The following is a 72,089-nucleotide window of genomic DNA, read 5'->3' on the forward strand; positions in this document are numbered from 1 at the left end:
TGTGCTGGGTGACAGGTGTGACTTGTTCCACTGATTACTAGGAGGAGTACTTAAGCAGGAGGCTGCCAGCACTTCAATGTGGGAGTGTTTTGCCACCAGTGGTACAAACTCTAGCCACACTCCAAGTTATGCGTTGTTCTTCGACCTCGTTTAACGTTGTTTATTGCTCCTCTGCGGATTTTGAAAGCCTAAGCTTTGGATCTATGTCACTGACTTTTCTGACTACGTTTCTGGAAGTTATTCTGGATGATCAAGCCTATCTACGTTCTGTGGATTCCTATCCTGTCATCTGCCGTCGTTTGGATTCGCATCAAGCTGGCAGCTTCCTGCTCTCTTCGTCTCCTGAGCCAAGCCACAAGCGTACCCTGTCCACCCTCCAATGTAAGCCACTGCACATCGAACTTGTTCCTTTGTTCCTAGCTCACACAGAACAGCACCAACTGAACTCTCTAAGGCTATCCTTGCTTAAGACCTGGATCCTGAATCTCATTCCCCCTGGCGACCTGACCACCATTACTCAGTAAGCCGATCTCAGAATCATGTTAATTATTTATTTGTTTCGTTTTTCCTCCCGTTACCCGTACTCATCCATTCTCTTCACTTCTCTCCCTACAGTGAGATTTTCGTCCGTTTCATTCCTGGTTACATCATCAATAAAACAGTCTTTATTTTACTTCCTCCTCCTGAGTGTTCTCTGTATGTGGGTCAGAGCTATTTCGAATATAATGACAGATATCTCTCACAGTTACACTTAATATTTGATTAATAGACCAGTATAAGCAATAAACTTGCACATGTAAGCAGATGTAAAATGGTGAATATTACACTTACTACTGTATCAGCCAAATTAAATTCTTTAGCACTTCTGCTTGTTATAATCACTTCAGAATCAGAAGAGTCTGAGGTAGACTGCTGAGCTGTAAAATACAAAAATCAGACATGATTTTATTGCTTTCCCTTTAATTATTTTTTCTGTTTTTATTCTCCTTCTTTTTTTTCCCTTTTGCTCAAGTTTTTCTTTTTTTTCTTTCTTTCCACCTCTGCCAAAAACCATATTGGCTTTTTAAAAAAATAAACAAACTAAATGCCTGTCTCTATTTACAGTGCATTCTTAGTTTATATAAGTCATTTGCTCATAACTGAGTTCTGTCAGTCATGTTATGAGCAATGTATTAGATGACATTAACAATAAGTAGTTTTCTTTCCTAATCATTTTATGTTTTCTAGAATTACCCAGCTATAGGTCACATGTTTTATTTTCCTTACTAAATTTCCTCATTTGTGCTGCTCTCTTTAAATCACTTCTTGGCTTTCTCTATTCTAAAGCCTTTCCTCTAGACCTTCTTTTGACTTTGCAAGGGTCACACTAGAAGTCTCACTACATACCTTCTCTACACACACACACACACAACACACTGCCTTCTTCTTACCATTTAAATTTTCCTTTGCCTCTGTTTGTGCCTCACCCAGTTTCCGTGTGTGTCCACAACACTCTCCCTGTGTGTAAATGCTGCTTCCAACTACCTGCCATAATTTGTATGTGTGTGTCTGTGTATTTGTATCTGTTTTTGCGACTGAATGAGGACCATTTGTCACATTTTACCAGCATAGTGGACATTTTCATGGTCCTCACTTGGTATTTCGCTAGGGCTTAGGTTTACGACTAAGGTGTAAATTGAGTTTAGGTTAGGACTAGGTATGTACTGGTAATGGTTAGGTATAGGGATTGGGTCAGGGTTAGGCCATAGAAAGGGCTAAAAATGAATGGAAATCAATGTAAGTTAATGACAGTGAATGCAATGTCCTCACAACATATAGTAAGATAAGAGAGAGTGTGTGTGTGTGTGTTCGTTGCTTGTGTTCAGATAGCAACAAGATGCCACCACTATCTCTGTAAAACAGGCACAGGCAGACCTTTAACTAACGGGAAAAAAACCCAGCATCACCTTGCTGTCCATAATGTACAAAAAGAAAGCCACACAAGCTGTGATTTGATTTGACAGTTAATTGTAATTAACAGTACCAGACAGAGAATCACATTCATGTGGAAGGCATTAGTGGTACTATTAAAGGAGCTCTAATTGGGCCTGGAATATAGACTGGAGGTATACTGAGGTTGTAACAGCAGAAGCAAATTTGGACATGAAGGTTCTCTCAGAAACTTCACAGCAGAAATGAAGTGTAATAGTACCTGTTCTTTGTTGCCTCTTAGTTTTTCACTCTTAACATACCCTGTCCAATGTGCAAAGGAACTGATTCATAGTTACTGCATCCTCTTCAAACAAGGTGGTCTAAAATCTTTAATCCTGATATTCCAACATTTGATGTATTAGTCTGTCCAACTATGTGTCTGCTCACAGATTTTTACATTAATTTTGACAAGTATTCTTAGATGCAAAAAATCTTTCACCAAAATGTGAACTTGCAGACAGAATAATTGAAGACATTTTTCTGGTCCAACATACATCTAATTAGCCAACACTGGATCATTTTATATGCACTGGTTTATCAGGGGGCTGCACAACTGTCCAGTTGGTAGCAATGTTGCCTTGCAGCAAGAAGGTTCTAGATTTGAGTCGCGGCCTAGGGTCTTTCTGCATAGAGTGTGCATGTTCTCTCCATGCATGTGTGGGTGCTCTCCAGGTACTCCGGCTTCCTCCTACAGTCCAAAAACTTGACGGTTATTTTAATTGTTCTCTCTAAATTGCCCTTAGGTGTAAATGAGTAGATGTATGTTCTGTGTGCCTCTGTGTTGCCCTGCGATGGACTGGCGACCTGTCCAGGGTGTACCCCGCCTCTTGCTTATAGACTGCTGGAGATAGGCACCGGCTACCCCGTGATTCTTTACGGTAGAACCGGGTTTAGAAAATTGATGGACCTGATGGTTTTTGGTCCATATTTCTGTTTTCCCATGGGTTTTAGTCATAGGTTTATCTCATAGGTTTAACACTGAGCAATCAGTTTTTATAACTCTCAGTTACTGTGCCCCCTATACTGCTGTTTCAGTAAATATAGGTAAAAACTGCAAAGCCTGTGTCACTTTGGCATTTTAAGATTATACCTATCACTATTTGTCTTGCAATGCATGTTAGCATATGCAAAAAGATTTCATGTCTAAATATATTAACGGCATAAAATGCATGAATATTAAACATAAAATCAGTCTTTATGCAGATGATTTATTACTTTTTTTCCAGCATTTGCAAACCTCTGTCTCTCAGGTAATTAGATTTTTTCTCAATAATTTCAGATTATTATATAAATTGGTTACAATTGACAGTTCTTCCAATTAATTGTTCTTTCCACAATTCCCTAAATACACAACTACAGTCAGGTAATATTACATATCTGGATATTTATGTTTCTCCTAGATTGGCATTTTTAACAAAACTAAACATCATCTCGTTTTAAAAAATAAGTGGAAGATGATCTCGCTAGATATCACTCATGGGCAGAGTTGCATCAATAAAAATGATGGTCTTACCAAAAATCCATTGCTTATTCTCAATGATCCCAAATAAACCGTCCTCTGACTGGTTTAGATCTCTGGACTCCTCCATCACTAAATTTCTTTGGAAAGATATTAGCTTAAAAACACTCTTTATTTTTGGAGAGCTGGTGGGGCGCATTTGGCTTTGTGCACGGCTTTTGCTTTGGGTGCTCTTTGCTGCGTTTTGTCCTCCACTGTATGGTGTGGTGTGGTGATGGGTGGGGCGGTGGTCCTGTCCGCGACATCTCTGGCCTCCAAGTATGGTTGCCCGCAGGCCTGGTGGGTGGTGTGTGCTTGGGATTGGTGGTCTTCACTGTGCTCCTACCAATGTACGGAAGGATGTGTCGTGTTGCTGTGGCATTGGAACTGCGGCTTGGCTTTGTCGTTTTTGCTTGGCTGGCCTGGATGTTGGTGGTTTTGCATGTCTGTAGGTGCATCGCAGGGTCTACTTGACTGCCTGGCTGGCCCTGGTGGTTTCGGTTCGTTTGTCTATGGATATGGAGGGGGGGGGGTGCTTGTGCCTATGCTGGCCTGGAGCTTACATTTGTGTGTGCCTGGCATTTTGTGTCTGGTGTGGCTTATTTCCGGCCTCACTGTTGGTCTGGGATGTGTTTTGTTGCCCTGCTTGCCTGGTTGTGGCTGCAGTCTGGTATCGGGCATTGGGAACTGTACCATGTACAAACCTCCATCTGAACCAGGTCCAAATTCTATCAGAGCCGAGGAGAAACATCCATCAGAACCAGGAAGAAACCTCTATAAGAACAAGGTCCAAACTCCATTAGAACCTGTTACAAATCTTCATCAAAACCATGTACAAACCTCCATCTGAACCAGGTCCAAAGTCTATCAGAACCAGGTGAAACCTATCAGAACCAGGACGAAAACTCCACCAGAACCAGGTCCAAATCTCCTTCAGAATCAGGAGGACCCTTCTATCAGAACCAGGTCCAACATTCATCAGAACTGGACCCAAACTCCATCAGAACCAAGAGGAATTCTCCATCAGGACCGGTTAAGAACCCACTATCAGAAGCAAGTCCAAACTCAATCAGAACCAGAAAGAATACTCTTTCAGAACCAGTTCCAAAATCCATCAGAACCTGGAACAAATCTCCATCAGAACCAGACCCAAACTCCATCAGAACCAGTTAGAGACCCTCCAGAACCAGGTCCAAATTGCTTTCAGAACCAGGAGACTACTATGAGAACCGGTTCCAAACTCCATCAGAACCTGGCAAAAATCTCCATCACTACCAGGAAAGAATCTCCATCAGAACCAGGTACAAACCTGTATCAGAACCAGGTCCAAACTCTATAAGAGCCAAGGATAAACATCCATCAGAACCAGGTACAGACTTCCACCAGAACCAGATACAGATCTCCATCAGAACCAGATCCAAACTTCATCAGAACCAAGAAGAAACGTTTATCAAAACCAGGTCCCAACTCCACCAGAACCTGGCAAAAATCTCCATAATAACCTTGAACAAATCTACACCAGAACCATGTACCAGCATCCATCAGAACCAGGTCCAATCTCTATCAGAACCAGAATGAAACCACTACTCAGTGACTTATGATGATAAGACCATCTTCATAGGTCCCAGGGGAGCATCAAAACTACGATCATTTGATGTCAGCTACTTAAACAGCTTCTACTGAGGTTCCAACACCTGAACAAGAGTGAATAATTTTAAAGGTCAATTTCATAGACTTTTGAATATAGGCTGTACTAAGCATTTTAGGCCCCTCTAGTAGCATTTTAGCTAATTTTACCTTATACAGTGTTTTCATATTGTAGATGGGGTAAATTAATATCAGCCTTCATGCTAGTGATAGCCAAAATGCTGATGTTAGCATTTTAGCTTATCTTTCTCCTCTCTTGTCTCTTAGCTGAATAACATATTTGCCTTTTTAGGCAAATTACTTTACTCATGAATACCAAGCAGCACAGCCCACTACATGAGCACTGTAAAAAACAGGTGCACCACAAGCAATAATTTTACTTCACAGATGTGATAGGACTCAAAGTTTCACACAAACGCTTCTGCTCCTTACATTTAAATCCATAAAAAAAAATGTGTATATGAAACAAATGCACAGCACATTAAAATATACATTAAATGTATTACACCATAATCTATATATAAACAAATATATAATATGCATATTATCTGTTATAATAATGATAAAATGTAATTATATCAGAAATATGAAACACAAAAACTAGACATTAAGTTACTGACTGGTTTCTGATGGGAAACAACATTTCCATTGTCATTTGTCCTCAATAAATAGCAGTGGTTCTGTAACTCATGTCTGAATTCTTTACTCAGAAACATGAAAGGGTAGGTTTTCTTCAGTTACAACTAAAAATACATTTTTAATAGGTAAAAAATGACCTCCTAACCTTCCGTTCTTTTGTACACAAAGATAGTAAAAAATAAAGGTAACTGGTGTGAAATAATAAATGACTCTCCTCTAAAAGCATCTGTGATGTCAAAGGATACAGCATTTCCAGAATAATGACTGAAAATACCATATCTTTCTTGTTGTTTGTAACTTTTACTTCTCAGACAACAAAATGTGTAACTGACATTTTTACCATCTTTACTTAAAATGCACATTCAATCTAAAATGCATAAATGTACAAAATTGAAAACTAACCTAGCACAACAAATAAAAAAAGAATGGATCAAATATAATATATAAAAAGATACTGCATTGATCTTTAGCCTCTTTGTCACAGTGGGGTTTTGGGGTGGACCGAAGCGCAGACAAGAGGTCTGGTGCAGCATTTCAAATGGCAGTCTTCAGCTTTATTCAAAAATATCAAAACGTAACAAAAACACACAGCAGGTACTGACCAAAGTCTGGATCCAAAAACTTACAACAATCTGTAACACTGCAGGAACATGGCATGAACGAGGGTAGCGAGCGTGAGCAAACAGGCAGAACAGAGTTTGAACAAACAGAGGAACCAGCCGGGAACAAAGAGCACAGACCAACTAATATACAGGGAGACGTGAGAGGAGAACAAAGGACAGATAATAAAAAAGACACAGAACAGGTGTGGCAAGGAGACAGGGAGGCTGAAGGGACAGGTGGAACTGATTAACCAATAAAGAGAAACATAGACCTAAGCAGAACAATAGACTAAGATAAAATAACCAAAACATAAGAAATCTAGAATAACCAAGAGGTAAAGGAAACAGAGGAACTGGAAGGAAAATAAGAATAACTAGGACCTAAGGCCTAACAAAAGGAGGCCATAAAGAAACCCTGACTACACAAGTAAACACTGATAGAACAAACTGAGAATGAAGCAGAAGAAATGAAGACTAGAATAAAAGTAAACAGTAACTAAAGCTGACCTATAAAAGGAGGGACTGGAGAATAAAGATAAATTAGAGGAAACAGAGCTAAGAAGGACAATGAATGTAGAGGGGACAAAAACTAAGTAATTAACAACTAAAAGAGGAAAACTAATGACGTGAGGAGAACACACTGGGAGGCAAAAGGAAACCAGAACTGTCAGAACACAGAAAGCAATAAACATGAATACAAACCCTCAAACAAGAAACATCTAGCAAAAAAAAAAACACAAAACCACAAACAAAGTCCAAAATGTCACATCCTGACACTCTTAAAATGACTTTTAAACATTAAATCAGGTCTTAGCTTATCAAAAAGTCTTAGCTTATCAATCAAATAAATTTCATCTGAAGAGGAATTTCACTGAGTTTTAAAAACTAATTTTAAACAAATGTAATTGCTTCATTTTCCTATATCTATTATAAAGCCAAAAACATTATTGCTAAAGATTATTGGGAGAATTATTACCTCTGAACGTCACTGGCTACTTTTTACGACAGAAAATAATAGTGAGTAGCTTTCTTTAAACTGATTAATGTCTGAAACTTTAACCATGTTTACTTCTCAGGTCCCACACAAGAATGATTTTGACAAGAAGTGCGCAGGAAGGTTTTGAAGAAACTTCACTTCAATTCAAAAATACTTTATTAATCCCAAAGGGGAATAAATTTTATTGTAACTCATTTTATGCAGGTTTCTTCAAAGAGCCATTGTAGATGCTAATGACTGTGGGCAGGAAGGATCTCCTGTGGTGGTCTGTCTTACAGCACATCTGAAGAAGCCTCTGACTGAAGACACTGTTGTTGTAGGACAGTCTCATGAAGAGGATGCTCAGGGTTCTCCATAATGTTCTTCATTTTATAAACGATCCTTCTTTGCACAATGATCTCCAGAGGTTCCAGAAGAGTCCCCAGAACAGAGCCAGCCTTTTTTATCAGCTTGTTGAGCTTTTTTTAAATTCCTGGCTCGGATGCTGCAGACGATGGCAGAAGAGATCACACTCTGCACAACAGACTGTCCAAAGTGAACACCGAGGTATTTATACTCCTCCACTACCTCCACTTCTTTTCCCATGATGGAAATAGTTTTTGACCTATTCCTGTTTCTCCTAAAATCTACAATCATCTGATCAGGGCATCTGCAGTGTTTACCGTATACCAATAAAAAACATTATTTTGACACTGCATTTTTTCACTGTCTGCAGAAAAATAAAAGTTAGAAGGACCTCTTTTCGTATTTTGTATGTTTTTGACCAAGCAATAGCATTTTGTAATCAGCTAAACAGGTAGTGCAATGATTTTTAAGAAAAATGAACAAATGTAAAACAGGAAAACTCAAAAGCTTGGCTGTTCCTATGGCAGCTTAATAACTTTCTACCGAGAATTAAACAATGAAGCGAAACACAATCAGGATATCTCAAGGATTTCTTTTTGGAGACAGACCAGGAGTAATTATGAACATGCCAATGCCTTTGTCTGGACACATGAGTGGGGGTAGCAAGCACAAAACTAGAAAGATTGAACTGACTTAGCAGCCGAATAAACAGTGTCTCGTGGCGACTCAGATTGTGACATGTTATTATTTGTATTAATTATGACTGATAATTATGATGACGAGTTTTTTTTTTTTTTTTTTTTGCAGAGAGATTCGCTTTCTGTGGTATCTTAAAGTTTAGAGACTTCATTAATATTTCTAAGTTTACAAACTAACAAACTATCAGTTTACAAACACATGCTAATGTAAAAAACATAGTGGAGTCACCTGGAGCAGCGGTAGTATTCACAGCTGACTCCTAATCTATGTCCTTTTTGACTACAAATCTAACAGGCATGGGTTGGGAATGATTATTGTCCTTCATTGTTTCATATAATAGGACTGAATGAAATGATGTAAACAAACTTGACCCATAACCGCTAGCACAATTAAAGCACAGCACTGCTTTTTTTCCTGCTAATGCAGCACTGTTTCACTTGCTGCTCCGTCCCTTCATAACTAATATTCCTTCACACAATAAAATGAAGGATTATTTAGGGGAGTTGTAGCATGTTTGTTTGCGTAATGTAGATTTATGGGGAAAACCAGTCTCGATGCTGGACGCAGACAGGTGCTGCTTTGGCATCAAGAGATAAGACTGATACTGGCAGATTTCCAACATAATTAAACAAGAAAGCAAACAAAAAAATATGTTTTATATGGCTGGTGATGAAAAAAATCACAGCACCTCAATAAACTTCACTGTGGCAGCAACATAGGTTTTGTCGTCCCACAACGTTATTTTCCATCTATGGTAAGGAGAAATGTTTTCACCATCTAGCTCAAAATACAATGAAACGTGTTTCTGATACACTTATCTTAGTTAAAGCTTATCAAAATGTTAGATATACTATATTGCCAAAAGTATTTGTCTGTCTACTTTGATGACATTCTATTCTTAATCTGTAAAGTCCAATTTATTGATGGATCCACCGTTGCCAGAAATAGCAACTTCAACTATTCTGTAAACATCTTCCACAAAGTTCAGAAATATGTTCATTCCCTCACAGTACTGCAATCATGACATAAGTTCAGTGTCTAAATGCAGAACCATTAGATTTTCTGTTGTACGTTAAAGACAAAATAATAATCAATAAAATGTGATTATACTCTTTCCAGATTTGTAAGTCAAAGTCTAAGACTAACCCTAACCCCTTGCACAGATGCACACAGTGTCATAATTGTCGATTGAGGGAAGGAACCAAGGACAGATATGAGTGGCAACAAACATACAGGTCCTTCTCAAAAAATTAGCATATTGTGATAAAGTTAATTATTTTCCATAATGTCATGATAAAAATTTAACATTCATATATTTTAGATTCATTGCACACTAACTGAAATATTTCAGGTCTTTTATTGTCTTAATACGGATGATTTTGGCATACAGCTCGTGAAAACCCAAAATTCCTATCTCACAAAATTAGCATATCATTAAAAGGGTCTCTAAATGAGCTATGAACCTAATCATCTGAATCAACGAGTTAACTCTAAACACCTGCAAAAGATTCCTGAGGGTAAGACACAGAAAGAAATGTCTGAACGAATATGCTGTTCCCAGAGTGCTGTATCAAGGCACCTCAGTGGGAAGTCTGTGGGAAGGAAGAAGTGTGGCAGAAAACGCTGCACAACGAGAAGAGGTGACCGGACCCTGAGGAAGATTGTGGAGAAGGGCCGATTCCAGACGTTGGGGGACCTGCGGAAGCAGTGGACTGAGTCTGGAGTAGAAACATCCAGAGCCACCGTGCACAGGCGTGTGCAGGAAATGGGCTACAGGTGCCGCATTCCCCAGACCTGGGCTACAGAGAAGCAGCACTGGACTGTTGCTCAGTGGTCCAAAGTACTTTTTTCGGATGAAAGCAAATTCTGCATGTCATTCGGAAATCAAGGTGCCAGAGTCTGGAGGAAGACTGGGGAGAAGGAAATGCCAAAATGCCAGAAGTCCAGTGTCAAGTACCCACAGTCAGTGATGATCTGGGGTGCCGTGTCAGCTGCTGGTGTTGGTCCACTGTGTTTATCAAGGGCAGGGTCAATGCAGCTAGCTATCAGGAGATTTTGGAGCACTTCATGCTTCCATCTGCTGAAAAGCTTTATGGAGATGAAGATTTCATTTTTCAGCACGACCTGGCACCTGCTCACAGTGCCAAAACCACTGGTAAATGGTTTAGTGACCATGGTATCACTGTGCTCAATTGGCCTGCCAACTCTCCTGACCTGAACCCCATAGAGAATCTGTGGAATATTGTGAAGAGAACGTTGAGAGACTCAAGACCCAACACTCCGGATGAGCTAAAGGCCGCTATCGAAGCATCCTGGGCCTCCATAAGACCTCAGCAGTGCCACAGGCTGATTGCCTCCATGCCACGCTGCATTGAAGCAGTCATTTCTGCAAAAGGATTCCCGACCAAGTATTGAGTGCATAACTGTACATGATTATTTGAAGGTTGACGTTTATTGTATTAAAAACACTTTTCTTTTATTGGTCGGATGAAATATGCTAATTTTGTGAGATAGGAATTTTGGGTTTTCATGAGCTGTATGCCAAAATCATCCGTATTAAGACAATAAAGGACCTGAAATATTTCAGTTAATGTGCAATGAATCTAAAATATATGAATATAAAATTTTCATCATTACATTATAGAAAATAATGAACTTTATCACAATATGCAAATTTTTTGAGAAGGACCTGTAGATGTACAGGGGTTGGACAATGAAACTGAAACACCTGGTTGTAGACCACAATAATTTATTAATATGGTGTAGGGCCTCCTTTTGCGGCCAATACAGCATCAATTCTTCTTGGGAATGACATATACAAGTCCTGCACAGTGGTCAGAGGGATTTTAAGCCATTCTTCTTGCAGGATAGGGGCCAGGCCACTACGTGATACTGGTGGAGGAAGACGTTTCCTGACTCGCTCCTCCAAAACACCCTAAAGTGGCTCAATAATATTTAGATCTGGTGACTGTGCAGGCCATCGGAGATGTTCAACTTCACTTTCATGTTCATCAAACCAATCTTTCACCAGTCTTGCTGTGTGTATTGGTGCATTGTCATCCTGATACACGGCACCGCCTTCAGGATACAATGTTTCAACCATTGGATGCACATGGTCCTCAAGAATGGTTCGGTAGTCCTTGGCAGTGATGCGCCCATCTAGCACAAGTATTGGGCCAAGGAAATGCCATGATATGGCAGCCCAAACCATCACTGATCCACCCCCATGCTTCACTCTGGGCATGCAACAGTCTGGGTGGTACGCTTCTTTGGGGCTTCTCCACACCATAACTCTCTCGGATGTGGGGAAAACAGTAAAGGTGGACTCATCAGAGAACAATACATGTTTCACATTGTCCACAGCCCAAGATTTGCGCTCCTTGCACCATTGAAACCAACGTTTGGCATTGGCATGACTGACCAAAGGTTTGGCTATAGCAGCCCGGCCGTGTATATTGACCCTGTGGAGCTCCCGACGGACAGTTCTGGTGGAAACAGGAGAGTTGAGGTGCACATTTAATTCTGCCATGATTTGGGCAGCCGTGGTTTTATGTTTTTTGGATACAATCCGGGTTATCACCCGAACATCCCTTTCAGACAGCTTCCGCTTGCGTCCACAGTTAATCCTGTTGGATGTGGTTGGTCCTTCTTGGTGGTATGCTGACATTACCCTGGATACCCTGGCTCTTGATACATCACAAAGACTTGCTGTCTTGGTCACAGATGCGCCAGTAAGACGTGCACCAACAATTTGTCCTCTTTTGAACTCTGGTATGTCACCCATAATATTGTGTGCATTTCAATATTTTGAGCAAAACTGTGCTCTTACCCTGCTAATTGAACCTTCACACTCTGCTCTTACTGGTGCAATGTGCAATCAATGAAGTCTGGCTACCAGGCTGGTCCAATTTAGCCATGAAACCTCCCACACTAAAATTACAGGTGTTTCAGTTTCATTGTCCAACCCCTGTAGTGGTACAAGGAGAACTAGACATCCAGCAAAGGTGGACAATGGAGGACCAGAGTATGAGGAAGTATGACAACCAGAGATCTTACATACAGAGGGAAGTGAGGAGAAAGGAATGACAAGCAGGTGTGAGCTTTCAGGTAATTATGTGGAACAGCTGAGGAAAAGAACAGCTCAGGGGGAGACTAATTACCACAGAGGAGCTGAATGGATATACATACAATTCTAGGATAAAGTAACAGAGACATTCTTAATGTACAAGGAACACAGGAATGAGCTAAGAAACTAATACGCAAACTAATGAACAAAAATGGCAACAACTAGAGGACATAAACAATAGGAAAATTGAGAAAAAAAGAAACTCAAAACTCAAACACCTAAGGATCATAACACATAGTGGATATAGAAATAAATGTCACACAATCAAATAACAAACAAGCGCTGGTCCAGCAGCTCAGGCCACAAACAGACACAATAAAGTTCTTGCAGCTTTTGGTGTACAAATACCCACTGTTAATTAGACTTTGTTTACACTGCCAATAACTAACTTCAAAATTACCAACAGACCTTAACAAATAACAAATAACTTTCATTTGTTTAACTTTTCAACTTTGTGTTTTATAACTTCAAATAGACCAACGTATTTAGCTATATCTGTATAATAAATAACACAGAGTGGATGATGAATAATGTAAAACCTCTGCACACCTTATTAAATCTACTTCTGAGGAGTTTGCTGTGGTAATTTAGTTAGCCTTTATTAACTTCTGATTTAGTTGTAGATTCTACATCACTCTGTGGTCCTCGACTTTACTTCAGTATGGGATTTGCATAAGATGCATCTTCATCTACTATTAAGTCACTTTAATCTTTTATTAAAAAAGTGAAATTAGATGTCTCATGTCTTCTGCAAATAAAAGCTTTTTTTTTAACATTAACTTTAGAGTAATTGTTGAAAAAAGCCTTACAGAAAAAATGTATGTATGTATTTGTCCATCCTGGTAATAGTTCCAATATTTTTTCTTTGCTGTAATGGGACTGGGATACTTCCCTTGCCCATCATAATAAAGGAGCAGAGAGAAATAAGGCAGAGAGTAAACAGTCTGTCAAGATGCCAGTAATGGACCATTAGCCTAAATAATTCCCATTTAATACACGATCAGTCAAGCTCAGATTCTCCCCTGCTGTGTTTTAGGGAAGGAATATGCAGTCATTCTGAAATGAGCTCAGAAAAGTTTAAGAAATAAAATAATGATTTTTTTCCTTTTTAGAATTCTAACCGGAAGCCATTAGGATCCATTGCTATTGATTTAATGGTGCCTAGCATTAGTGTAGAACCATCAAGGCAAGAGGCAGTGAGCTTGAGCTCTATCTGTTGTGTCCTAATTAGATGCTTGAGTTTATCTAACAGTGTAGGTAAAGTCCAAACCAGCACAAATTACACTGACACAAGCTTCTTTAATTACTTGTGATTAAAAGATAACCTGTTAAGGGCTCCTGCTTCACCATCTGACATGCAGGATTAACCCGGTAGTGATTTCCTTTGAGCCAGTTAAAGGTTGCCTTGCTGTACAGTCTTTAATCGACAAGCAACAGTAGAATAGCTTTGGAGCTTTCGCCCATTCCATTTATTCCTTTCCAGATCTGGTTTTGTGACAATTTTACACTCTACAGCCAATCTATAACTGTGTCTATCTAAAGTTTGGTGTAGTTTAGGTTTATCACAGGTTTTCTTTGCTTAAAAAGATCAAAATAAACCCATCTCTGCATTGTAAAACTACACTGACAAATCTGACCATTTTGTAATGTTTCTAAAAGTAAAATACTGCAGACATCAAATAATGTTTTGTAGGACTATGATGGTTTACCTATTTTTACTAGAGAACATAGGAAACCACTTTCAAATAAAATATTTACTAACTTTTCCCATGAAAACCTCAACACTAGGGCCAATATCTGGGACTTTGATTTGTATCCATTTACCATCAATCAATTTTACAGTACAAAGACAGACAGGTGGCCAGCAACCTTTCCCAAACAGAACGCTCCCTCACAGAGTTTATTATAAAATAGTGGGCGTTTTCTAAGTACTACAAATTCAGAGACACACAAAATCAGCTGTGTTTGCACCCTTTTTAAACTTGTGAGGTTCCTAAAGAAATGATTTATAGTGAAACTATGGCATGAAACTTGTGCCGATTGATGAATCTGTGTTTGATTTATCTGTGGCTATCCTCAAGGACCCGGATGCGTGACACAAAAAACTGAATTTTGGAACTGAAATTGAATTACAGACCTGAAAGTGAAAGTAGTCAAACTGAATTTTTAATACAACGAAATACATTTTAAAGGCAAATGAATTCAGTTTCAAACCATTATATTCAGTTTTAGTTTAGTGAAATTCATTTTCAAACCAATGCATTTAATTTCAAATTACACAAATACAGATTCAGTCTGAGCAATTCAAATTCAGTTTTTTCCCATATGAAACAAAGTCCCAGTATGTTCTTGTGGATTTACATTATCCATTAGAACATGACTGGATCATGGCCAATTTAGAAGACCTTTTTAATTGTGAGGACAATAATTATGCTTCTAGGGTTCTAAACTTGCCAAATGTTAGTCCTTGCTCTTCTCTGTAAGATATATTCATCAGCGGCACCTTCCTACAATGATATTACCACCCATGAGTTTTGTGTTCACAAAAAGGAAATACAAATAAAACAAGTATAATTTCCGCTTTCTGTTAAAAGTAAACATTACCAAATTCCAGTTTACAAAATACAAACAGACAGGTCCCTTATTCCTTTCAACACTTTATTGGTCACCTACAATATATTGCTAACTGGTCCCTCTCCTTTCTCTAGTACCTGTCCACGATCTCTGTCTGACACTAAAAAAACCACCAAACTCACCATCGTTCACAATTAACATTTTAAACTACTCTTGGTGTCTTTCTTGTTGGGTCTAAGCCAGAGTTACAATAACAAAACATGACAAAGTATGACACAACCGTTTCAATTGACTCTTAGAGTTAGGGGGAAAAAGCATTTGCAAAGTTTTAAATGGAGCAGTGTGGCATTTCCCCAGTGGAAGGAGCGGAAGCGTCGCAATGACCCTGAGTGGAAGGAGCTAATTTGTCCCTCCAACCCTCAGTGGAAGGAGCTAATTTGTCCCTCCGACCCTCAGTGGAAGGAGCTGAAGCATCGAGCTGAGCCGAAGCATCGGGCTGACCGTCAGTGGAAGGTGCTGATACGCTGAGCAGACCCTTAGTGGAAGATGTTGCAGCTGAAGTGGCGAGCTGACTCTCAGTGGCAGGAGCTGAAGTAAATGATGGTAGACTAGAAGGTGTTAATGGAAGATGACAATGATGAAAATGACGGTGGAGCCCGGAATGTAGATGGTTAAGCTAAAGATGATTGAGCCAAAAGTGTGGATGACTATAATAATGATGATAATAATAAGGCCTTAACAGCAGATAATAATTCATCTAGATGTGCAGAAAATTAAGAGGTCTGAGCTGTGGATGATTACATGTTCTGGAAATGGGAAGCAGTGTGTTCAGCTGCACAGAGGGAATAGAAGAACTCCTCTTCCAATTTTGACCACTAGAGGGCACCGAAAGAGCAATGGAAGGAACTGGAGAATTCTGGGCTCTAGAATGTGGAGGAGGGACCAGGGATGAGGAGTTTGCATGGAGATTGAAAGTTTGAGACGATGTCGGAAACTCCAGGGTAGGGGTGAAGGCATCAAATGGCATCTACAGGGACAGAGAGACGGTGACAATCCTATCCTTCGGAACAGGGAGAAAGCCATTGACCTGGCCATCCGGAGAACAGTTGGAGGTGCCAACCAGAACTTCCAGAATGGGAACATGAGCTTCACAATGACGTTGTCATCTTAAGCGTGAAGAGGTGGAAACAGAAATTGCTGAAACGGATAGTGGAGAAAGGAGCTTTGAATGCGGCGTTGATCCTTGCCAACCCAATCGAAGAGAGTGCATGGCACTGAGCAGAGGTTCCAGTTGCGAGGTGGGCTGGAGATGTCAGTGTTCTTGATGCCGGGTCTGTGGTTTATTCTGGGGAGACAGAGAGGAGTTGCATCGCTGCGGGTCTGTTCCAGGAGGAGGAATCACTGGTTTCGGATCCCAGAATGGCGATCCCTGTTCCTCCACCTGTCCTGTTCACTGCATGCCGGAGATATTCCCACAAAATAATAATTTCTGCTCCTGTTGCTGGATCCTGCTGCTGACTGGTTCGTTCTGTCAGGGATCGCTGGGGTTTTGCAGGACCAACGTGCAAGCAGAAGCGTGGTGATTGCATGATAAGTAGAATATCTTTTTAATTATTTTGCCAAAATAGACCTACAGGTAACAACAAGGCATCTCTATATTTATTTCACTTCTTGTAGTCCCGAACCCTACCAACGAGATTTATGTAAGCCTCTTTCTTTAACTTCATGACACTGCTGTAAACCCTTAATGACTTGGGCTAGGGCCTTAGACACAGAAGGTAGGTTAAAAAAGGAAAGAACCACAAGACCCCAAAGCTTTTTGCAGTAGCAGCCTTTTGGAGAGTGCATTCTCTTCTGCTAACATATATATATGGATTAGCAGCTTTAGAGCTAGTGACTTCAAAAAGCTCAACAAGCTTAAAAAGAAGACTGGCATTGTTCTGGGGACTGCTCTGGAACCTCTGAAGATGTTTGTGCAAACAAGGATACTGCACAAAATGAAATAACTTGACGCACAACATTGAGAATTCTCCTCATGACACTGTTTTATGACAACTTCAGTCAGAGGCTTCTTCAGATCTGTTATAAGACAGACCACTACGTAGATCCTTTCTACCCGCATCCATCCCTGTAAGGAGTTTTTAAAGAAACTTGGAAAGTTTGAATTACCACAATATTTATATGTCCCTTTGGGATTAATAAAGTCAATCATGTAATTAGGAGACCATCTCTAGTTATCTCTTTTGTAGCACAAAACTGGTCTGCCATATACAGGTGAGCAGCTTCTCCATATAGTACGCCCCTTTTATCTCTTGCTCTCGGTGGAAGACACACATGTTTTCTCTCCCTCCCTCCCTGCTGATCCCTGCTTCTGCTTTTTGTCTGTATTTTTCTCAGAGCCTCGCTTTGCATATCCTCCAAACTTGTAAATTATGGATTTGGTCAGCTGGTCTCTCAATGTAATTGATAAAAAATTTTCGAAGGGAAGACAGGGTAAAGGAGAACCCTCTTGTCCAGACTGGACGTTCTTCTCTGGATACACAATGGATTTTTGGCAGCAGTGGAAGATTGTGTGCCTGACTACGATGTTGGTCAAGGACGTAGAAGATGTGTCCGTATTTGGACTTTTGATAACCGGATTTCTGCTTTTTGGAATTGGTGGTTACCTGGCTTATCGAGTGATTCGCAAAACGTGGGCGGCTGTTCAAAGCATTCCAAAGCTGCCTGCGATGTTGGATTGAGTGTAGAGCGATCAATACTCAGGCTGAAATGTTAAGAGAGCAGAATTGCAATCTGGACACGATTCTTGAACCGAATCACAGCCTGGCAGTGGTTGGACTCAGAGGTTCAAGGATATAATCTTGGAGAAGTTGTACGCTCGAGATCTGCGGAAAGTACCAGAAATTTGGCCATTTGGATTTGCAATTGAGACATACCGGTAAAACTCTTAAGGTAGTTGGAAATTCAAAACTGCCTGAAACACAACATTTATTGTTTTTCTAAATCTGGCGCCCTGATGTGGCCTTGGTAACTTTTGCTAACTGGCTATTGACAAAATATCTCCTGGATGTTGTATAAACATGACGCTCTTCCCCAACACTCCCCTATCAGCTGTGTGCTGATAGGACTATGCGGCCGATTGATGAAACTTCCACCTCTCTTCTCAAGGACAATGGCGTTCTGTCAGTGTTGACAGTCTAATTCTTGCAAACACACTCAGACTTATATATTCGCACACTCAAGATTACACCATACCCTTGATAAATCTTTATTTATATGTGTGTTGCTTACCCTTGCTGAGGTTTTTCTGTACTACTTCAGACTCTATTCTGCTAAGAATAGAGTCTGAAATATGATTTTTTGTCCTCCTATCTTACTTTACCTAAATGTGTGATTTCATTACTTTTCATAGATGTTCAGATTTCTCAGGATTACCAGCAAAAGCCAAATATTATTTGTATTTGAAAATTTGGACTAAAGTTGTTTTTACACCAATGACCATAGATTTTTAGATTACTTAGAAGGATTGTATTACAACTATTTCATACCAGTGAAAGCCAAACATTATTAGTTTTTAAAAAGTTTGGACCTAAACTGTTTTTATACCAGTGACCCAGCTACTCTACTTAGACTTCAGTGAGTGCACATGACTGTTACAATTAGAATGATAGGACCACAACTGCTTCATACCAGCGACCTTAAGGATTAATATTATCATTTTTCTTCTGGCACAGGATGAATTCCTTACCACAGAGGACTTAATGAGCTAATTACCCCTATTACAAAGATTGGATTAGAACCAGCTCTTACCAATAAATTCCCAAGGATTATTAATGTCATTTGATTTGTTTTTCTGTGTTTGATTTTTTGTATCATTGTAATGTTCTTCCTCATATACAGTACGTTGAGTGCCTTGTTGCTGAAAAGCCCTATATAAATATACTTGACTTGACTTGGCCACAAATCAAGTCAAGTCAAAAAATGAGGAACCTAGAAGAACAATCAAAATGCTCCAAAATAAGGGAAATAAATGAACATAGTCATAATTCATGGATCAAAACAAGGATTTTCTAAAAGCCTTCTGCCCTACAGCTGGAAAAACTGAGCTTTCAACCGAAGCAGTGATTTTCCAAATATGATGTATACAATACAATACAATTTTCATGGCTTCATATCTTGTTACATCCAAGGGTAGCACAACCAGTTAGTGAGGAATTATTCAGATACTTGTTGGACTGGATGGCATGTTCCCCTTAGTAAGTGTTTGAAGAATCATAAAAATGTAATAGTGAGAAAGCAAAAACCGAAAAAATCAGCATGAAAGCACATTTTTCACAGCACGGTATACAATATTGCCTGTTTATATTGATGACTAATTATATACTGACTTATTATTTGGAAAAAGGTCAAATTTGAACAAAACTAATATTGGCTTGCCCTTATTTATACATAGAAAAACGGCATTTATGTCATAACATTATTGAAACCTGGAAAAATAAGTGGTCATGTGTAACAATTATTAGGTGATAAGATCTTAAAACCATTCTTTCTCAGTTTAAATAATCAGAGGATAATTACCACATGGATCCAGCAACCCTCCAGATGACCCGGCTTTCCACCTGCACTTAACTGACGTCTTAATTCCACCTGACTTAATGCAACATGTGTCTGTGGCTCTGTGAGGAGGGCCAGGGGAAGAAATTCTAAAATCCCCGTATGCACATGAAAGCTCGTCTGTGTGTGACTGTTACCTGATTGCATGTAGATTATAACGTATTTATACATATACAGGGCCATGGACAAAATAATTTTCCTGACAGTTTCCAGAAACATTGCCCATTTGCACAATTCCCCACAGAATAAGCTTTGTAAATCCAATATTTGTACTTTAGTGATTAGACTCACAATGTTTTCAGTAAAATATAAACAAGGGAGCTAAAGCTGATGCAAAAAAAAAAAAAACCTCTGCATTGTTTGCTAATGCAAAGGAGTCCTGATAAAATGTCAGCATGCATTTAACTAATTCACTGACCTCCACTTTGATGCATTCATGCCTCGTGTTTCTAGTCTTCTAAAAATAGACACAGACACCTTCAGAATCAGACATGCACTCTTCATTAAAACGCTAACCTGCCTTCATTATTCAAGAGTCTGGTTGGCACCGTCGTCTGACAGGTGTGTGCTTGGGGTGGGGAATGGGATAATGCAGGATTGGAAGTGACAGTAACTTTTTTCTGCACAACATTCAAACACAGTGCTGCTCATTAAAATGCATCTTGTTGAGTACAAACAGCACTGGCTTTACAGAGTGGTTCATCAGGTTACTTACTGGAGACTGTAGAACATCACACAGACACTCACCGAGGTGCTAGTAATTTAATTCAACAGGCTCACAGAGAGGTTTGCGCCCTGTAGACTAAAACATATCCTTACAAGCAAACTGGGATAAAATGGAAAGTTTACAGCCGAAATAAAAACTTTTTATTTTTTTATATTCCTGATTCTTTTGTTAATGTGAATTATTGCATACACATTATCTGATGCTAATATGCATGTAAGCATCTCAGTGCATTGTTTTTTAACCTTTCTCAATGTGGGTTTTCATAAGTACCGCTTTCTTCAGAAAAAATGACTATGAAAAAAAAATGAAGTTTAAGAGCCATTAAATTAAAAATGACTTTGCTTTTTTGTCACCTAATTTACATTTAGTGCAGACAGTCCTAATATTGCATCTTCTGTCCCATCCAGCTCATGACCTTTAATGTCTGGCATTACTGAGAATGTTTTTCTATATTTGCTGCTGTGTGGAGGAGATAAAGGGGTGAAGCTAGTAAGATGAGTGGAACAAGTATGCACTGATGTGTGAACTCTTTAAAAACGAGCAAGACAAACTTTCCCCGGTTATCTGATGAGACTTAAAGTGCAGCCTATTGTGGAAATAATGTTGCTGCAATATTAATGATGTTGCATTAAAGCAACTGCACTGGGCAGTTCGTGACTGTAGGTACAACGTAAATGCTGATTTTAAATCTGACAAATTATTTCTTTGCTCTCAGTGATTTATAAATAATTTAACATCCATTTGTCTGCAAGTTCTTTAATAGCAGCAGCTCTACATCTTTTTAAAACTTAAAACCTCAGAGAAATATGGAATGTGAAGGAGGAAGTTTGCTTCACAGTTCTTTAACCTAAAACATTTATTTAACAGCTGGATAGTTTTTTGTATGTAAATTGTTTGTAAAAAATATCGACCAAAGGTGAGTTCGCCATTTTTTCAGATGACGTAAAGGCTGAAACATCAAGTAACTCAGGTGCAAAACATGATTTCATCATATGATAGAAGAGAAAAAGAGACAGAAAAGCAATATGTTCCTTTCTGACAGTTTTAAACTTTGGTAATGAAACTCCATTTTTCTAAAGTCCACTTCAGTGGATTTAAATTTAGTGTATTTATACAGTTCAGATTCACAACAAATATTGTCTAAAGGCACTTAACAAAAATAAATAAATAAATACAAGAATTAATTCCAATAATACAGATTTAAAGTTAGTGACATATGTTCCAATTTTATCATATTTATTAAACAATAAAGTCAAGTCCAGCCTAATATTCAATTCAACCTGGAAAGACAAAATGGAAAAACAACAATAAGACAGTTAAAGAGTTTCTTTGGCGCTCGGACCCCTGAGGAAGCCGTGAACGCTGAGGATGAAATGAGTTTGAATAAACATCTTATGATTATGATTAGGTACGTCTTCCCCCCTGGGATCCACTCCTGGTGGTGGCATAGGCCTTGGTATGGAAGGAGTTGGGAGCCTATGGTGGAGAAGGGGTGGAGGAGGGTCGAAGCTCAGCAGAAGAGCGGTGTCTTTCTATGCAGATGGTCTTTAAAAGTGATGCCCTGGGAGATGATTAGCCAAGGAGGAGTGTGGACCTGCCGTTGATTGGAGCAGCCAGAGAGAAGTGATTGGACGAGACGGGGTGGTGAGTCTTCCATGTTTAATTTTCGTTTAAACTCCATATCAGTTGAAATGATTTCTATTGATGATGGACCCTTCGCCACTGTAATTCATCCCAAAGGTATTCTCTTAGGTTGAGATCAGGGATCTGTAGAGGCAAATAACATTCTCGTTTAAACTCCATATCAGTTGAAATGTTTTCTATTGATGATGGACCCTTCGCCACTGTAATTCATCCCAAAGGTATTCTCTTAGGTTGAGATCAGGGATCTGTAGAGGCAAATAACATTCTTGTTTACTAAACTCATTTATCCATGTGTTTTTGGACATTGCTTTATGAACTGGTGCATTGTCATGTTGAAGCATTAATTCAGTTCAACTCAGTTTATTTATTTAGCACAGATTCACAATACATGTAATCTTAATACACTATAAAACAAACAGTTCTAATTTACAAGCATACATATATAGTCAATACAATCCTATCATATAGAAACATTCTAAATAATCTATAAACATTGCAGAACATCAGAATCACAAGAATCAGACCTACATTTATGGGCCAAGTTGGTGTGCACAAACAAGGAACTTTGTTTCCCTGATGTTCCCAACATCAGTCCAAACAACTACAGTGTGTGAACACACTGGAAATTCAGCCGTCCTGCCTGTCCAATTGGAAACACCGTAGGTGACTGACTGCCTCACAGTTTACATTTACTACCTGTGAGGTAGTAAATGTAAACTGGAAGGAGTGCAAATCAATTGTACCAGTTAAATGGTATGACGTATTCGTCACTTCCTGTTTTCACTGTTGCACTCGATGAATTGTTTGGTGTGTGAAGGCTCTCTCGTTTGATCTGATTTCTCTCTACTGTGATATCTCTGACTTGCTCTAATACATAAGCACGTTAAAACACATACTTTATGTTGCTGCATTTAACATTTGGGGACTCTCTGTGTCAATTTTTCAAGTAGTGGTAAGGGGTCGCTAGCTTAGTGTTAGCTTTAACTCCACATTGCTACTCGTTCTGCTGTTTCTCTCTCTGAGTCTCCTCCTTTCTCCCGATCTCTGTGTCAGATGTTCAGTTACTCATCTGCCTTCCTTAGTGATAATGGTACATGTAATAAATGTAGCATTTTTGTAGCTTTAGAGGCAAGGATGTCGGAATTGGAGGCCCGGCTCTGCGCTGTTGAAAAACCAGCAGATAGCCGAGGCCCCTTAGCTAGCACGGAGCCACCAAGGGTAGCTCCCCGTAGCAGTCCTTCAGCAGAGCCCGCACAGCCAGGGCCTCAAGCCAGCTGGGTGACGTTTCGTAGAAAGCATAGTTCTAGATCCCAGCCCACAGGTCACCACCCGTCTGTGTTTCTAACAGATTTTCCCAGCGACACACCCACTGAGAAGCCAACTCTGGTAATTGGCAGCTCCATAGTCAGAAACGTGGCACTAGAGACACCAGTGACCATAGTCAAATGTCTGTCAGGGGCCAGAACGGGCGACATCAAATCCTACCTAAAGCTGCTGACTAAGGATAAGCGTAAATACAGTAAGATTGTTATTCACGCTGGCGGTAATGACACCCGGTTACGTCAATCGGAGGTCACCAAAGTTAGTGTTGCTTCGGTGTGTAAGTTTGCCAAAATCAATGTCGGACACCGTAATTTTCTCTGGTCCCCTCCCTGATCTGACCGGTGATGACATGTTTAGCCGCATCCTGTCATTCAACCGCTGGCTGTCTAGGTGATGTCCAGAAAACGATGTGGGCTACAAGGAGGAGGAGTAGCAACCATCTTTCAGTCCGATTTATTGATTAGTCCCAGACCAATTAATAGCTACAACTATTTTGAATACTTAATCCTTGGTTTTCCTCATCCAAATTGCAAAGCACTGAAACCAATTCTGTTTGTTGTTTTGTACCGTCCACCAGACCCTTACTCTCAATTTTTAGATCAGTTTTCAGACCTTTTATCTGATTTAGTGTTAAATACAGATGAAGTTATTATAGTGGGGGATTTTAAAATTAATGTTGATACTGAAAGTGATAGCCTAAATATAGCCTTTAATGCTATCTTAGACTCAGTTGGCTTTGCTCAAAACATTAACATACCTACCCACCTTTTTCTTCATTCTCTGAACCTTGTACTGACATATGGCATTGAGTGTAAAGAAATAACAATATTTTCTCATAACCCTGTCCTGTCTGACCATTTTTTAATAACCTTTGCAAAGTGAAACATTTTTATAACTTTCTCAAAGAAACGCCAAATCACACCAAAGTTGGCAAGAAGGAGGACCTTCAGGTTCCCAACGATCCTATGGGGTCATATGCTGACATCATTAAAGCCACGCTCCCTGAGAACAGGAAGTCACTCTTTTTACTGGGAAAGGTCGCTATCTGGCTGTCTACACTCAATCAACATGAAACTGTGTCAGGTGACTGATAACTAGTGGGTCTAACTTGGTTTGAAGCACAGTGACTTTTCATATAAGGGATATACAGCCCAAGATTTGTGCTCCTTGCACCATTGAAACTGACATTTGGCATTGGCATGTGTGACCAAAGCTTTGGCAATAGCAGCCCGGCCGTGTATATTTACCATGTGGAGCTCCCGACGGACAGTTCTGGTGGAAACAGGAGAGTTGAGGTGCACATTTAATTCTGCCGTGATTTGGGCAGCCGTGGTTTTATGTTTTTTGGATACAATCCGGGTTAGCACCCGAACATCCCTTTCAGACAGCTTCCTCTTGCGTCCACAGTTAATCCTGTTGGATGTGGTTCATTCTTCTTGGTGGTATGCTGACATTACCCTGGATACCGTGGCTCTTGATACATCACAAAGACTTGCTGTCTTGGTCACAGATGCGCCAGCAAGACGTGCACCAACAAGTTGTCCTCTTTTGAACTCTGGTATGTCACCCATAATATTGTGTGCATTTCAATATTTTGAGCAAAACTGTGCTCATACCCTGCTAATTGAACCTTCACACTCTGCTCTTACTGGTGCAATGTGCAATCAATGAAGACTAGCTACCAGGCTGGTCCAATTTAGCCATGAAATCTCACACACTAAAATGACAGGTGTTTCAGTTTCATTGTCCAACTCTTGTAGGTCTTTTTCATGTATAAAATAATCCACTGGGATAATTATCTGGAACACAGCATTATGAGAACCTTTTTTTTTTCCTTCATGGCAATAACAATGACAAGGACTTTAAAGCACAAAAAAACTGACTTTTGACCACGGTGAAAATAGTTTCAGTTTGGATATATGTGCTTTGCGGATTCACTGGGGTCCTTCTTCTGTTTGACCCGACGCAGGCAGTCTGATTACGGGCTGCTGCTCTCTCCTCCTACAGACGGTGGTTCACTTAAGGACCATAAATTAATTTCCAAACCAATCACACTGTTTTATGGTGGTATTTTTTTGTGTGTTTTGGGGGACAGGTATGTTCATTCTGAACAGCTGATTTTATGTGTGATCAGCTGGTTTAGGATGTTATTAAATACAGCCATCTGAGGGTGATTTATGATGTCTAATTCATAAATATGATGTGTCATTTTTCTTTTCTTTCAGCCTTCAGGCATGGTTAATTTTTAAATTGTAAAATTCTATTTCAGTTTGAACCGCTCCAGCTATTGTGGTCCTTAATATTATTGTAGTCCCTCTTGAGTTTTATGAACCTTTCCCTGCATTACCTCGGCGAAAACCTTCTCCTTTCTCCTGGTCCCATGGCCAATCAGTGAACAGCAGTCTGTTCATCTCACATATAGTCCCCACAGCCTGAGGAGGGACAAACAAAGTAGGAACCGGTACGGAAAAAACAATAATGGAAACGCTCATTTAATGTGCTGAGTTGGAGTGAGGCCAACCTACATAGAGCCAGTGGAAAAGGGGCAAAATCTACAAAAGAAACGTTTAAGATCCTCAGCCAGGCTGTGCGTCCTATGGTAATAGTTTGCAAACTCCTCCACACTGACAGAGTGTCATTAGCTGAGAAGCTGTTTGTGTACACACATGTCCAACAAAAACTGATGTTTGACGTCACAACATCAATCATCATTAATTGGTTTGAATCAGAGGCTGGAGCTTCAAAAACATTTCAATCTGTGCAATAAAGGCAGTTGTGTAGTAACTGTTTTGACTCATCGGTCCACTTCCTAACAAGCTTAGAGATCAGTTTCTGACTGTAAGTTGGTATGAGATGAAACAGGCAGTGATGAGAGAGGTCTAACCCTACATGAGGGAAAGCACTGTATGCATCTTTTAGAGCTGTGTTACAGTGGTCCAGTCAGTGGTTATCTCTGGTCAGGCAATTAACATGCTTTCTATATCGAGGTAGTTCATTAGAGAGATTTGTTAAAATCTTCAAGAACAATGATGAGAGAGTCTGGGAGTTTTTTCTCCGCATCTGTCATCAGGTCAGCAAGCATTCTTGACACTTCCAAAGTGAAGAATGGAGGGAAGTAAATACTGACCAGAATGAACGAGGAAAACCCCCTCGGTAAATAAAAATGTTTCAAGAGTGGCGGACAGGACTAAGATCGGAGGTGTTGCACAAGTTGGAGATGTGAAGAAGCTGTCGAGTTGTCATAGAAGCAGAGAAGTAAGTACAACAATAATTTTGGATAATGTTTAGTAAATCTGATATGTGCTGTTATCAGTGAGCAATGTTTTCCACTGATCTGAGTTTTGGCGATGACACGGGGACAATTCTTACATACAACTTCAGCGTGTGTTTAAAGCTGCGGTACGGAATTCTGAGAAAAACTGTGGACTTAGCCTCGAGATTTGTACAAGCACACTTCACAGGTCCCTCACCCTTGCTCTCTGTTGTGCCTCAGCCCTCCCGCCTGTCCCCCACAGCGGAGCCTGCCGTGAACGTGCAGCTTAGTCATTTAGACATTGATCTTCTTCTGTTTACCATTTTTTGTTTTCTGAGCATGTGCTACTCAGAATGTGGCAGTTTTCCTGTAACTTTAGGTTGTTTCACCACCATTAGCACAGGTGCAGCACTCCAACAATCTTGAACTTAAACGACGGTACGCACTGTGCGGCGGAGGGGTGTGAGCAGCGAGCAAGCATGATTGACACCGCTAAGACATTCCTCTTGGCTCTAATTGGTGGTTTCTGACCCGTAACAATGTATTTCTGCAAATGGGAGTTGGACCAGTGGGAGAACCCAGAGGACCTTGATTGTTTCACAGGTTACCTGTCTAATAATTTACTGTCAGTACATAGTGACAGGTTTAACAAATAAAAAAAATACACTTTTGCAAAAGTTAGTTACTGCAGCTTTAATGTGGTAATGTGGAAATGATACTAAGCTAAAAATACAAGTTATAAAAGAGATTATTTGATAAATATATTTAACCTAGTCTATATCCAGCTAATTGTGTTTATGGTAAAGATGGAGTTTTGACAAAATTTCAGGTGAGAAAGACTCACCTCCATCATCTGCTCCGGCCAATGACTTCTCCATGCGTCTTTCCTCCATCCAATCAGTGTCAAATCCGCATGTCTCTTCAGCCAATCACCCTCTGAAACTCTGCTTTTAAGGACCTTCGCCCATGTATCTTCTCACCCATCAGCTGAGCTCGTCCCTTCTCCGCCCCACCTCCACCATCTCCACCCTGCTTCCTCACTTCCCCTGGCCTCCAATCCACCACCTGTTTCAAGTCCCGGCGGGGAAGACATCTTTAATTCTAAGCCTAAAATGTACATCTAAGCTCACGCCATTCTCAGCATTTATGTCTTCCTCCGAGGTCCGAGCGCCAAAGAAATAACCAAGTAACCAAGTATCAATAAACCTTTCTAATTGCTGTCTTTGTACTCTTTGTGAGTCTTTTCAGGTTGAAATTGTAGATGAACAGAAAATAAGATATGCAACACAATTGAATTTTCTGACCTTACAATGGCAGGTATGCAGCTCAATAGCTAGTGCACTCACATTGATTCTGTTTGTTCACTCCAACTGCTTAGAAATAATACATGTTAGGATATTACATTTCCAGGGCCATGTATTATAATTTAGAAGGACAATAATATATTTGCCCTGAGGCCATTATGATGGTAGGGAAATGTACTGTCCTCAAATTGTTCAGCAATAGTATCACAAATATATGTTACAATTATAGGCTTTATTCAAAACCTTCTAGACTAAAATTGAGTATGCACATTTTTTTAAATAGACTGTGCAATGAATGACAGTACAGTGGTGCAATGTTGAGACCAAGAGGGCTCCTGCCCCAACTTCATGACAATGTAATGTTACGTGGAGTTGACGGACCAAAATGCAGACAGGAGCAATTGAAAGATGTAAGAAATAAAACCAAAAACTTCTGAAATAAACACTTGGAGGAACATAACATGAAATTGCAGGCTGAAGAATCTGGAGCAAAACAACTAAGGCAATGGAGCATGAAACATGGATCAGAGTACAGGGGGATTCCAACAAAGAAAAATGATAATTAAACAGTTTAAATACTGGGAGAGTATGAGGAGACAGCATAATAAATCGGTGAGAGTAATCAGGAAGAGATGAGTAGCAACTGTGACCAATGAAGAGAGAGCTGAGGGAGAAGAGTCTAGCAGAATATTAACACAAAAATGTACAGAAACACTAAAGTCAACAATAATGGACACAAAGAACTGAACTGTCAGAACTACACACAATGGCAAATTAAAACTCCAAACACCAGAAGATAGTGACAGGCAGAGGTTTGATTGTGCAAATAAAATACACATTTTGGAATTTGTAAAAAACATAAAAATCCAGTTTTGTTTTAAACTTTCCCTGTGAATTTCTGGCTTTCTCCAAATAATTCAGCTTCATCCCAAAGCCCAAAACATGTTAATTGAGTCTATAAAGAGTGAGACTGTATGTTGTTAATTATCAAAAGCACTGTTATGGTAAGAAATGAATCAGTGAGGTTAATTAATCTTGTACAAGAGAGAACAAAGTTTTCTACTGAGTGTCAGAATGTTTGCCCTGCCTTACACAGATTTTACATATCTTTTATACTCAAGACAGGAGAAATCAAAAATATTTACAAAACCAACAGTGAGAAAATTATTGACAAGTCAAGTTAGTATGAGAAACAGCTTTTGTTTGTCTATTCTGCTGCAGCTGCAGAGTGGCAGCAGAGTGGCAGCAGAAGCATAATAAAGACATATTGTAACCCATAGGTTCAAGACAGTAATAGGACTGGATGTGTTGTGTTTCTGCATTAACCCTATGATGGACTTCACATGTCCAGCATGTACTTACCTCTGACACAGTCGCCAGGCCCCATCAATTGAACTAGGATTCGGCAGGTATAAAATGGATGAATATTCTCTCTAAATTATTTTATGATACTTTTCTACTTTTGCTGGTAACAATAACCAGCTATTGTATTGACAGTTTAAATATAACACAGAAATCCCTGTCCTCCAAACAAACAGACCATGTTGAGTTAAGAGAGAAAAGCTGTCAATAGATATATTTCAAAGACAGAGTAAAGTCCCCGGTTACCCCACTTTTACCCCACATTTATTAGTAGACACATGACAAAAGACCACAACATTTATTACAAAGAGAAACAGAAGTGTTAAAAAAGTGCAGGCCCTCCAGAAAGCTAAAGAATTTTCCAATTAATTAACTTTAATACAGTATAATGTAGCTCTCCCCCATCTTGACAATGGATTCCATCTGACTGCCATACACTCAATTAAAACACGATATAAACTTACTTAAGCAGGCAGCGTTCAGTCATTGGCATTTCCTAAGACAATTAAATTTAAGAGAAAGTGAAGAATTGTGCTCTGTGATATATTTTTCTTCATTTCCTGCAGTCACATTAAATCTGTTATGTTCAGTGACATGCTGCTTGCTATAGTGCATAGCTTATGAATGGTTATAATCGTTTAGGTGTCGTGATGGTTTTTTCTATATACACCAGGGAGGCTCCTCTGCCTGTAGAGCAGAAATGAAACGTTTCAGAGTGTGTAGCAGCAAAACTGATGAGTGTAATAACTCTATGCTCATATACACATTTTTATTCAACCGCCTCTCCTGAAGTTTTGTCTATATTATCTGTTTGGCAGTGATTGAGTGTGGCAGTAAAAAGGAAGTGAGGAAGAAAAAGGCATGTGGGATGATTGCCGGGTGGCTTTGCAGAGGGTCGAGGTAATTTCCCTCACAGTCAACTCAACTCTGTCGTTTGTCAGCCACCACTTGCAATGTTGGCAGCTATTGTGCCAAGTAAAGTCAATCGTACAGCTTATGAATCTGCCCTGCTGTCAACTGCCTGGCTTATAAATCCAAACAGGAGTCAATTGCTCAACAGAGGAATCCATTGACACATCTGGCAGCTCCAGACGGTCGCAAGAATACTCAGCAGCAGGAAGTCCTGGAGCCAGGCAAAGATTAATTACAACAGCCCACCACAGGAAAATAGATAGTGTAGTTTGCCAAAATCTTCTCTATGAACAGTTAAACATTTCTCTCTCTTTTTTATATATATGTATATATATATATATATATATATATATATATATATAGACAGATAGATAGATAGATAGATAGATAGATAGATAGATAGATAGATAGATAGATAGATAGATAGATAGATAGATAGATAGATAGATAGATAGATAGATAGATAGATAGATAGATAGATAGATAGATAGATATCTATATAGCAGCAGAATTTCGTGACCATTGAGATTGAGGTGATTGGAGTCCAATACACATTGACTGCATTATCATGTTCAACACATCAGTTTGGGAATGGACATGGTCAGTGTTGTGGAATTTTTTTATCAAAGTGGGTAAAAGTTGACTCATAACAAGAGAAAATCCAGACTTTGTCTTTATAAGTTTTATTCAAAGGCATTCAGCGTTTGAATGACTCTGTCACTGAGGTTAGTCAGTGAAACAGAGCCCCGATCAACATTTACACACAGTATTTATACCAGAACATGACAGTGTTATCTCAACTTCAAAGAGTCTGTGTTTTATGACCCCAGACCCTTCTCGGGTTCAGAGGTGACAAGGTTACCTAGGAACAACCATCTACTCTCCCCGAGGCATCACCCTAACAAATGGCCTTAACCATTACACTTCTGATAATGGCTTTTACAGCTTACTCCCTACCACAGATGTTCACAGGAGTGAGGTAACCCAAAGGTCACACACTTTGGAACACTTAATAAAATAATTTTCATTACAACTCCTTTCTTCTAATTACAAGATAATCACAACTAAAGGAAAATTCTTCAAAACCATCACCCTTTGTACTGTAACTCTATAATAATAACTACAATCCTGAGAGTTATTGTTATAATTCTCTTTTTGTTTGGCTCAATTTGATCGCAGCTGCATTGCAGAATTTCAGGTTAAATGCAAAGAAATATTTTAATTCAATTCAATTCAAATTCAAAGATACTTTATTGATTCCCGAGGGGAAATTAGAAAAGTCGGCATTGACATTTTTATGGTATACCCAAACTAAACAAAACTGCATTGTTTGACTTAATCAGAAATTAAGATAAGAAGCTTGTCTTCAAACTGGACTTTTTCCCACATAGTGTTTCAAAAAGAACAAACCTCATTTTCTTTAATTTGGGCTATTTAAATTTTGAGAGTTGGGGAAAACCTATTACTAGAACCCCTCTTTTACAATCCAAATGCTGATAAATGTTCCAATATTTTATCTCTTAGAAATCTGAAATTACCTTGTGTACCTTTGTACTCCAATGTATTCATTTAATCTTTAAACCCTAAGAAATCAAACAAGGAGACTGGAGTTTGAGCCGACCATCCTCTTACTGTTAAGAGGGCCTTTATTTATTTTCTTTTCCTAAAATGAAGGATTTTACTTGTCTTGATTCCGTTATAAAAATCCTAACCTTGGTTCCAAAACAAATTTTGAGTATTATTGCATTTCAAAGCCACCAAATGACTGGAACTCATCATTGGCTTAGATCTATTTTAATAGGTAATCGGTCTACCTTTAATTAAATATTATAATTTTATGGACCCAAAATCTATGGCTTACGGGCTTCAGGAGTCCAGGAACCACAAGTTGAGTACTACTGCATTGGACAATGGTGTTAACTTTCTGCAGAGATTGAATGATTGGCTAAATGTATTATTTCTGCTTGGACAATAATCAGATTTAAAATTATTAGTTCACAGCTCCTAATTTACCTCAGATCATATTTGCTTCTAACCCAGTTCATGAGAAGCTTAGGACAACATTATGCTAAAAAGCCAAAAACAAAAGAAACAAAAACCAGATCTGTTTTAAAATATTGAAAAAGCATGCTTTAAAAACTTGTTACTGTGGTGGAAAATAACTCCACGGTTCTGAAGGCCTTTTCATGCAGAGTCTTTTAGGAAACATGAGATTAGTTTAATTTTTGTGTGGTACCACTGTCCAATCAGATTCTTTCTAAATAACCCTATTTTTCATTCTCATTTTAAATGTTTGTTTTACCAAGGGAAATGTGTTTAACAAAACCAATTACTCTCAAAGTTTTAAAAGTTTTAGCTGGTGATATCTTAGAAAACAACAAGTGTTTCAATATTTCTGTGCAACACAGAACTGATCAGATTTCTCTTTCCTTCTCCAAAGGGAGAAAAAAGGAAACTGCAGAACCAAGCCTTTCATAGTTTTTGTCAGGACCTGATATAAGGTACAGTGTAAATCAACATGCTGCATGAATCAGAAGAGGGAAGAAAAACCTAATATAACCTCATCCCAGCAGATGCTGTGAAAAACAATGAATTTGTACCTTCCATAAGCGTCAGTTAGCAGTTGCGGACAAAAACTGCACCAAACTGTAAAGACTGTGTCAGAAACTGTATGAAGACCATCTGCAGTAGAACTAAGCCTGTTTTAATGAGGTCTCTACCCATTAGATTTATGGGATACAAACTCTGACAACAGAAAATAATACCTGAAGGAGAAACCCATCAGGTTTTACGCATGCGCTGGGTTTTAAAAAATACTCCTTCATGAGATCTGTCCTGAGAATAACATAGAAACACATGGTTACTGCTGAGTTTTGGAGATGTAACTTCCTCTGCTTTTAATAACTTTTAATAACTAGAATAATTGACCCTGAATATTCCACAACAAAAGAGAACTTGCTTCTCTAAAAGAATTAACCGGAAAGTATCAAATGAGTTAAGTTATCACCCTTTTAAAGATACTTTTCTAACCCTAAAATAATATTTTAAACCGCTATATCTCTCAACGTCAAGCAAGCGTCACATGAGCAGCGGTTAATAAGCGTTCTTCATTGCAGAAAATAGGAAAAGATTTATGCAAAGGTGTGTGTGTTTGTACGTTACCCCCATCAGTTTCTTAATCGCTCCAGAGTCAGACTGTCAGGCACACAGTCCTCTATCAGTCCAAAAAACAACCAGGCCCTTCCCAGGTCTGTTGGTGGGACATTCAATCATTCTTTGTCCACTTTAACTTCTCCAGGAGGGAGAAAGAAGAAACTTTGCTCCTGTTTCTCTTCTGCCCGCATAAGATGTGCTTTCAATATAAATCCAGTGTGTCACTCTTCTGGCTCTTGCAAACAGCATGGATCGTTGTCCATCTCAGTGGGTCCAGACTTCTTCTGAGTTTTTTTTTTTTTTGTGGAAACTCACACGGCGATTTTCAACAAGCAGGCAGACAGGAAGGCAGATTTCTCTCTTTCAGGCCGTGCTGGAGAAGCATCTCTGGCGGAGTAGCCATGGAGAAGGGCAGGTTTCTAAAATCCAGACTCAAAAACGCAGATGTTGAACTCAAATCCCATACGTGTGTGTGAGAGAGGCAGAAGATAAAGTTTAGTATAGGTTCAGATTTTGCACACAGAAATATTATCAGTCAGTCAGTCAGTTGTCCATCTGCCTGTCACTTCCTTCCACAACATGAACTATACTCCTTTCTAAAACAACTTTCTTTTCGACTCTCTAATGTCCCTTTTCACTTTTTACCTTCTTTTCCGACTGATCGCAATATTTAAGACAAACGAAACTTCCTTCAGGAAAGTTTTAACTTTTTTTTTTTTTTAAACTTGTTTACACTTAAACTTCCACACTGTAAAAAACCAATGTTATCTTCCAAATTAAAGCACATTTAACACAATTATCCCCACTTTTTCCTTTCATTATTTTATAAATCACAGAGTCTGGAGAAGGAGGCACCCCTGATGCCTCAAGGTTCCGGAACCATTTTTCTTTCCTTTTTACCCGTTCAGCGGCACGTCTGCCGTCTGGCTTTTCTCCTTTATGAGGTGTAGAAAATTGCTAAAAACCACCCGCAAAACCCTGTGTTCTGCTTTATCCCATTGTTACCAATGAGAACCTCCCTGTCATTCCTTAACAGGGTCACCGGGCCCTCCTCCCTCTCTCAACTCTGGAACCTAATTAATTAGTTAGGAGATGATGGTTAATGTGTAATAAAAATAATAATATACATTATATCATACAGAGCAACTTATCACCCAGATATATTTGAAGACAAATAGTTCGGATCCAATCGGCCAGAAGCCGCAAGCGGGCTGCCGGACTCCCCTCCGTAAAATGGAGGTGGACTGAGAACAACTCTCAGGCTGGCCAGGTGTCCGTGTCCCATCCTGCGGTCTCCTCTGGCACGTTAGATCCTGTTCGTGACGCTAAAAGTGTTGTGGAATTTTCTTATCAAAGTGGGTAGAAGTTGACTCATAACAAGAGAAAATCCAGACTTTGTCTTTATAAGTTTTATTCAAAGGCATTCAGCGTTTGAATGACTCTGTCACTGAGGTTAGTCAGTGAAACAGAGCCCCGATCAACATTTACACACAGTATTTATACCAGAACATGACAGTGTTATCTCAACTTCAAAGAGTCTGTGTTTTATGATCCCAGACCCTTCTCGGGTTCAGAGGTGACAAGGTTACCTAGGAACAACCATCTACTCTCCCCGAGGCATCACCCTAACAAATGGCCTTAACCATTAAACTTCTGATAATGGCTTTTACAGATTACTCCCTAACACAGATGTTCACAGGAGTGAGGTAACCCAAAGGTCACACACTTTGGAACACTTAATAAAATAATTTCCATTACATCAGCAATGTTACTCAGATAGGCTGAGGTTTTTTAATGATGTTTAGTTGGTATTAAATCAACCAAAGTATGCCAAGAAAAAAAACAAAAAACAAATACGGACCAGGCAACAGTTTTCCAATCTGTTACTGTCCAGTTTTGGTTGAGTCTGTGTGAATTATAGCCTCAGTTTCCTGTTCTTAGTTGGCAGAAGTGTCTCCTGGTGTGGTCCTCTTTTTCAAACTACATTGTGCTCTGTAAATCCAAGGAATGGTTGTGAGGAAAATTCTCAATAGATCAGGAGTTTCTGAAACACTAAGACCAATCTGGCAACATTAACCATAACTGTCCCTATAACCTTGTAACCATATATGTTCAAAGTCACTTAAATCCCCTTCCTTCCCATTCTGATGTTTATTTTAAGTTTTGGTCAAATCATCTTTATTACATCCAGACATGTAAATGCATCAGGTTTCTGCCATGTGATAGGTAAACAAACAAGACATAAATTATGTACACAGTTTAAAGTAGCTACACACCTGGCATGCATGTTTTTGTTCGAGGAAACTGGAGTATGTGGAGAGATCCCACACATGCACAGGAAGAACATACACAATCCATACAGAAAGGCCCCAACCTGACTTTAAGCCCCGAACTTACATGTTTTGAGACAGGAGCGTACAAACGTGCTACATAGGCAGGTGAATGACAGTTGTAGAAGTTTCTAAGAATTTTACACTTCAGTTTTAATGTTATTAATAGAAAAAAAAAGTGTTTTTAATTATAAATGTTAGAAGTTCATTCACGTAAAACCAGTTCTGTCTGAATACCAACCACATTGCCTAGTTCACTGACTGAAGACCTTTTGGATACATGTATTTTTCATTGCCTTTATTTGCATAGGACACAATATACAACAAAAGCTACGTCAGGAATCCAGCTGTTGTTCGGAGTTTAAAAGGTGGAACCTTTCATAAATTCACACATTAAAGCTTACGGTTGAAGGGAGTGGGCTACTTCCCAACACTGCCCAAGAACACCATTATGAATAAAGAGTGGTACCACAACGTCCTCCAAGAACAGTATCTCCAACAGTCCAATTGACCTTTCGCAAAATTTGATATTGATCTGCAGATTTTACAGTTTGTCTCGCAAGGTTAAAGTAATACTCAAAGGTCAGAACATTAAAGTATTTGTCATAACCGCTTTCAAAACTCCAAACACTAATACAAGAATAAGTGTATGGAGAAGTGGACGCCAAAGTAGATTGAAGTTATGATGAAGAAGGATAAATGCTCTGTACAGAATAAAAAGCATTGATACAAATGGCGATAAATTCCATTGTTTCTGAACAATGCCTTTGAAACATTTTATTCCTTAAGTAGACATAGACAATATTAAAATATGGAAGTCCCAATTTTTGTGCTGTTGTATGACAAAGGTTTTAATTGTTACTGTAGTCAACAATGTGCTGCATTTACCCACAACAATAACTGGGATTTTTACTGCCAACATTTTCCTGGCAGCACAGACCAGCTGACCAGCAACTGTTGTTCCCTGGATCATTTCTGTAGTGGCACTGCACAGATATTAAAGAAAGATTTCATTTTCTAGTCCTCTGATAACATAACGCAATTTTCTTTCTCAAGGAGAGTGCATTGATTTACCCAAGACCAAGCTATGATTGTTTTCTAATGCAAGTCAGCAAAGCAGAACGAGATAAATTACTTTTCAGCTCATAGCTGAATTGCAAAAGAATTTGTATTAAATGCCAAAATGTCAGTGATTTGTAAAAAAAAAAAAAAAAAAATTAACTAGTGCTTCATTTTAAAAGCTGTAACAATACGCAGATGCTGTCATCCACACCTGCAGCCAGATTGTATGTGTCTAAGACCTGTTTCTCGTGGTCTGTAACATTTCATCAATGCAGCAATAGATGAGGCATAGGTTTGGGCAGCTAACTGGAGCTAAAAAGGTGCCTTAGACCTGTTCACTGTGGCCAGGTCATGTACATATAACACTAATAATGTTAGTATTTTTTTAAAATCTACTTTTAATCCTGATCAATCACAACTCTGTGAAACCTGCAGTGTGGAATTTTATTTATTCCTTGAAATATTTGTTATGTCACCAACCAGGTTTAGAAGATGCAATCCATTAACTAATTGATAGGCTGTTGAAGACTGTTTTGCAACATTTACATGACATGATTACAACTGTGGACTGTGTGTAAAAGTTTGCACACTGTCCCTGTGCACAGTTATGATGAAAAATTCGGTTTTCGCACAAATGTTATATTTAATGACAGTTTTTTATATTTTACATGTTTCTATGATACCCTGAAGAACAAGTAAAACCCTTTTAGAAAATATTAACGTTTCTTATAAAATATATTCCATTGTGTTAAGAGTCAAATTTATAGTGCTGAAGTTTGATCAACTTCTCACGTTTGCCTTGTTACACTGTGCTCCATCATGCTGTAAAAATACATAAATAAGCTTATTTCCAAGGATTGTTGGATGATGTTTTTGAAGGACATTTAGATCCAATGTTTCTTTACCCACCAAGGGAAGACATGCAGTAAACGGCCTGTGGCTGGGAATCAAACCCATTACAGCTGCACTGAGGAATGCAGCCCCATCATATGGTGTGCCTACCCTGCCACTGAACCACATTCAGCCCCCCACTATCCCAAGTTTATTTACAACAGTGTTCTTGAGCAAAAACTAAATTGTTAATAAGCTGCCCACCTTGGATGAGAAGGAATCCATGGAGTGCATTGGAAAACCTCACTGTTGGAATGACACAGGGCCCATGATTGTGCTCTTCTTTTCCTCACTGTACACATGGTTTCCCAGATGCCCAAACAAATGTTAAGACAATTCATCTGAGAAAACAACTTGGCATCATTCTTCTCATTGCTGCCCTAGTTGGCCAAAGTCTTTGATCAATTGTGTGTGCAAATGTTGTTCAAGCTCTGCATTGGTGGCAATACAGAATTACAACCTTGGATAATTATTCTAATGACAAAACTAGCTTGAATAACACAAGCCAGAAACATGTAAAGTAAATGTCTGCATTTTTTGAACTTCTCTAACACTTGTTTTCTGATATTGACGAATTGAGGTTCAAATAACAAAAAGCAACATGAACTCAAACATAATGAAGAAAATGACATGAACAAAAACAGTATAATCAGCTAAATGCAGTCAGGACTGACATGGTTCTTTGGAGACATCTGTTACTGATGGTACTTTGACAATACCTCAATCTGCCAGGCTAATATGGTAAACTAATATTTCCATAAAATACTGTTCAAACATTAGGCAACAACTGCCAACAGAAATACTATCACTACATGGAAAAGGGTACTGTGAATCACACTGGTTAATGTACAACACTCCTGGGGGGAGGACTACTCCTCCCTGGGTCTAGGGATGCATGGGTGTTGCTATGCAGGGTTAATGATGTAGAAATTGAGGTGATAAGTTGGGAGAATGGAACAATCTGTGGCCTGAGAAAACTAGCTTTAGCCACCTGTTACCTTAGTTCTGTCTGCCTCCTCCACCATCTGTCTGTGGAGGATAAAGCTGACCTGGCTAACTTCCTGCAGCAGCAGCTTGAGGTTAAATGGATTCTTCCCCGCCCCTCTCTTATCAAAAATGTCCACAATTCTGTCAGAGTAAACCACACATGCAATTCCCTGACACTGGAGTAGACTGACAAAGGAACCTGGTGCAACTAATAAGTTGCTGACCTAAATTTAGGCTCATTTTTTGTTACTGGTGTTGTCTTAGCCACTTATGTGTTCATTTAAAATTACATAAGTAACAAAATACAGTGTGATTTATTTAACAGTGCCATACAGATTCAGACTTAAAAGGAAATTCATGTTCAGATTTGACATTAATCCCGAAAGACTCATCATAAATCATTGATATTAAATGAAGCTGTTATATTCCAGGCTTTTTCTGAAGAAATGTCTGTTCAGATTTAGGAGATATGCCAACTAACCACAGCCTTTGCTTTATTAACAGCTGCTAAAGACTGATGACAGAATATTCACTTTTTTACTAATAACTTTCTTAATTTTGAAAAAAAGCTAAATTAAGTGTGCTGCATGCATTTTTATGAGGTAAACGTGTTTCTACAAATGGTTTCTTTGCAAGTTTGGGCTGTACAAAATTCATAACAGCAGTTAAAAAGTGGCTGTTAGGTATTAATTAGTCAAACTCAGAGGAAAGAAGTATGACACAGGGTCTCTGTTCTTCTTGCGCAAGAGGTAGCTCACACTCTGCAGTGCAAATCTACAAAGTGTTGGCACCCCACTCTCTTTATTTATACATGCTGGTTCACACACAGTTCAACAAACATTCAGGGTGTGTGTGTGTGTGTGCGTGGGGTCAGAAAGGTTAGGGTTCATGTATCTTGATTTTAAACAGAGAGGGAGTGGAGACCTGGTACGAGCAGCCCCTAGATGTTGCTGATAAAAGCATAACTCACTCCTGTCCCCCATCTCCCTTTCTGTGGCATGTGGGAGGGAAAAGCACTCACAGCAGACATGAGTGATAAACAATACAAAAGTTTTCAAACCCTAACAGTCCCTCCTTTTTTATCACGAATAAAGTCATGATTAAATACATGTAAAAGAAAACACTCTGTGTGAGCAAAAAACCCACGGATGGAAAGCAGATTATACAGGTCCTTCTCAAAAAATTAGCATATTGTGATAAAGTTCATTATTTTCTATAATGTAATGATGAAAATTTAATATTCATATATTTTAGATTCATTGCACATTAACTGAAATATTTCAGGTCCTTTATTGTCTTCATACGGATGATTTTGGCATACAGCTCATGAAAACCCAAAATTCCTATCTCACAAAATTAGCATATTTCATCCGACCAATAAAAGAAAAGTGTTTTTAATACAAAAAACGTCAACCTTCAAATAATAATGTACAGTTATGCACTCAATACTTGGTCGGGAATCCTTTTGCAGAAATGACTGCTTCAATGCGGCGTGGCATGGAGGCAATCAGCCTGTGGCACTGCTGAGGTCTTATGGAGGCCCAGGATGCTTCGATAGCGGCCTTTAGCTCATCCAGAGTGTTGGGTCTTGAGTCTCTCAACATTCTCTTCACAATATCCCACAGATTCTCTATGGGGTTCAGGTCAGGAGAGTTGGCAGGCCAATTGAGCACAGTGATACCATGGTCAGTAAACCATTTACCAGTGGTTTTGGCACTGTGAGCAGGTGCCAGGCCGTGCTGAAAAATGAAATCTTCATCTCCATAAAGCTTTTCAGCAGATGGAAGCATGAAGTGCTCCAAAATCTCCTGATAGCTAGCTGCATTGACCCTGCCCTTGATAAAACACAGTGGACCAACACCAGCAGCTGACACAGCACCCCAGACCATCACTGACTGTGGGTACTTGACACTGGACTTCTGGCATTTTGGCATTTCCTTCTCCCCAGTCTTCCTCCAGACTCTGGCACCTTGATTTCCGAATGACATGCAGAATTTGCTTTCATCCGAAAAAAGTACTTTGGACCACTGAGCAACAGTCCAGTGCTGCTTCTCTGTAGCCCAGGTCTGGGGAATGCGGCACCTGTAGCCCATTTCCTGCACACGCCTGTGCACGGTGGCTCTGGATGTTTCTACTCCAGACTCAGTCCACTGCTTCCGCAGGTCCCCCATGGTCTGGAATCGGCTCTTCTCCACAATGTTCCTCAGGGTCCGGTCACCTCTTCTCGTTGTGCAGCGTTTTCTGCCACACTTTTCCTTCCCACATATTTTCACTGAGGTGCATTGATACAGCACTCTGGGAACAGCATATTCGTTCAGAAATTTCTTTCTGTGTCTTACCCTCTTGCTTGAGGGTGTCAATAGTGGCCTTCTGGACGGCAGTCAGGTCGGCAGTCTTACCCATGATTGGGGTTTTGAGTGATGAACCAGGCTGGGAGTTTTAAAGTCCTCAGGAATCTTTTGCAGGTGTTTAGAGTTAACTCGTTGACTCAGATGATCAGGTTCATAGCTCATTTAGAGACCCTTTTAATGATATGCTAATTTTGTGAGATAGGAATTTTGGGTTTTCATGAGCTGTATGCCAAAATCATCCGTATTAAGACAATAAAAGACCTGAAATATTTCAGTTAGTGTGCAATGAATCTAAAATATATGAATGTTAAATTTTCATCATGACCTTATGGAAAATAATGAACTTTATCACAATATGCTAATTTTTTGAGAAGGACCTGTATTGTGGGAAAAATACTCACATGCCCCTCCGCCCAAGGCGACCATCAACCATGGTAGAGTACAGTAATAATAAAACAATATAATAAATCAAAGAAAACAAAATGTAATAAAAGTAAAATAATTAAAACAAGCCTTGTTCATGTCATCATTGTACTTTTTCTCATTTCACTTAAATAGAAACATTTTTCGATTTTCCGCTATAAAGTTATTTTATGAAGTACAATTATGAGTACACTCAAGCATCAAAGATATTTTAATTTACAAGATGTCATCATAGTCATCTGTCTTTGGGTTCAGAGTGGTGTCAACATTTACACACAGTATTTATTTATATATATTTTTTTTGTGTCCTGTCCGGCAGAGTATCGCTCAGAATTGTTGTCTGACTGCCAAGAAATTGCCCAACAGATTTACTTTAACAAGCAGAGCATCACAGCTAATGCTTTAAAGCTCTGCTTGATATTTATAGAAGAAACTTTATTATAAACTTATTTGGGAATATTTCAATTGTTACGGACACGGAGACTGAAATGAAAAGGAAAAATTAAGCTCAAAAAAGAGAGAGATGGGGAAAAAGGGGAGAAAAGGAGGAAAAAGTAGAGGAGAGAAAGAAGGATAAAAAGAATACAAGATTACACCCTGCTTGCTTATACACCTACAGCTGTTTTTTTTTTTTTTTAACAAAATAGTACACGGTAATTCTGAATGTAAAATGTACTTAGTGAGAGATACAGCCCACAATAGGACATCTGTGTATCTGTCAACACCTGAAGCTTAACACCTGTGAGTATGATCGTTTGTATACAAGGTTTCTCCACAAAAATATGCAATAGCGAGTGTGAGGACCCACAGGCCTGCCCCATGGTCCCTGGACGGACACTGAGGAGATCTGAGTCACAGACATCTAAAGGCCCCCCAAAGCACAAGAACCCCAGGAGAACCACCGCCGGGACTACCGCAACCCCCCCAGAGAAGAGCATTGGAGAGTCCCAGGGGAACCACCCAGCAGCGACAGTGCAGAAGCCCCAGGGAGCCGCAGCGATGAGTCCACAGGCCCCGCCGGCAGCCGTCCACGCCCGAGCAGATCCAGCCATGGACCCAAAGGCCCAAGACCCCAGGACACACCTCCCCCCAAGCAGAGGCCCGACAGAGCCCAGGGGGCCAGGCCCCGGCAAGCAGCCACCGGGAGTGAGCCAGCCCACACCAAAGCACCCGGCCGCGGACACCGAGAACCACAAGTACACCAGTGGGCAGAGACTCCAACCACCAGCAGGCGGTGTGGCGGGGAGGAAGCTGATCCAGGAGAGGGAGCTGTTCAAGATCCAAACTGTGGCAAAAAAACCAAAACAAAAACAGGCACACACAGTCACAATCACCCACTCGCACCCTCATGCATACACATACAATCACTCACACCCAACATAAGGATAACAACAATGGACGTCATACACTCACTCACACTCCCCATGCATACTCTATACTCCCAGGTCCAGGCGCCTGTACCCCCTCAGGGCAACCAGCCCCCGGACCCAGGAGGTAGTCCCCTTTCCTCCTGGGGCAGAGGCAGGCAGACAGCGCCGGTACTGCCCAGACCCGGGTGACCCCGGCCCGCCCCCCTGCCCCTAACCCTGTCCCCAACAATCCCCATCCAGCTCCGGAGAGGGGGCTATGTACAAAAGAGGGGTCCACATGGCCCAAAGCAACCCGCCAAACGAAGCCGCCCCAGGACGGAGCATTCCCGACCCCCCAACGAGCCCTGATCTCAACCCCATGAGTCTCCCACCCCCAGTGAACCCCAACAAGAACAAGAACCTCCCCACAGGGCCACCCCCAACAAGGACACCGATATCGAACACATCCCCCCGAACCCAAACGGCACAAATCCCCACCCCCAAGGGGGCACACCCCCACAGGTGAACTCCGTGGCCGAGAAGCCAATGAAGCCACACCCACACAGCGCAAGCTCCACACACATCCCCGCTCTAAGAACCCCCGCCGCACCCCGCTCCCCCACCACACAGCGCGCCGCAACAGCAAGGCAAGGGCCCTGCGCAGTGCCACCCCTGCCTACCGGCGCAACAGTGCAGACACCACCCAGCACCGCACCCACAACCGGACCCCCGACCCCACACCATGATGGGACAAACTCCTCCACCCAGAGGTCCCCGGCCAGTGGCAGGCACCCAGGGCCAGTGACCCCACCACGCCCCCCACAGCAACAAAAAACACTACGGCCACATCACTGCCACTGCAACAACCGCCCAGGGAGAAACACTATCCAGCTCAGCTCCACCATCGCCGCCCAGCTGATCCAAACGCCAGTGACCCCACGCCCTAGAAGTGGAAACAACCCCTCCACCCCACAGGCCACAGCCCCTCCACGCCACCCCCCAGTCCACCGCCCCGATCCTCCCTCGGACACGACAGCCAGCAGAGCAGCACACCTCTAAGCCCGCCCAACCCACCCGACCGCCAACCGCAGCCCAGCGCCCGACCCCGGGCCAGGACCACAGAAGGAAGCCGTGGAAAGAAGGCCACGGCGGCCCCAGTTACCGGGCACCCCACCAACCCGCCCCCCCCCCAAATCCGGGGGCGCCCCAGCCCATCAGCCACCCACACCCCCGCATGGCCACAAAACAGTCCAGCCCCTCCATCAAAGCGGGGCCACATCCCAATAAACGTCGGCTAATACCCCCCCGCCGGAGCGCGGCACCCCCCCAGCCGGCAGACCAGGGCGCAAAGCCAGGGGCCAAGATCCAAGGGAACGCAAGCGATCCCGAGAGAGCCGAAACGCCAGCCCAGCACCACACAATCCCCAAGACCCGACCCCCAACCCCAGCTCAAACCCGACTAGAGGGCCCATTCCCTCTCCCGGCCTCCGACCACAGATGACAAATAGCGAACGGGGGTGTGAAAAGACCCCAAGCCTGCCTCCGCCAGCTCAAATGTGGTGTTGATGCGTGTTGTTGTAGTGTGCATTTAAAAAGAAAAACGGTGGGGAAGGCAAAAAACTAGGGACAGGTAACAGGCCCCGAGAACCAACTGAAAACCGGGACCAACGTCCCCAGCCCCCCCCGGAACCACCCAGCCCCTCAGACCCCGAACCCCAGCCCTGTTACCCGGTCCGCCGCCCGAAGTAGCCACCGACCCCCAACAAAAAGGACCCAGCCACAAGCGCCCAAGAATGCGGCCCCACTCCAAACAAAGGAGCAGACCAGCCAGCCCAGCGCAACCAAAATACGCCACACAAAGGAGGGCACATGACCAGCACGTCCAACCACCCCCGAACCCACGGGGCAGAGCCAACAGAGCGCCCAGTCCCCGAAGCCCAGCACCAGACAGCAGCCACAACCAGGCAAGCAGGGCAACAAAACACATCCCACTCCAACACCAAGGCCGCCACCAAACCGCACCCGACCCAAAACGGCAGGCCCACCCAAATGCAAGCTCCAGACCATGATAGGTACATGCACCCCCCGCCATAGACAGGCAAACCGAGACCACCAGGCCAGCTGGGCAGTCAAGCAGACCCCACAATGCACCACCCCGCCCACTACCATGCCCAAGGGAAAGACACCGGCCCAGCAAGCCGAAGGGCGCCACAGAAAGGCCCCAGCACACGGAGCAAAGAGGTCACACCCCCATCCAGAGACGCAGACCCACCTACATCCAGGTCAGCCAAGCAAAAACGATAGAGCCAAGCCAGACTGCAGATCCCCCCGAGCCAGCACCACAGCAACACCACCCATCCTTCTGTGCATTCATAGGGGCACGGCGAGGACCACTAACCCCAAGCACACCGAACCCACCAGGAACTATCCAGTAAACGAGCAAACCCCACCCCAGTATGAGGCCGAGACGCCCGACGCAAGTGCAGAGCCCAGCGACGCCCGCCCTGCCGCACCCATGCCGCACAGGACCACAACCCCAACATCCAAGCACACCATACAGTGGAGGACGGAATGCAGCAAACTGCACCCAAAGCAAAAGCTGCACACAAAGCCCACACTGCGCAAATGTGCCCCTACCAGCCCCCCAAAAACGAAGAACCCCATGAAAGTGCACCCCCACGAAAAGAAGACCTGCACCATCCAGGTCCTAGAACATGCCCGACACCCATACCCCTGCCAGAGGCAGCCCCGCAAACTACACTCCGTGGCCCACAAAAGGCAAGAGAGCCCACAGAGCCAAAACCAAAACCCATCCGGAAGCCGAGACCAATCCACCCCGAGTCCAACCCCGGCCATCCTGCACACTCGGACCATGCAGACCCCTCCGAACCCCCTCCCCCAGACAGAAAAGGGACCAGCGTCAGTAACCGGAACCAAGACAAGGAACCAGAAACCGAGCCGGGACCATCCAAGGCCAACCACCCCTCCCCACCCCAGAAGGAAACCTACACCCACCCCAACATTCGAACAACTCCCAGAGCACATAAGACACTGGACACCCAGGCTGACACCGCCCCACCCCCTCCCGCAGACCCTCCTCCCCGCCAGCAGAATGTGCTCCTTGAAGGAAGGAGCACCTGCAATGAGATGGGACCTACCTGCCAGTTTCGGAGGCCCTTTTGCCCACCGATACACCAAAGGTCCCCGAGCCAGGGCCGGGCGCCCGGGCATACACCAGCCCGAAACCCCGGCAACATACCCGCCAGGACCCAAGACCCCCAAGGCCCAGCCAGGACCCCAGCCCGGGGGGCGATACGCCCCAGGGACCCCGAGCCCCAAGCCTACCCCAGACCCACCCAGGAGCAGCATGGGCACCAGGCCAGTGACCTATGTCCGTCGCCACAGGCCCCCCAAAAGCATCGCATGCAGCTACCAGATGTCCCCCCCAAGAGCCACCAAAGCCCCACCCCGGCCGGGACCACAGTCTCCAGCGCCAGACCCCCCAGAGATCCCAGCCCAGGGACACCCCAAATGCCCCAACCCAGACACCCCCCCGAATCTGCCACAAAGCCCCACAGGATGAAGCCAAGGGTGCCCCACCCCCACTAGGTGATGTAGCCGATTAAAGGAGCCCAGAGAGATTGATCTGACGTGGAGGCAGAGGCTGTCTCAAGGCTTATATAATCCGACAGAAAATTTCTATACTGATTAATATTAAGGAGGTTTTTATTTTTCCAGTTCATGAGGATAGTTTTCTTAGCGATGCATAAGGCAGTGAAAACCATGTGAACTGAATTTGTCTCTATGATGACATCATCAAAGTTGCCCAACAAGCAAAGTGAAGGGGAAGGTGAAATATTACATCTCAGACACTTTGATAAGTCTTCACATATCAGGCACCGGAACCTCTGAACGGGTGTACATAACCATAGTGCATGGATATAATTATCTGGTATATTGCTTGTGCAGTGTAAGCAAATATTGGAAGGTGCCAAGCCCATCCTGAACATCCGTTGACCTGTATGGTATACTCTATGAAGGATTTTATATTGTATTAATTGCAAACTGGGGTTACTTGTCAGTTTAAAAGTTCTGGAACACATCTGAGACCAGAATGTTTGGTCAAAGTTAACTGATAAGTCCACCTCCCATTTTGTAATAGGAAGGGAAATTGATTCATCTATATTACACAGTGTCCTGTACATTTTAGACATTAATTTGGGGGGATTGAGTTTTAGGAACTCTAGTACACTTGATGGCATTTGTAACCCAACGTTAAGTCTAAATTTATTTTTTATTATTGATGTAATTTGTTGATATTCTAAAAATGTATTATTGTCCATCCCGTATTGTATAATTAATCTGTTAAATGGGATGAACTGAATTACTTCAAATATATTTTCCAGGTATTCAATTCCTTTACTACTCCAATATGGAAAATGTATCATACTATTTTTTTTGTAGGATGTCAGGGTTGTTCCAGATGGGTGTACGTCTGCATGGGATTAGTGAAGACCCTGTCATTTTTAGATATTCCCACCATGCTGACAGAGAGGTGTTGACGTTGAGGCTTTTGAAGCATAAATGCCGTTTTATATTTGAGCTAATAAATGGTAAATCTGAAATCTTAATATTATTGCATAGTGTCTGTTCTACGTCTAGCCAGGGTTCATCTAGAGGACTGTGTTTAAACCATTTTGAGATGTAATGTAGCCTGTTAGCTAAGAAGTAAAGATGAAAGTTAGGCAGATCTAGTCCTCCTTTATCTTTGGTCTTTTGTAGTGTTTTTAGGCTAATACGTGGGGGCTTATCTTTCCAGAGAAATTTATTGATGGAGGAGTCCAGAGATCTAAACCAGTCAGATGACAGTTTATTCGGAATCATTGAGAATAAGTAATTGCTTTTTGGCAAGACCATAATTTTTATTGAAGCAACCCTGCCCATGTGTGATATGGGTAGAGATTTCCATCTAACGAGATCATCTTGCACTTTTTTTAAGAGCGGGATGTGGTTTAGTTTTGTTAAATCTGCCAATCTAGGAGACACATTAATGCCCACGTATGTAATATTCCCTGATTGTAGTTGCATATTAGGAAAATTGTTGAAAGAACAATTAATTGGAAGAACTGTCGATTTTAACTAATTTATAGAATAGTCTGAAATTCTTGAGAAAGAATTAATCAATCCAATCACCTGAGCGACAGAAGTTTGCGAATGCTGGAGAAAGAGTAATACGTCATCTGCCTAAAGACATATTTTATGTTCAATATTCCTGAATTTTATGCCTTTAATATCTTTAGTTTGTCTGATTGCTGCTGCTAGTGGTTCAATAAAAATAGCAAATAATGAGGGCGAAAGTGGGCATCCCTGCCTGGTGCCCCTCTGAAGACAGAAGCGGGAAGATGTTTGGTTATTTGTTCTGATACATGCCACTGGGGAACTGTATAATATTTATATCCAGTTTATGAAAGAGCTTCCAAAACCAAATTTAGTCATGGTTGCAAACAAGAATTTCCAGTTAACTCTATCAAATGTTTTTTCTGCATCTATAGATAATATATTGGTCTCAATATTTTTAATGTAGGAATAATCTATTAAATTAAGTAATCTGTGTGAATTAGTGGATGAATGCCTACCTTTAATAAATCCAGTTTGGTCAGGATGTATTATGAGAGGAGTAACCTTTTCTAGTCTTTTTGCGAGGGCTTTACAGATTATTTTGAGATTGACGTTAATAAGGGATATGGGTCGGTAGCTGGTAGGGAGTACTGGGTCTTTTCCTGGTTTTGACAAGAGAGTGATGTTGGCAGAATTTATATTTGGCGGAGGTCTGCCATTTTCTTTCGGTTTCCTGCACCATTCTTTGGAATATTGGGGCCAAAATATTCCAGAATTCTTTGTAAAACTCTGTTGGGAATCCATCTGGGCCTGGAGTTTTTTTATTGGGCATGCTTTTTAGAGCTTCTCGGATTTCGGCTGAAGTCAATGGTACATCCATGGCCATCGCTTGATTACCTGATAGTTTAGGAATTGTTACTTTATCCAGAAATTGATCAATGTCATTATCTGACGGGTCTATCTGTGGTGAGTATAAAGCTTGGTAGAAATCTCTGAAAGTGCTGTTTATTCTTTCAGGATCATAAACTGTATTCCCTGTCGAGTCTTTTACAGCAAATATCGTTGTTCTTTCTTCATTCATTTTTAGTTTGTTAGCTAAAAAGCTACCTGATTTATTGCCATGTTCAAAGTTTTGTATACGAAGTCTTTGTACTAAGAATTGGGTTTTTTTGTCGGTGATTTCATTTAATTCTAGTTTGGCTTTACGTAATTTGCCCAACTTTTCCTCTTCCTGGGAAGCCTCTAACAGTTTAATGATTTCTTCTAATTCCTGTATACGTTTGTTTTCTTTTTTCTTCTTATGTGATGAGAATGAGATTATTTTACCTCTCATCACTGCTTTCCCAGCCTCCCAGAGAACAGATGTTGATGTCCCCGGGATATCATTGAATTCCAAATATGAAGTCCACTCTTTTTTAAAATATTTAATACATTTTGCTTCCTTAAGCAATGATGTATTAAGCCTCCAGTTTTTGCTTTGTGGGTTTTCTTTCTTATTTACTAGAGTTAAGGAGACAGGTGCATGATCGCTGACAGCTATAGGGTATATCTCAGTGTCTGAAATGTCAGTCAACAATGAGCTGCTGACTAAGAAATAATCCAGACGAGAGTAAGATTGATGGACATGTGAAAAGAATGTATATTCTCTGTGATTAGGGTGAAGAGATCGCCATGCATCGCAAATTCCATAATCACTCATGTACTGTCTAACTATATTTATTGATTGCCAACTGTGCTGAGTCCCTGTTGTACTCCGCCTGTCTATTTCTTCGTTTAGACCAAAGTTGAGATCGCCCCCAAGAAGAAGTGAGCAATCCAAGTGTTTAGACAATGCAGAAAAAAAAGAATGGAAAAATGGGGGGTCATCAACATTTGGGGCATACATACTGACAATACATATCTTTTGGTTATGTATAGATATTTGTATTATTATAAATCTACCCTCTGGATGTGTAACTATGTCTAATACTGTAAAGTTAACATTTTTGTGAATTAAGATCGCTACTCCCCTTTGCCTAGAATTATTGCAGGCGGAAATCAGATTAGGAAACTCAGGTGATTTAAGATCATTTGCAGCTGTGGCAGATTTATGAATCTCTTGTAATAAGACAATGTCTGCCTGTAGTCTTTTAAGCTGATTAAACATTTTTTACTTTTTCTCTCTGGTGCCGGCTCCATGCACATTCCATGTGAGAAACCTTAGTGTGCCCATAGTTGTGCGTGTATCGCTAACATTGTACAGCGCATGTCACCAGCGAAACAGATTGACCCAAGTGAAATCATAGTCAGTGCTTGGGGTTGCCTGATATTAAGTCCCGAAGCAGAGATATGGCAGGGAAAAAGACAGAAAATTAAGAGGCTGCTGGGGGGAAGAAGGGATGAGAGATATAAGGTTATGTTAATAGATATTTGTGTGTGTGAGTGTGCTTTTTGTGTGTGACAGAGAGAAAAGAGAGTGACAGAGAGGGGTGGTAACAAGTGTAAATAAGATGAAGATGAGAGACAAAAAAGGAGCAGATACCCAATAGCCCATCCTTGGGCCCACCCACATTAAACAATGCAAACAATATGAGCTGTGCTTTACATTAGATTTGCCAGTTATCAACCTCTTATCTAACTAGTGTTACATGTTATATATTAACCTGCTGTTGCTCCTAATAAAGCCAGGGAGTGATCTCCCGATCTCTAAACAACTGACCATTGATATAAAGTTTGTCTACAGCCACTGTAGCTCTGATGCCTTCACTGATATATTTCTTCCTAATTGGGAATAAAACTTGTCTCCGCTCGAGGATCTCCTTTGGGAACTGGTCATTGACGCTGAAGTTCGTTCCCCGCAGCTCTCTGCCCCGACCTCTGACCTGCTCTTTTTGTTTATAGTGCTCGAATTTTGCTACAATTGGCTGAGGTCGGCTGTGTTCGGGTTTCTTACCTCCGAGCCGGTGAACACGATACCTCGTTTCTTGGGAGTTTTAGCTGACGTTGGAGAAATTCACGGACCGTGGATTCGGCGTCCTCCTCTGGCTGTTCCGGGATACCGGAGAAAACAAGGTTGTCCCGCATGCCCCGGGCCTGTATATCCAGGATGGTCTCCTTCATTTTTTTATTTTCTCCGGACAGCTGCGTCATTCCATTTGTGAGTGTTTTCACGCTATCCCTCAGTGTTTGGTTCTCAGCTGTGAGGGAAGCGAGTTGTTCCTAGCTAAACTCCAGAGACTCCCTCAGAGCTTGAAATTCCCTGTGGAGAACTTCCACCAGGGTGAGACGGGCATCCAGGCTGGTTAGCTTCTTATCAATAGAGTCCAGGACATCAGCGTAGCTTTTCTCTGGAGAGATAGTGGAGGTGCTGCTCGAGCACTCTGAACGGGTGCGTTTTGATGTTGGTGTGGCCATGGGTGGAGATTTTTGTGGCTTGCCCATTACAATGTTATCAAAACATACGTCCACGTAGCTCTCCAGGCTGTCCAAGGTTTCCTTGTCCAGTTTGTTTTATTGGAAAAATATGAAACATTGGTTAGTATTTTTCACGTTTCTATGTTCGGCTTGAATTTAGTGGCTTGTTTTACCTGAGTTCTGTCGTGTTTGTTTACCAATATACCGCCATATTACTTATGCACAACTCTCGCGAGATCTCAGCCGCTCATCACCACTCTGTACACACAGTATTTAAAGAGTATGTGGGTGTTATCCCAACTTAAAATAGTTTGTGCTTTATGGTCCTAGACCCTCCTCGGGTCAGGGGTAACAAAGTTATCTACGAGCTGACCATCTGCTTTTCCTGAGACACCACCCTAAAGCATAGGTTTTAACCATTAAATGTGTGATACTGACTTTTACAGCTCCCTCCTCTAACACAGATGTTCTGAAGAAAGAGAGGTAACCTAAAGGTCATACACTTTGGAACACCTTAGAGCACTTAATACAAGAATTTCCATTACAACTCCTTTCTTCTTATTACAAGATAATCACAACTAGAAGGAAAATTCTTCAAAACCATCACCCCTTTTGAAGACACTTTTCTAACCCTAAAATAATATTTTAACCCGCTAGATCTGTCAACGTCAAGCAAGCGTGTCACATGAGCAGTGGTTAATAAGCGTTCTTCGTTGCAGAAAATAGGAAAAGATTTATGCAAATGTGTGTGTGTTTGTACGTTAGCCCCATCAGTTTCTAAATCGCTCCAGAGTCAGACTGTCATGGCACACAGTCCTCTATCAGTCCAAAAAAAAACAACCCAGGCCCTTCCCAGGTCTGTTGGTGGGACATTCACTTCTTCCTTGTCCACTTTAAGGTTAGTTTAAAAAAATTATCCGGCGTCAAAGGACCAGCTTTATGTTAGGTATTAATTAGTCAAACTCAGAGGAAAGAAGTATGACACAGGGTCTCTGTTCTTTTTGCGCAAGAGGTAGCTCACACTCTGCAGTGCAAATCTACAAAGTGTTGGCAACCCTCTCTCTTTATTTATACATGCTGGTTCACACACAGTTCAACAAACATTCAGGGTGTGTGTGTGTGTGCGTGGGGTCAGAAAGGTTAGTGTTCATGTGTCTTAATTTTAAACAGAGAGGGTGTGGGGACTTGGTACGAGCAGCCCCTAGATGGTGCTGATAAAAGCATAACTCACTCCTGTCCCCCATCTCCCTTTCTGTGGCATGTGGGAGGGAAAAGCACTTAGAGCAGACATGAGTGATAAACAATACAAAAGTTTTCAAACCCTAACAGGGGCCAAGCAACCGGTCCTTTAATCTATTTAGAGAAGATCAGGACTGAAAATATTATCGATATTGAATCTTTTTCATGATGACATCTGTACTCATTTAAATTAAAACAATTACTTTGCTCAAAAATGGTTGGCAAACAGATAAAGCAGACATCACTCTAATTTGGTTGAACAGCAAAATAAATCAGTTTATTTTCTTCAAGTTGTTACACAAATCAGTGGCTTCCAAAATGGCAACCAGAGGGAAAGAAGAACAAAGATGAACTTTCATACCATCGCAGTGGTGTTAGGTGCAGTGGGCTACGAGCTAGGCTAAAGGCTAACCCATAAAGATCAGCTCTTCCCAGTCTCCTCCTGGCTAACGTTAGATCGCTCGCCAACAAACTGGATGAGATTCGACTGAGAATCGTCTCACGTAAGATGGACAGTTGTGTGGCGATCTTCACCAAGAATTTCTTGGACAATATTATCCCCGATGCTGCAGTGGAGCTGGTAGGCCGCACTTGGCACAGTACATTCACAACTGTTGGTGCACAGCTACAAAAACAATCAGAACCTTCTCCTCCCCCGATTTAGAATATTTGGCAGTGAAGGGCAAACCATTTAAACTGGTTAGAGAACCCGCATCTGTTATAATCATAGTGGCTTATATACTACCAAGAGCTAATGCTAAGCTAGCCCTGGAGGAGCTGTACAGCCTCATTAACAGCCAAATGAACATTTATCCAGAGCCAGCTGAGACTCTAGCTGGTGTTGAAGCACCCTCCCAAGGGGTGTTCTGCGTGTTCGTTTATTCACCTAAGCTGAAAGAATTCACAAGACATTATAATAAATCACACGCAGACAGCTGTATGTTATTCAAATACCTGGACCAGGGAAGCTCTCGCATGTGGTAACACAACACACACCGAGACGACTTCGAAGCTTCTCACTGGGGTCCTTGGTTTTATTAAAACACACATGATACTGGGCAACGCCCTGTTCTACAGTTTTTTCACACATATAGTTACATACATACTTTCCGGCTTACCATATTTAGAAAGTTATTATCCTGCTTACTTTTCCTGCACCTGCACTCTGCTTTTCTGCTGATATGAGAAGGGAGTACCAAGCCGTTAATCTTGTCCCATCCTTTTCCCACCATTACAGTTCTACAGTCTTTCTCTACTTCACCACACTCAAGGCCAAGTTTGTGCAACAACACTTCTGCAGGCCACAATGTCTTATACTCACACACAGGTTAAACATTTTATAACACACTGGTTATGAACATAATAATAATTAATGCACACACATAATATATCTCCACACTGGAGACTTCAATCATGTGGAATTAAAAGCTGTGCTCCCTAAATTCCACAACTTTATAAAGTTTCCAACCAGAGAGCACAGTACTTTAGAACATGTATACTGCAGCATCCCTGGAGCATACCAAGTTGCAGTAGCTCCTCATTTTGGAATGCCCTGATCACATCTCTGTGAACCTGATCCCTGCATGCAAGCCTCTGATCCATGGATCCAAAACCATCATCAACAACATCCAGGTTTGGACTGAAGATAACTGCTCAGCCTTTGAGCACACAGACTGGGAAGTGTTCAAAGAGGACGCTGATATGGAGGAACACACATAATCTTTGCTGTCCTATATTCACTTTTGCTCTGTGCTGTCCTACCCACAAAAACAATCAGAGTTTTTTGTAACCAGAAATCATGGGTAGACAGTATAGTGTGGTCCCTGCTAAGAGCTCGGGATGCAGCTTATAGATCAGGTGACCACTGTTGGAAACATTTAAAATACTTAATAGGGTCTGAATTGTTATGCTCAAGTTATGTTTAATAATGTGTGAAATAAAATGTATTGTGTGGCTTGGTGGCCTGGCTAACAGGCCTTCTGTGTGTGTTTAACTTAGATATAATTTGCCTGGCTAACAGTCAGGCTTCTGTGTGTGTTTGACTTAGATATATCAGTCAGTCCAACTGACATACAGCTCAACTGACATTTGATAAGAATGTATGTTTTTCTACTCGGCAACAATGAAGATACTTCAGACAGGCCAACTGACACCTGATATGATGTGTGTTTTGTTTTGCATGTACATGCCTGGCTTTTCAATAAAAACTGCTGAAGCTGGGGAGAAAGGCAGAAGCGTTCGTGGTTGCAGTGTTTCTCCTGGCCGACCAGAATAACTTTACTGCGCAGTCTTTTTATTTTATTTTATTATTTAGTTTTACTAAAACTGTATAGCAGGACTTAGCTTTACCAAAACAAACGAGCACGCAAGAGTTCTAGGTAACAAACTCCAACACCACCTGTCCTACAGCAGGGCCCGGAGAGAACTGAGAAAGGGCATCTAGCAGGCTTAGCAAAGGTACAAGCAGCACATTGAGGAGCACTTCAACAACGACAAGCCATGCAGTATGTGGAGAGGCATCAGATTAATCAGAGCCTTCAAGCAGATAGACCAGTGCCTCAGCCATGACCCAGCTCTCCTTGACACCTTAAACAGCTTCTTTGCATGCTTTGACACTCCAAACAGCAGAAGGACTACACTCCCACCTCAGACGGAGGTGCAGCACCAGTTTCTCATCCTGCAGCTGCACCAAGTGACCTCCATTATAAGGAAGATTAACATCAACAAGGCTGCTGAATAGAGAGTCCAGACATGGTGTCTGGACTCTCTATTCAGCTCCTAATCACCCGGTGACGGCGTCGAGGACCTGGAGACTGGCAGAGACATAGACACCTAGGCGGCCAACGGCAAAGACCTGGCGGAACCTCGGAGGCAGAGGCGGCGCCTGGCGAACCCTCAGAGGCAGAAGTGGTGCCTGGCCCACCCTCAGAGGCAGAAACAGAGCCGACGGGACCACCGGAGACAGGAACAGAGTCTGGGGAACCCTCGGAGACCAGAACGAGGACAAGCTGCTCCTTGAACTCCCCAGAGACAGGATCTGGTGGCGCTTCCTCCTCGAAACCCTCGTCTATGGGTTCAGAAACCAGAACGAAGACAAACTGTTCCTTAAACCCCTCATGAACAAGGTCCGGCGGCGCTTCCTCCTTGAACCCCTCCTCTCTGGATTCAGAAGCCAGAACGAGGACAAAACTCTCAGTGACGTGAGCAGAGGCTGAGGCGTCGCCGAGACCCCCAGTGGCGTGCGCATGAGCTGAGGCGACATCGAGACCCCCGATGCCTTGAGCTGAGGCGTTGCAGGGATGACTTGAGCTGACTCTTATGACGTTCCCTGCGACGTGTGGAGGAGGTTGAGGCAGACTTAGAGTCAGGCGTCATCCCAGGCTGTGGTGTGTCAGGCCCGGAGTCAGGCTGTGGTGTGTCAGGCCCGGAGTCAAGCTGTGGTTTGTCAGGGCTGGAGTCAGGCTGTGGTGTGTCAGGCTGAGGACCTGATGTGTGCTGCTCTGCGGCATCGCTCTAGAGACCTGACGTGGGCTGCTCTGCGGCAGCGCTCTGGAGACCTGACGTGGGCTGCTCTGCAGCAGCGCTCTGGAGACCTGGCGTGGGCTGCTCAATAGCAGCTCCCTGGAGTCCTGGCGTGGGCTGCTCAGTAGCAGCTTCCTAGAGTCCTGGCGTGGCCTGCTCAGTAGCAGCATCCTGGGGTCCTGGCGTAGGTTGCTCAATTGCAGCTCCCTGGAGTCCTGGCATGGGCTGCTCAATAGCAGCTCCCCGGAGTCCTGGCGTAGGTTGCTCAATAGCAGCTCCCTAGAGTCCTGGCATGGGATGCTCAGTAGCAGCTTCCTAGAGTCCTGGTGTGGCCTGCTCAGTAGCAGCTTACTGGAGTTCTGGAGTGGCCTGCTCTGCAGCAGTAGCACCCTGGAGACCTGGCATGGCCTGCTCTGCAGCAGCAGTTTGGAGGCATGATGTGGGCTGTTCTGCAGCAGCAGTTTGGAGACATTATGCGGGCTGAGCTGCAGCAGCTCTCTGGGGACATGACGTGGACTGAGCTGCAGCAGCTCTCTGGAGACATGACGTGGACTGAGCTGCAGCAGTTCTCTGGAGACATGATGTGGACTGAGCTGCAGCATTGTCTTGAAGACATGACGTGGGCAAAGGTGGGCGGCAGTAAAACTGCCTTACTGCAGTCTCATAATCGCTGTCCATCTGCCTGATCCTCTCCATCAACTCAGGAGAGGAATATATTAGGCTGGTCGTCCTGAAGTTCTTAATCTGGCATGCATAGAACCTTAAACGCTGCTCCTGCTCGTCAGGTGTTGCTTCAGAACAGGCAGGCGAGGATGCGGATTACTCGCTGTAGCGAGCCTGGGAGACAGTGCTGTGGCAGACGAAGATGCGGGCTTGCCTGCCGCAGCCCTCACGTCGGCTGGTAAGGAAACCACCTCCTCGCCAGGCAAACCACAGGAAGGTGCTCCGCACCGTCGTTTCTTGCGGCGAGAGGAAGATGACGGTTTTGCTGCCGGTACAGGAACAGTCCTCCCAAACTCTCTGGCACTGAGCCGCCTCACGCTCCATCTGCTCCAGCAGCAGTGGAGATGGCAGAACCTCCAGGTTGGTGGGCAGATGTTTCATCACCTCCTCCATCTGCTGCTGGACCCATCGATCCCTGGCACCCTGCCTACTGTCTGCGAGGTCCATGCGTGGCAGTAACATTCTGTCAAAGCTTGCGAGATAGAGGACCCCGGAGTGCAGACCAGCAGGCAGCATGACGGTAAGTGCAAAAGGATTAAATAACAAAAAAACTGACTCACAAGGAGAGCCAGGAACAAAACCAATAAACGGACAGGCAAGACAGGCTTGGCATGATCCACAAAACAAGACATAAGCATTATTTGGCAACAAGACATGATTTGATAAATGTTTCTGTGAGGAATAAACAGGACAGGTGTGTATATATGGAGTGTGACCAGGTGAAACAAGAAGACAGATGAACTAGGTGTAGGTGAACAGGATAAAGTTAATAAACAGACAGAACAAAACGTGGCTGGAGCAAAAACAGAGACTCTTGAATACAAACAAACAAAAACTAAAGCATGGCCAGAACCAAAAAACAAAATTCACAAAACATGAACAAGACTAAAACATGACCAGAAAAATAAACAGAAACATGATTCAAAACTTGAACTGTGAATAAGACCAACAAAAACCCCAAAACACCCACAAATCATAACAAGTGTTTAGCACTCATTGTGTAATATTTAAGAGCCACCGTTAGTTCAGGAAGAACTTTGCGCTGCCTAACATAGGTTTACCCAAGTTTTAGCTTCACAAAAGTAATTTAAAACATTATCAATATAGTAGATGAATATGTATAAATGCCCTAAGTTCATGACACCCTCATGAGGACTACACAAACGAGGCACGTGATGTTGATCGGTACGGCGGAGCCGGGGTCCCACGCTGGAGCCAGGGCTGGGGTCGGGACCCGTCGGAGAGCGCCTGGTGGCTTGGTTGCTCCACACGGGACCTGGCCAGGCCACGCCTGAAGGAGAGACGTGAGCCAATCCCCCAGTGGGCCCACCACCTGCTGGGGGAACCGTGAGGGACCTGTGCGAAAGTGGAGACCTCGGCGGCCCAATCCCTGGATGCTTAGGCTGGCTCTAGGGACATGGAGTGTCACCTTACTGGGGGGGAAGGAGCCTGAGCTTGTGCAGGAGGTTGAGAGATATCGACTAGAAATAGTTGTGCTCACCTCCACACACAGCGTGGGCTCTGGAACCCATCTCTTTGAGAGGGGCTGGACTCTCTTCTACCCTGGAGTGGCCCACAGGGAGAGGGGCGGGCTGGTGTGGGTTTGCTTGTTGCCCCCCAGCTCAGCCGTCTCATGTTGGGGTTTACCCCAGTGGATGAGAAGGTCGCATCCCTACCCCTTTGGGTAAGGGACAGGTCTCTGACTGTCGTTTTGGCCTACGGGCCGGGCGGTAATTTGGAGTACCCGGCCTTCTTGGCGTCCCTGTCAGGGGTGCTGGATAGTGCCCCTCCCGGGGACTCTAATATTCTGCTGGGGGACTTCAAAGTCCATGTGGGAAAACGGGAAAAATGGCCTCCCCAATCTGAATTCGAGTGGTATTTCGTTATTGGACTTCTGTGCTAGTCACGGATTGTCCATAATGAACATCATGTTCAAGCATAAGGGTGTCCATCAGTGCACTTGACACCAGGATACCCTTGGCAGGAGGTAGATGATCAACTTTGTTGTCGTACCTTCGGCCGAAGAGAGGGGCTGAGCTGTCCACTGATCACCACCTGGTGGTGAGTTGGATCCGCTGGAAGAGGAGAAAGCTGGACAGACTTGGCAGGCCCAAGCGCATAGTAAGGGTCTGCTGGGAACGTCTGGTAGAGCCCTCGGCCAGGGATGTATTCAACTCCCACCTCTGGGAGAGCTTTGACCAGATTCCGGGGGATTTTGGAGACATAGAGTTCAAGTGGACCATGTTCTCCGCATCTCTTGTTGATGCTGCTGCCCATACCTGCGGCCGTAACGTTAAATCTGCTTTTCCTTGGCTAAAGCCTATTTTGGTTCAAACACCTCAACCAGTCTATAGACCTATTTAGCAAGGTGTGTGTCCCAGTTATTTTAGAATCTGGTTACCCTAGATAATCATCATTTAGATGGTCTGTCATCTCACTGCCACACTAATCTAGTCAATATCAGTGTTTACACCATAACTACATGCTTTTGCAGTACCATTCAGATGGTAGAAATTAAGATCCACAATGAAATTGGTTGCTAATCAAGTATCTGAGCAATTCCACAGCAATGACCTGTTTGAAGAGTTTTCAGAGCTCATCATATCACTGAAAAAGCACTGGTGAAAGTCCCTAATGATATTATCATTGTCTCAGATAATAAATTTGTGTCCATTTGTCCAGTTAGATTTCAGTGCTGCATCTGATCCAATTGATCATAGTATTCTCTTAAAAAGGCTTGAAAATGCTGTAGGGATCAGGGGAACACCACTTGGCTAGTTTAGATTATGTTTGTCTGATTCCAGTTTGTTCATATAAATGATAAATCTTCACACTTCAGGGTTACTTGTGGAGCACCACAGGGTTCAATGCTTGGGCCAATTCTCTTTACTATTTACAGTAAATGCTTCCAATTGGTGAAGTTATCATAAAGTTTGGGATATATTTCCACTGTTATGCTGATGATACTCAGCTTCATTCATCCATAAATTCTGATGAATCCAACCAGTTAGATAGACTACAGGTTTTTATGTCTTGCAGACATAAAAACCTGAATGACTGTATATTGTCTGCTTCTAAATTCAGACAAGACAGAAGTTTTTGTCTTTGGAACAGAGTCTTAGAAAAAGAAACTGCTTAGGCAATCACCTAATCTGGATATCATTAAATTGCCCTCTGGTAACAAAATAAAAGAACCTTGGTGGTATTTTTGACCAGAACATGTCATTTAAATCCCATGTTAAACACAGTTTTATGGATTTCCTTCTTGCATCTCCAGAATACTACCAAAATTAGTGATATCCTGTCCAGAAGTGAAGCTGAATAACTAGCCCATGTGTTTGTTACTTCAAGGCTGGACTATTGTAATTCTTTACAATCAGGATGTCCTGAAAAAGCAGTTAAAAGCCTTCAGCTGATTCAAAACGCTGTACTAAGAGAGATTATATATTTTAGCCTCCCTACGACCCATCCTCAAGCCGGTGAAGAGAAGAAATCGACATCAAAGTAATTTTGTTCTTTTTATATTAAATTGGATAGGTGTATTTAGTGTTCTGGGCAGGGTGAGACATAGTTAAGGTGAATTAGGACCACCGTTAGTTAATCTGAGGTATTAACTGGTTGCATGCAATATTCATTGAATTGTTTTATGCTTAACTGTTTGAGTACTGTGGAAGCGCAACAAGCGGTTCCGCTGAAGTTTGGGTGTGTTCATCTAGCTGACTGCCAATCCGGCAGGAGTTAAAGCTGAACTTTGGAAGTGTTTTTCATTCGAAACAGATTGCAGTCTGAACTTCATGACCTGGCCACTCCATTGTTCGTTCCATCATTTAACTACCCTTGGGGTTTTTCCACCAAGCTCCCTCCTTAGAGTTTTATGACCCTTTGCTCAAGATTTGGGGCTATCAGCTGCTAGTGGCTAAGAGGCATTGCCCTACCGTTCTACCAGCTGATAGCCGCTGTCGAAACACACAGACGGAGAAAGGCTTCACAGCGTAGTGGTTTTCTTCATCTTTCCAAGTTAATCCAAATTGTTGTGTTATTCTTATTTGTCCATAAACTGCTGGTTCGATCTCCATCTACCCTCCAAGACATATTCTTATTTTTGATTATTAGTGTATCTCTTTTTTGTACAGTAGTGCATGCTTAGTTAGGTAAATGTTGTTGGACCAGAATAGTTTGTTTGTAAGACGGACTACTGGTTTAAATATTTTCACATTGATAAAGAAACAGCATTTGTGTTTATTTTGTGTAAGAGTGATTATCTGTCAAGAGAATGTTAGAATTCTACCATTCGGTGAAACGGTTGATAACACAATGACATTTGGCGTGGTATTGGTTAATAATCATTAATTATTAATGATAAACTAATGGTAATTGTTAAGGGCTAATAATCAATGAGTGATCTTTATTCGTAAGAAATTATCTTTGGTTTGGATTTCAGTCAGTCAGTCAGTCAGTCATTTTCTACCGCTTATTCCATAATGGGAAGCTGGTGCCTATCTCCAGCAGTCTATGGGCGAGAGGCGGGGTACACCCTGGACAGGTCGCCAGTCCATCGCAGGGCAAGTCCATGGTTTGAATTTATTTCTTCTAATTAGGATTTTTTATGATGCTTTTTGATAAATATTTATAATGAATAATCATAAATCATATTTTTCAGCGTTCAGGCTCCTCTCCTGTGGAATGACCTCTCAGTTCTTGTCTGTGAAGCAAGTCCCTTTCTTGTCCCTGTCTACTTTTAAGACTGGGCTGTTCCTTTTTGACAAAGCATATAGTTAGAGTGGCTTAGATTATTCAATTCAATTCAATTCAGTTTTATTTATATAGCGCCATTTCACAACACATGTTGTCTCAAGGCACTTCACAACAGTCAGGTACATACATTCCAATTAATCCTAACAATTGAACAGTGCAGTCGGAGTTAGCTTTTTATTCAAATTGGATAAAAAGTTTTTCTATCTAAGGAAACCCAGCAAATTGCATCCAGTGAGTGACTTGCAGCATTCCCTCCTCCTGGATGAGCATGTAGAGACAGTGGACAGTCACTGGCGTTGACTTTGCAGCAATCCCTCATACTGAGCATGCATGTAGCGACAGCGGAGAGGAAAAACTCCCTTTTAACAAGAAGAAACCTCCAGCAGAACCAGGCTCAGTGTGAGCCGCCATCTGTCACGACCGACTGGGGGTTTGAGAGAACAGAGCAGAGACACAAAAAGAACACAGAAGCACTGATCCAGAAGTACTTTCTATGGGAAGGAAAAGTAAATGTTTATGGATATAGCTCCTTTAGTTGTTTCACCTAGAAAGAAAGAACAGATAAACTCTGAGCCAGTTTTCAAGGTTAGAGTCTGAAAGAGAGCACATATAATTAGTTACAGTAAAAGCTCAGTCAATTTCCATGTCTAGGAGAGAGAAAGGGTTAAACACTAAAAGACAGGGCTATGTGGATCATCGGCAGAGGGTGAGCATTAAGTTGTTGCCAGCAGAAGCTCGGACGATTCCCCTCTCCAGAAAGGTGTCACAGGTAGACACAGAGCCAGGCCAGGTGTAGCTTCTAGGAAGAGAAAAGAGAGAACAAGGTTAAAAGCTGAAATAACAGCAAACAATGCAAAATTGGAGAGTAGTGTGAGAATGTAGCGAAGAGGGTGAAAGTGGTCGTTATGTCCTCCAGCAGCCTAAGCCTATAGCAGCATAACTACACAGATAGTTTCAGTTCAGATGATTTAGTTAAACGGCGCTTATTTACAACAATGTTGTCTCAAGGCACCTCACAAAGGGTCCCACTGATGGTCATTGTTATACTAAAAACCACAATGATTGGGATACCTCCCTCTGTCAGACTGATTATAACCATTGGAAAAGGGAAGGGGTCAGAAATGGAGGGTGTGTTTGCACCTCAACCATAACTGAGCCGGTTTAGGCTAAACCTGACTCCCCCTTACTCCAACCAACAGGGAGGGAAGAAGACGGAGGTAGAAAATAAGGAACATAGCTCAGGATAAACTAAGCCACTCTAACTATAAGCTTTATCAAAAAGGAAAGTTTTAAGCCTAGCCTTAATAGTAGACAGGGTTTCTGCCTCACGGACTAAAGTTGGGAGCTGGTTCCACAGGAGAGGAGCCTGATAACTAAAGGATCTGCCTCCCATTCTACTTCTAGAGACTCTAGGAACCACCAGTAAACCTGCAGTCTGAGAACGAAGTGCTCTGTTAGGAACATATGGAACAATCAGATCTCTGATGTATGATGGAGCTAAATCATTAAGGGCTTTATATGTGAGGAGGAGAATTTTAAATTCTATTCTGGACTTAACAGGGAGCCAATGAAGGGAAGCTAAAATAGGAGAAATATGATCTCTCTTTTTAATTTTCCTCAGAACTTTTGCTGCAGCATTTTGAATCAGCTGAAGGCTTTTAACTGCATTTTGTGGATATCCTGATAGTAACGAATTACAATAGTCCAGCCTTTGAAGTAACAAATGCATGGCCTAGTTTTTCAGCGTCACTCCTGGACAGGATATTTCTAATTTTGGCAATGTTCCGGAGGTGAAAGAAGGAAATCCTAGAAACCTGTTTAATATGGAATTTAAATGACATGTCCTGGTCAAAAATAACACCAAGGTTTTTTACTTTATTATCAGAGGTCAATTTAATGCCATCCAGGTTAAGTGATTGACTAAGCAGTTTCTTTTTTAAACACTCCGGTCCAAAGACGACAACTTCTGTTTTGTCTGAATTTAGAAGCAAAAAATTTAACGTCATCCAAGTTTTTATATCTTCAAGACATGCTTGTAGTCTATCTAACTGGTTGGGCTCATCAGGATTTATGGATAAGTAAAGCTGAGTATCATCAGCGTAACAGTGAAAATTTATCCCATGCTGCCTAATAATTTGACCTATTGGAAGCATATATATAGTAAAGATAATTGGCAAAGTACTGAGCCCTGCACAATTAACCCTGGAGTTTAAAGATGATTTATCATTTACATGAACAAACTGGAATCTGTCAGTCAGATAAGATTTAAACCAGCCCAGCGCTGTTCCCCGATCCCTACAGCATATTCCAGCCTTTCTAAGAGAATATTGTGATCGACTGTATCAAATGCAGCACTGAGATCTAACAGAACCAGAACAGACACAAGTCCATTACCTGAGGCCATAAGAATATCATTAGCGACTTTCAGCAGAGCTGTTTCAGTGCTATGATGACCTCTGAAACCTGACTGAAACTCTTCAAACAGGTAATTGCTGTATAAATGCTCACACATTTGATTAGCAACAATTTTCTCAATAATTTTAGATAAGAAGGGAAGATTTGATATAGGTCTGTAATTTTTCAAGTCATCTCGATCAAGCGAAGGTTTCTTAAGTAAAGGTTTAATTACAGCTAACTTAAAAGCCTGTGGTACATATCCATTTACTAACGATAGATTAATCATATCTAAAATGGGGCTGGTAATCAGAGGGAAAACTTCCTTAAATAATTTGGTTGGGATTGGGTCTAACATACAAGTTGAAGGTTTAGATGAAGCTAATATTTCTGATAACTCAGGAAGCTTCACAGGATCAAAACAGTCCAAACACAAATCAGGTTCTGCAGTTATTTCCAATGTTGTCTCACTTGCTGAGGATGAAGTAATCATCTTCGGGAGTATGTCAAAGATTTTCTTTTTAATATAATTAATTTTATTTAAGAAGAATCCCATAAAGTCATGGCTGCTAAGAGCTAAGGGAATGGATGGCTCAACAGAGCTATGACTCTGTGTAAGTTTAGCAACTGTACTAAAGAGAAACCTAGGATTATTCTTGTTCTCTTCTATTAATGATGAGAAATAAGCTGTTCTAGCTTGGCGAAGTGTCTTTTTATACAACAGTAGGCTATTTTTGCAGATTAAGTAGGAATCCTCTAGGTGTGTAGAGTGCCATTTTCTCTCCAATTTTCTAACATTGTGTTTTAAAGTACGCAGCTCTGAATTAAACCAAGGAGCTAGACTCCTATTAATGATTACCTTCTTTTTCAAGGGGGCTGCATTGTCTAATGCATCACGCAATGATGAAGAAACACTATGAACAAAGGAATCAATTTGTGAAGGGGCAGAAACAGAATTATTGCCCTCCACTGTGCTTTTCAGTGATAATGAGGAAATTAAAAGTGGAACAGATTCTTTAAAGGTTGTTACAGCATCGCCTGATAATGATCTACTATAATGAAATTTTCTTTCAGGTGTGGAGTACTCGGTTAAATTAAACTCAAAGGTTATTAAGAAATGGTCAGACAGGACATGGTTATGAGAGAATATTGTTATGTCTTTACACTCAATGCCATATGTCAGCACAAGGTCCAGAGAATGAAGACAAAGGTGGGTAGGTTTGTTAATGTTTTGATCAAAGCCAATTGAGTCTAAGATAGCATTAAACACTATATTTAGGCTATCACTTTCAGCATCTACATGAATGTTAAAATCCCCCACTATAATAACTTTATCTGTATTTAACACTAAATCAGATAAAAGGTCTGAAAACTGATCTAAAAATTGAGAGTAAGGGCCTGGTGGACGGTACAAAACAACAAACAGAAGAGGTTTTAGTGCTTTGCAATTTGGATGAGGAAAACTAAGGATTAAATATTCAAAAGAGTTGTAGCTATTGATTGGTATTGGGCTAATCAATAAATCAGACTGAAAGATGGTTGCTACTCCTCCTCGCCCAGTAATTTGAGGAATGTGAAAATTTAAATAATTAGTAGGAGTTGACTCATTTATAGTAACATAATCCTCTTGCTGCAGCCAACAAAAGTAAATCAATCTGATTGTCACAAATCAGGTCACTAACTAGCAATGTCTTTGAAGAGAGAGATCTTATGTTCAGTAAGCCACATTTAATTGTTTTTATTTTTATTTTCGGTCTGAGTTGTGTTTATTTTTATTAGATTTTCCTGATTTCCTCCTTTTAGATTATTTTTTAATCTATGCAATGTTGGCCGTTGGTGAGACACTGTCTTAATAGTGTAATGGGTTGGTAGCAGTACAGAAGCTGCAGAGAGTAGTGTTAAACTACGACCCTGCTTCCTGGTCTGAACCCTGGGTTGTCAGAGTTTTGGAGAACTAATAAATTCGGCCAGATTCCTAGAAAGAATAGCTACTCCATCCAAAGTGGGATGGATGCCGTCTCTCCGAATCAGACCAGGTTTTCCCCAAAATGTTCGCCAGTTATCAATGTAACCCACATTGTTTTCTGGACACCACCTAGACAGCCAGCGGTTGAATGACAGCATGCGGCTAAACATGTCGTCACTGGTCCGATCGGGGAGGGGACCAGAGAAAATGACGGAGTCCGACATTGTTTTATCCTGAGCTATCTCTGTAGTTATGCTGCAGTAGGCTTAGACTGCTGCAGGATATAAAGACCACATTTGCTTAATCTGCTACATTCTCCTACTAATCTCCATTTTTGCATTATATGCTGTTATTTTAACCATTTACTTTGTTTTTGTTTTTTCTCTTCATAGAAACTACATCTGGCCTGGTGTTCTGCTTAGTTGTGACACCTTCTTGGAGGGTGGATTGGCTGAGCTACTGCTGCCAGCGGCTTTCTGTTCTCCTTCTTCAGATACACTAGGTCCTGTCTTTCAGTGTTTAGCCCTGTCTCTCTCCTAGACATAGCCGTTGACTGAGCTTTTACTATGACTGACTGTATGTGCTCTTTCATCCTATAGATTTGAAAATGTCATGATCTGCAACTGTTTTGCGTTTCTGTTAATTGCACCTACTTGTTTTCCAGGTAGTTCTATTCATCTCTGTTGTATTTAAGTCTGGCTCAAAAACTGGCTCAGAACTTTTTTGCTTAGCTGTCATTCATTCCTAAGTAAAGCCACTAAAGCAGGTACTACTGCCATTAACCTTTTTATTTTCTTTAAAACAAGAAGTACTCCTGGATAAACACAGGCTTCTGTTGTTTTCTTTTCTGTGTCTCCTCAAATCCCCAGTCGGTCGTGGCAGATGGCTGCTTACACTGAGCCAGGTACAGCTGGAGGTTTTTTCCTGTTAAAGGGGAGTTTTCTTTTCTGTAACCGTTCGTACAGAGGACCCGAAATTTCAGCTGGACACAACAGATCAATATAAAAAGGTTCAATAATTACTGTCAGAGACGTTCGGCAGGAAACCACCAGTGGTAGGCTCAGGAACCTCTGAGGGCAAACAGACAGGTTACTGGCTGAGCAGAGAACTGAGAATACTTAGAAACTCAGAAATAAAGCCACTAATCTTCTCAGAATCCGTTGGAAGACGAGGATGCTGATTTTTGACTCCTGTGGGTAGGAAACCTTGGTCTGACATTATAATCAGTATGATGACAGTTAGGTCACACAGGAAGAAATCCTCAAGTTTACAAACCCAGTAAATAGACAGGGTGCGGTGATCAGGGGACAGAAACGGGGTCAGAACTGGAAAGGCTGGTACAGGCGACAGGATCCGAGGGTGAGGCTTGAATTGGTGGTCTGGGCACAGAAACAGTGTCATGCTAACGGATCCAGGGGTTAGGCAGAGGGCGGCAGTCAGGGGGCAGTAGTGAGGTTGATGTCCAGAGATCAGAAGCCCATGTGGGCAAGGCAGAGCAGAGAAATCCAGGAGGCAAAAACAAGATCAGGATCAGGCAAACCGCAAGGAAAGAACACTGGACATGTATTCACAATGGCTTTCGATAATCTGGTGCTCTTTGTCTGCCAGAGAGCAGCTTATAAAACCAGGTGAACAGGTGGAGCGGGTGAGGCGTGATTAGGGAACTGGCCTGGAAGGAGCAGGTGAAAGCAATCATCAGAATGGCTTCAGCACAAAGATGATTAGCAGGCAGACAGAGGGGACATGACATAGGGCTTAACCCTGGACACATGGAATGTAGGGTGAATCTTCATGGAATGGGGAAACTGGAGACGGAGTGCCACTGGGTTCACCACCTTGGATATGTGGAAAGGTCCAACAAAACGAGGTGCAAACGTCTTGCTTTCCACTCTTAGGGGAAGATCCTTGGTGGAGAGCCAAACCTTTTGACCAACCTGGTATGTTAGTGCTGGAATGTGATGGCGATTAGCAACTCTGGATTGCATCTCCTACATTGCTGACATGGCCTTTCTAGCTTTTCTCCAAACCCGTTGGCACCTCATGGCAGCATGAGCAGACGGGACCTGGGCCTCTCTTTCTTGTATGGTGAACACCGGTGGCTGGAATCTATGGACGACGTAAAAAGGTTCCTAGACGGAAGAGAGTTGATGCCATGTTCCACCCAAGGTAAGTTGTGTGACCATTTGGTGGGATCAACATCACACAGAAAGTGGAGTTTGGTCTCCACTTCTTGGTTTGCCCTCTCAGACTGACCATCAGATTGGGGATAAAAACCAGAGGACATACTGACGGAGACTCCCAACATAGCGCAGAACTCTTTCCAAAAATGGGAAATGAACTGAGAGCCTCTGTCTGATGCGATGTTGGTGGGGAGACCGTGGAGGCGGAAACCTCTCCAGCCAAGATCTCCCCCATCACCCTCGCTGAAGGAAGGTTCTGAAGAGAAACCAGATAGACCATCTTAGAGAACCTAACACAATAGTGAGGATTACTGTGTGACCATTAGATGAGTGCAAAACAGTGGCAAAATCCATAGCGGGATGGGACCAGGGATGTGATAGAATGGGAAGTGGTCGCAATAACCCCGAGGGTGGATGTCTTGAAGACTTGGCTTAATTAAATTGGTGATGAACTCCTTGACATCCTTGATAAGGGTAGGCCACCAAAACTGAGACTGGACCACCTGTAAGGTTTTATTGACTCCAGGGTGACAGAAAAATTGTGACTTATGGCAGAACATTAGTACCTTTTGGATCAGTATAAACAGGCGATTTGCTGGGCAAGAGTCGCTACGGGTGGCGTCCCTGACTTCTCTCTCCAGATCCAGCATGGTGACAGAGAGCTTTACAGAATCCTTCTGCACCACTGGTCACAGAATAAGATTTTTCATGGATCCTGGAAAGAGCATCTTGTGATATGTTCTTTGTCCCAGGTCTGAAAGACAAGGAGGAGGTAAAACGTCCAAGAAATAATGCCCACGTGGCCTGCCTGGAATTGAGTCTTTTAGCGGATTTGAGGCTCTCCAGATTCTTATGATGTGTCCAAACAATTAATGGTTCCTTAGCTCCCCCCAGCCAGTGCCTCCATTCCTCCAATGTGAGTTTGACTCTAAGTAGTTCTTGATCCCCCACGTCATAATTGCGTTTGGCCATGGATAGTCGTGGAGCAGAATGCACAGGGGTGAACAGAACCATCAGTGGTTTTCTGGCTGAGGACAGCACTTACCCCAGTGGTGGATGCATCAACCTCCACAATTAATTATTTTTCAGGGTCAGGGGTGCAAAGAACAGGTGCTGTGGTAAATAGAAACTTCAATCTGGTGAATGCTTTTTTGGCCTTGTGGTTCTAATCAAACCGGATTTTGGAGGATGTGAGTGCATGAAGGGTAGATGCAACCTGACTGTAATTGCAAATAAAGTGGCGATAAAAGTTATCAAAGCCTAGAAACCTTTGAAGTTGTTTTCAATAAGAAGGAGTGGGCCACTCCGAAATGGCAGTGGTTTTAGCCGGGTGAACATGGCCCCTTGAATAAGGTCAAAAGCACAGTTCATAAGGGGATGGGGATAACAGTTCTTTATTGTTATGTCATTACGATCTCTGTAATTGATACAAGGCCTGAGACAGCCATTCTTCTTGCCCACAAAAAAGAATCCAGCACCGGCAAAAGAGGATGTAGGGTGTATGATGCCAGCTTTAAAGAATTATCCACATAGTTCTTCATGGCGAGGTTCTCAGGAACAGACAAAGAAAAAAGGAGCCCTCTAGGGGTGACATACCTGGGAGAAGGTCGATGGCACAATCATAGGGGCAGTGAGAGGGAAGTGCTGAGGCCCTAGACTTAGCACTTCTACTGTCATCACATGCATGATTAATAAACTGAACTAGACTACATTGGTTTATAACTAGAATTAATTTGGAATGTATTTAACTGGCTTGGAATCTCTGTATAATTGGATTGAATTGACTTTTTCTTTGGTACAGTATAATTAAAAGCATCCAAACCTGTGGTTTGGACCGTCAAGAAGTGGACTGATGAGTCAAATCAGATGTTGCAGGCCTGCTTTGACAACACAGATTGGGCTGTTTTTGAAACGTCAGCCACTAATTTAAACTACCTGAATGAAGAGGTGACATTATACAATAGTTTCTGTGAGGACCTATGTGCAGACCAAGACCATCTGCACATACAATAGCAATAAACCTTGGTTCATGTCTCATCTGAGGTAGCTGTGCAGGAATAGCCTGTTAGGCCCTAAGGGTTTTAGAAGGAATTTCTACCAGAAATTACATACCTGAAATTAATCAAGTATAGCTCCACTGATATAAGGTGTACATGCAAACTTTTGATACCTGTGCAAAGAGATAAAAGAATATTTTCCAAAGGGAAGCACTATTGCAAATTTTACTATGTAGAAGTATCAGTCAGGAAAACAGCAGCTAAAATATCTGAAAACCACACACACCCTGACAATAAACTGTTCAGACATGTACCTTCAGGTCAGTGCTACAGAGCACTGTCTGCAAAAACCAGCCACCACAGAAATCAATTCTTCCTCCAGGCTGTTTCTCTGATGAACACATGACAGTCACAGTTTCAGAACAACACCATGCATACTAGGATTGATCTCACATTATATTCTCTGTAAAGTAACTTGTGTATACCTGTACATTTAAAATATATTTTTATTTGCATTAATTTATTATATATAAAAATATTCACAGAGCAAATTGCACTGCAGTCAAATTCCTTGTTTGAGTGCACAAACTTGGCAACAAAGTTGACTCTGATTCAGATTGTTATCTGTAGTAAAATCTGTTCTGCAGGTTTGCATGGTTATTAGAAAACAATTACAATGCCAATGGCATAGCTATTTTCTGGGTCTCTGTAAAGCTCCTATTTTCCTTTGCTAACAGTTTTCATGAGGGCTGATTGTGGCATTGACCGTTATAATTACTGGACAAAAAAGGAAAAGTGGTGAGGGACCTACAGAGGAGATGGAATGGGGGAAAGGAGCTTCCACTTTCCTGTGAAGATTTACCTTTCTGTCATGGCTTTATGTGGCTGAAATGGAAAAGAGAATTGGGCTATGTTTACAGCACCATAAACCTTTCTTTTAAACCCAAGGACTTGGTCACCCTGAAACTGTAACGCAGCACCCATAAAACTGAGGCTAACACCGTCTTTTAAATCTGATGAAGCATTTATTGATTCTTTTTAGATCTTGTTTTATTTGCTCCAATTTCCCCACCTCTTGGTTAATAGAGGCGAATCAGAGGACAACAGAGAAAGGCCACCGGCTTATCTGTAGGTTTGAAAGTACAGAATGCAAGAGAGAGTGACATAAATAAAGTTACAAGAAGACATTGATGCCAAGACATAAAATTCAGTTTGATGGCTTCACTTTGGTCAGCACTGCATACCAATTCCAAATTAGATATCTGATCTTTTAGTGAGTTGGATCTTTTTCGATAATACTTTGTGAAAGATGCATTTATAAGTTAAATGTTGACTCAGTTGACAGCCTCAGCCAAAGCCGTGTGACATGTTTTAGCACAGAATGTTTCAGAAAAGCTTGTGTATCATGCTATGAAAGGCACACAGACATATTACTGGGAGATATGTTTTTTATTTTCTCTTTGGAAAATTATATTTAACTGATTTTGCAGCAGTAGTACTACAAAGATTTATTCTTCTTTTCTGGCCAAATAATTGGACCCAAAACACAACAGGGAGTGGAAATTGTTGATGTCAACTGACTTAAATAGTCCACCTAAAATGTTTATTTCAACAAAGGATCAGTTAGTAGGCAAGACTACAAGATTTTTTTTGAATATATTTCATTATGCATGATTCTGACATGTTTCTTGAATCAATATTTGTAGCTCCAGTCTACTTACAATATTCAAAGAGATTGCCCCAAAGCCTATACGTGTATTTGAAGAATAATTGTTATTTTAAATGTTCGAATCTACATGACCCAAGGGGTTTTCGTGAAGTTTGTGCTCGAAATGCCCAAATTAAATTGAATTTTTCTCAGCAATTACAAACTGTGATTAAAGCTCAGCGCTGCTCGGCCTGTGCAGTGACAGCGGGAGCCTGAAATCTCCGCCTACACGCCACAGACAAGGCCTCCACTCATTTCCACACGTTGCCACTAGGTGGCACTGTGAGCAACCTGTGATATGATCTTCGGTC

At 41.8% G+C, this 72,089-nt stretch overlaps 1 protein-coding gene and 1 long non-coding RNA gene across 2 annotated transcripts in view; both read left to right on the plus strand.

Moving 5' to 3' along the window:
* The first annotated feature begins 3,704 nt into the window (after positions 1 to 3,704).
* LOC124865604 (vegetative cell wall protein gp1-like) lies at positions 3,705 to 44,284 on the plus strand. The gene is made up of 2 exons (XM_047360835.1): positions 3,705 to 3,769; positions 43,759 to 44,284. Exons 1-2 carry the CDS (start codon positions 3,705 to 3,707, stop codon positions 44,282 to 44,284), a joined length of 591 nt encoding a protein of 196 aa, XP_047216791.1.
* Positions 44,285 to 67,701: 23,417 nt separating this feature from the next.
* The window catches only part of LOC124864115, a 13,048-nt gene continuing 8,660 nt past the window's right edge, over positions 67,702 to 72,089 (plus strand). The window contains exons 1-2 of the long non-coding RNA XR_007037263.1: positions 67,702 to 67,830; positions 67,908 to 68,059. This is a non-coding gene — a long non-coding RNA (uncharacterized LOC124864115). The remainder of the gene's footprint in view (positions 67,831 to 67,907; positions 68,060 to 72,089) is intronic.

This window comes from Girardinichthys multiradiatus, chromosome 3 (genome assembly GCF_021462225.1).
Source record: "Girardinichthys multiradiatus isolate DD_20200921_A chromosome 3, DD_fGirMul_XY1, whole genome shotgun sequence".
Classification (NCBI taxonomy): domain Eukaryota; kingdom Metazoa; phylum Chordata; class Actinopteri; order Cyprinodontiformes; family Goodeidae; genus Girardinichthys; species Girardinichthys multiradiatus.

What these genes read in the sequence shown, in the direction of transcription:
- LOC124865604 (XM_047360835.1), top strand. Translation starts at nt 3,705, where the DNA reads ATGGGTGGGGCGGTGGTCCTGTCCGCGACATCTCTGGCCTCCAAGTAT. An exon ending in TATGGTTGCCCGCAGGCCTG is followed by an intron (nt 3,770 to 43,758) that starts GTGGGTGGTGTG and finishes TCCACCCCACAG; the next exon opens with GCCACAGCCCCTCCACGCCA.